Source organism: Triticum aestivum, chromosome 1B (genome assembly GCF_018294505.1).
Source record: "Triticum aestivum cultivar Chinese Spring chromosome 1B, IWGSC CS RefSeq v2.1, whole genome shotgun sequence".
NCBI classification, from domain to species: Eukaryota; Viridiplantae; Streptophyta; class Magnoliopsida; order Poales; family Poaceae; genus Triticum; species Triticum aestivum.
The window spans coordinates 676,177,280-676,249,368 of record NC_057795.1 but is presented as its reverse complement, the minus strand read 5'-3'; the positions used below and the strand labels follow the sequence as shown (position 1 = coordinate 676,249,368).

The 72,089-nt window shown below is 45.8% G+C and overlaps 1 protein-coding gene and 3 long non-coding RNA genes across 4 annotated transcripts; all 4 read right to left on the bottom strand.

The window, feature by feature from the left end:
• Positions 1–29,764: 29,764 nt before the first annotated feature.
• LOC123148139 (uncharacterized) lies at positions 29,765–30,655 on the bottom strand. The gene is made up of 2 exons (XR_006473659.1): positions 30,069–30,655; positions 29,765–29,980 (listed from the first exon to the last, which is right to left on the bottom strand). It is a non-coding gene; the product is annotated as an uncharacterized lncRNA (long non-coding RNA).
• Positions 30,656–31,525: 870 nt separating this feature from the next.
• On the bottom strand, positions 31,526–33,781 carry LOC123148133 (uncharacterized). Its single transcript, XR_006473658.1, has 2 exons — positions 32,639–33,781; positions 31,526–32,133 (listed from the first exon to the last, which is right to left on the bottom strand). It is a non-coding gene; the product is annotated as an uncharacterized lncRNA (long non-coding RNA).
• Positions 33,782–34,130: 349 nt separating this feature from the next.
• On the bottom strand, positions 34,131–36,602 carry LOC123148126 (uncharacterized). The gene is made up of 5 exons (XR_006473656.1): positions 35,844–36,602; positions 35,532–35,639; positions 35,336–35,450; positions 34,621–34,749; positions 34,131–34,493 (listed from the first exon to the last, which is right to left on the bottom strand). It is a non-coding gene; the product is annotated as an uncharacterized lncRNA (long non-coding RNA).
• A 7,456-nt stretch (positions 36,603–44,058) lies between these two features.
• Positions 44,059–45,829, bottom strand: LOC123148119 (GATA transcription factor 15). Its single transcript, XM_044567480.1, has 2 exons — positions 44,755–45,829; positions 44,059–44,667 (listed from the first exon to the last, which is right to left on the bottom strand). Exons 1-2 carry the CDS (start codon positions 45,142–45,144, stop codon positions 44,404–44,406), a joined length of 654 nt encoding a protein of 217 aa, XP_044423415.1. The 5' UTR covers positions 45,145–45,829; the 3' UTR covers positions 44,059–44,403.
• Between the last annotated feature and the right edge of the window lie 26,260 nt (positions 45,830–72,089).

Below are 72,089 nucleotides of genomic sequence, written 5' to 3'. Positions count from 1 at the left end.
ACATAGCTCCGCCACTGCTAGTACATGTCGTGTTGGTGGGCAGGGGCATCCCCGCTCCCCCGCGCACACATCACGCACTGTATTCATTCAACAATTGTTTACAGCTGGATACATACATGTCCGAGGGTGTATGCGTACCTTGGGTCCGTGAGGGCAGTTCCACCAGAGCAGAGTGGACGCGGTGCCGCAGTTGACTCAGCGCCAGTTCATACAAACTCCTTTTTTTCCTTTATGAGGGAAACATGTTTGTTTTTCCTGAGACCCCTCACCTTTTTTTTAGAATACCCGAGACCCCTCACCTGTGGTACACCATCATTTTTTTTTTGACAAAACACCACCATTTTCAGTGTAAATTCGATTTGACACTCGGGCCTTATTGGGCTTAAGGCTCATTTCTTCGCTTTTTTTGGGAGATCAAGCACATTTCTTGGCTAATCCAGCCCTGTTGCTGCTTTTCAGTAGCAAGTGTAAGTCAACCGCCTTACAGACCAATGCAGGCCCAGAAGCCCATGCTGCGACAGCCCATGAGTGAAGCCCGCGCCACTGCAGCTAAAAAAAATCCAGCCCCGGGTCCTTCTTCCCTCGTACTAGTACAGTCTACAGTCTTCGAGTTGGCGGTCAAACCAAACGACCGTTGCACTGGATGGGTAGATACGCCCCCACACGTCTGTACTCCACAGTACAGTACAGTACACTGCAGTCTACGCGAGTACGCCTGTGTGTGCTGTGGCCTACGTACTAGCCCCTACCTATACGACTACGAATCTGCCCTTGCACCCCAGACCCCAGTCCGCAACGAGAATCCGTTTTGCATGAGCTGCGCGACAGGGTGGCCCTGGCGTGTGGGGCCTCCTGTCGACCCGCCGGTGGAGCATGATGGTGACGTGGCGATGACAGCGTGTGTGTATGTATACGCAGTACGTTGGGTGGCGTAGGAATATCCGTATACTAGTCGTAGTAGCATGCAGGAGTGTAGCGTTCGAGGTTGGTGCCGACAGAGAGACGGACAGACACCACGGTCAAGGCAAATGCAGATCAGCAGCAGGAGGAGGAGCATGTCTCGCTTCTCTCAAGGCCACTGAGACCCTTCCCGATCCTCTGTGCTTGCCTACTCCCTGGCCAACACGCGAGCCCTGTTTGGTTCGTAAGTCCTAAGATTTTTTCTAGTCTCAACTAAAAAGTTTCTAATGCCTAAAAAGTCTCTTTCTGTTTGTTTTCATGGACTAAAAAGTCCCTAGTTCCTCACTAAAGGTTGTTAAATGACCATGTTACCCCTAGTATACGGAAAAATAACAACCAAACAACATTATGAGATGGCGGGGCAATGGGTGCAGGGAGGGGCATTGTTGGAAAAGTCTCAAAAAAGACTCTCCTTGAGAGTCTTCTTCATTTAGTCCCAAAAATCAACTTTTAGTCCCTAGCAGTCCCTCCTGTTTGGTTAAAATGTCTCTAACAGAGACTTTTTCTAGTCCCTACATCAAAAAGTCTCTGGAAACAAACCCCCTCAGTAGGCACGCTTCGGATCCCTAGCACTGCACTTAGTAGTATAGCTAGCAGCCTAGCACTAATCTACGTACTTCCTCACTTCACTTTTATTATAACCCTCTCAAGGCTCCTTTGGTTTGAAGGAATTTCACAGAAATTCTATAGGATATGATTTTTGTATGGACTTTTTCTTTAGAGTTCTTTGGTTCATAGAAATGCATTTCTATTTTCCCATAGGATTGATTTCTATCATCTACATTTCAAAGGAAAACAAACATGAACCTAGACTTAATGAAAAAGTATCTATGATGTGAACCAAATGACATCTCTTTCAATAATCATGTTCATACTATATAGGACACATGTCATCTCATTTCCTACAAGTTTTCTGTTCCTACGATAATCCTGTCCTATAAACCAAAGGACGCCTCAGCTTTTTAGTTGCGCTACCTTAGATTTGACTAACAAAATACAAGTTCTATGTTATAAAAATATATTAGTAGAGTCGTGTTTGAAAGAGGTTTTCAATAATATTACTTTTGTTAATTACATATACAAATTATATTTAGGCGCCATTGTTATCTTAGAAAGACAAAAGAATCACAATGGGGCCACCGTACTGCATGCACTTCTCATATTATCACAAACAGAAATCTGAGGGTCACCTGAAAGGTGGGATAGACAGAAGTCTGGCCTTCTTTATAACATCTACAATCAGACTGGGTAAATCAAACCCCCCATACGTACGTTCGCGGTTACTTTCAGATGCTATCCTGGTGTGTCTCCTCCAAGCCCTCATTTGTGCACGCATGCATCCATGCCCTCTTCGTTTCTCCCTATATATACAGCCACATTCATATGATTGGTGCCGATGAAGAGATTTGTTTAAAAGGACAGAAAGTGGTTCGGGGTGGTCCAAATCCTAACCTGGCGGAATACCCCGAACACACCGGAACACCCTCATATCCTCCCCATATAAGGGTTGGATATGAGAGTTCTCGGACAACCCGGACATATGAGGACAATATAAGGGTTCGGTTGTATGGCTTTTTCTTTCTATCTCTTGTCCGGACACTGACCGGGTTGTCCGCCCAGACTTATAAGGAGAAATTTGGGTGGGGGGGGGGGGGGGGGGGGGAGTCCGATAGCAGGAATTTGGTAAGATTTTTATATGTTTCCAATCCTTTGGAAATTTAACAAATATTTGCCTTTAGATCACAATAATGGTGGCATACATATTCCTATGAAATGGATTCCTATACCTCAACTCCTTCAATAGGAATTTGAATAACTACTCAAACCTCTTTAAAAACTTATTAATCTAGCAATTGACGCAAGTTTCTCACGGTTCATCCAAACAACTATCTTTATAGTTTTCTTTTGCGTAATCCTCTGTTTTATAATGCCAATCATGTAAGATTCTTGTGTTTTACAATTTGATGATTCAAAGAGGCGCTATAGGAATTAAGAAAACATAGTAATAAAAGGGAATACATACACAGAACATAGGGTGAAAAACATATGAAGAAAACATAGTAATAAAAGGGAATACATACACAGAACATAGGGTGAAAAACATATGACACCCCCCCCCCCCCCCCCCCCCCCCCCCCCGCGCAGTAAATAAAACATGAAAAATCTGCAATGGTTTTTCGGTGCCCTAGGAATTTCGATGGACATACTAGCTTAAAGAACTCATGGCATTCGCTGGAGAATCTATACTAGTGAAATCTCCCCACAGCACTTTCACAATACTATTAACCTTTTCTAGCAAACAAAATACTACTAAGTGGCTAAAATAATAGAACAGACTTTTCATGGCACACTTAACAGCCTAAAATGGATGAAAGTGCCACATATAGAACAAAATTTACAACTAGTGACAGATAGGGAACATTTTTTTTCTTGACGAGAAATAGGAATGCACATTTAAAAAACTGACTAAATAAAGTTTTTTCTCGTTTTTAAATGGATTAATGTTAATGCTGCTAATATCTCTGTTCGGAGTACTATACTCGAGCAGTACTTGTACTGAGCAACAGGGTGCAAAGAGCGATCAGCCATCGGACGATCTCAAAAGATGCTCTCTGTGGATTAACAAACATGCATGTCTCTCGTGCTTAGCGCCTAAAAGAAAACAACATTGTTAATTATAGCGATCTCGAGGCCTTTTTAGGTGACAGCTTTTTGAGCAGCGATCTCCTTCCCCTTTCCTCGGGGCAACCGATTTGGCGTTAGCTGCTGCTAATTGTTCCATCTGATGGTTGATTCTGCATGCCAGCTATATTTAATCTACTTGATCAGTCATCAGCCGTACGTAGGTTAGCTGAATGTTTTGGGGCATCACACGTGCATCGGTACGTGCATGTCCATGCATGTGATCGACCAATCTCAGGGTTTGAGAACACTAGTTAAACTCCACTAGCTGCTGTTAACCACGGATGGGGGTGGACTAATCTGTAGGGCGGCATTGACTACCATGAGCCTGTGCAATGGAGTACTAATTCTAGTTTAATTAATTCGGTTGCCAGAGTAGGTCCGGGCGTATACCGGACAAATGTATTTTTTTTTGCAAAAATATATACTATGACAAAATTAAGATAGAATTTCAGCCAAAAATTACGTTGTTCATGTATTATAATCTTTGTACTGTACGACTGTACGTCACCAATTTAAGAGAAATTAAGCCTCATATGAGCTAAGATAATATCTTAATATGTTCATTCCAAACGACATGCATGACTTTAGAATTTTTTTTTGCTGTTGAGTTGCTTGTTCTACGGTTGTTCTTAACATTAAGCTATTCAGATTTTTGAAAATAGTTCCATCCTATTAATGTTTCTAATCATATGACATATATTTAGACAAAAATAACGTTCAAAGCTGCCAAACGGATGCTGTGCAAAATCTTGGACAAACTAATAGTATGTGAAGTAAAAAACCGAGGAATACTATTTACTTCTTGTTTCCTTCTGCTTGTCTTAAATTCTGGTGTGTTACCTCACGCAAAAAATACGTGTCATATGACATTGTTAGTTACCATTTTTTTTCTATTCTTAAGCAGCTGTTTTATGCGGTTCTTGCTTAGTACTCCCTCCGCCCGGAATTACTTGTCGCGAAAATGCATATGCGCATTGGTATTTCTTGTCGACTACACCAGGTCGCCAGCTAAGGCCAACTCTAGCTGTTCCCTTAAGAATAGAGGAGGAAAACAGCGGAGTTAACTTAATAGAGTATATGTACTCCACTAAAATTTGGTCGATTCCTTAAATTTAAAGGGAAAAAAGATAAAGATTCAATTTTAAACATCCACCGACGCATGGTCTAATTTAAACAACCACCGAAGCATAACCTAATTCAACACATAATTTACATTAATAACAATCGAGCATAGTCAAACTAAAACCACACTAATCGCACTTTGCAAGGGCGAGCCACTCTCACCCTAGAAATTCCACCTCCCATAGGGTCAAGTGCAGTCATCGCCGGTTTCGGGGAAGATCCTCCGCCATTCTTCACCGTTGAAGTCGTCATCAGCGCCGCCTCCGTTGCCCCGTCCTCCTCATCGCTTGCTAGGACGATGACCTCCCCCCCCCCCATCGCCGATCGTGCACTCCACGAAGATCTTGCGCTTCGCCTCCACCAGCTCAGGGTATTTGCGGTGGAGGTCCGCCATGTACTCCTCATCGGCGGCCTCCACCATGACCCGCTCCCTCGCCTCCCGGTCTTCCCGAGCCGCCGTCGCAGTCGCCACCCGTGGCGGCGATGGGTCGTCGAGCGGCGACATCTTCGCCCATGGGGAGTTGAGATGGGCATCGGCGACATGAAGCAGGACCTTTCACTGGTCGTACTCGCGGGTGGCGAGCTCGATGGTATGGGAGGACCCGAGCCAGTGCTTCTTGTGGGTGATCTTGGCCATCTGTGTCGCCCACGCCCGCTGACGGACGCTGAGGTACTTCCTCTGTGGCTGCCATGGGGCGGGGAGATCGGGGAAGCCGGCGAGCTAGTGGGATGGGGCCACATCCTCGCAGTGGCGGCGGGGACCGACGACCACGAGATACGGCCATTGGGGAGGAGGGGGCGGCGGTGAACGACGGAGGATTCACCGGCGGTGAGGATTGAGGAGGAGCCAGGAGATGGAGTAACGTAAGCGTCGAATAAACTGTGGGACGTTGGGGAACGTTGCAGAAATTTAAAAATTTTCCTACGGTTTCACCAAGATCCATCTATGAGTTCATCTAGGCAACGAGTCAAGGGAGATGCATCTACATACCACTTTGTAGATCGCGAGCGGAAGCGTTCAAAAGAACGGGGTTGAAGTAGTCGTTCTCGTCGTGATCCTATCACCGGAGATCCTAGCGCCGAACGGACGGCACCTCCGAGTTCAACACACGTACGCAGCGGATGACGTCTCCTCCTTCTTGATCCAGCAAGGGGAAAGGAGAGGTTGATGATGATGGCTCCAGCAGCAGCACAACGGCGTGGTGGTGGTGGAACAGCAGCACTCCGGCAGGGCTTCGCCAAGCATGTGACGAAGGAGGAAGAGGTGTAGCAGGGGGAGGGGGCGCCAGAACTTCAGGGTGCGACTGCCCCTCTCCCCCCTCCCTTTATATAGGCCCCCAGGGGGGGCACCGGCCCTGGGAGATTCAATCTCCCAAGGGGCGGCGGCCAAGGGGGGAGGAGTGCCCCCCAAGGCATGTGGTGCGCCCCCCCACCCTAGGGTTTCAACCCTAGGCGCAGGGGGTGGGCCTAGGGGGCGCACCAGCCCACTATGGGCTGGCTCCCCTCCCGCTTCAGCCCATGGGGCCCTCCGGGATGGGTGGCCCCACCCGATGGACCCCCGGGACCCTTCCGGTGGTCCCGGTACAATACCGGGTGACCCCGAAACTTTCTCGATGGCCGAAATACCACTTCCTATATATAATTCTTTAGCTCCGGACCATTCCGAAACTCCTCGTGACGATCGGGATCTCATCCGGGACTCCGAACAACATTCGGTATACTGCATACTCATATTCATACAACCCTAGCGTCACCGAACCTTAAGTGTGTAGACCCTACGGGTTCGGGAGACACGTAGACATGACCGAGACGGCTCTCGGGCAATAACCAACAGCGGGATCTGGATACCCATGTTGGCTCCCACATGCTCCTCGATGATCTCATCAGATGAACCACGATGTCGAGGATTCGAACAACCCCGTATACAACTCCCTTTGTCATTCGGTACGTTACATGCCCGAGACTCGATCGTCGGTATCCCAATACCTCGTTCAGTCTCGTTACCGGCAAGTCACTTTACTCGTACCGTAATGCATGATCCCGTGACCAAACACTTGGTCACTTTGAGCTCATTATGATGATGCATTACCGAGTGGGCCTAGAGATACCTCTCCGTCATACGGAGTGACAAATCCCAGTCTCGATCCGTGTCAACCCAACAGACACTTTCGGAGATACCTGTAGTGCACCTTTATAGTCACCCAGTTACGTTGTGACGTTTGGTACACCCAAAGCACTCCTACGGTATCCGGAAGTTACACGATCTCATGGTCTAAGGAAGAGATACTTGACATTGAAAAAGCTCTAGCAAACGAACTACACGATCTTGTGCTATGCTTAGGATTGGGTCTTGTCCATCACATCATTCTCCTAATGATGTGATCCCGTTGTCAATGACATCTAATGTCCATAGTCAGGAAACCATGACTATCTGTTGACCAACGAGCTAGTCAACTAGAGGCTCACTAGGGACATGTTATGGTCTATGTATTCACACGTGTATTACGATTTCCGGATAATACAATTATAGCATGAATAAAAGACAATTATCATGAACAAGGAAATATAATAATAATGCTTTTATTATTGCCTTTAGGGCATATTTCCAACAGTCTCCCACTTGCACTAGAGTCAATAATCTAGTTACATTGTGATGAATCGAACACCCATAGAGTTCTGGTGTTGATCATGTTTTGCTCGCGAGAGAGGTTTAGTCAACGGATCTGCGACATTCAGATCCGTATGTACTTTGCAAATATCTATGTCTCCATCTTGAACATTTTCACGGATGGAGTTGAAACGACGCTTGATGTGCCTGGTCTTCTTGTGAAACCTGGGCTCCTTGGCAAGGGCAATAGCTCCAGTGTTGTCACAGAAGAGTTTGATCGGCCCCGACGCATGGGGTATGACTCCTAGGTCGGTGATGAACTCCTTCACCCAAATTGCTTCATGCGCTGCCTCCGAGGCTGCCATGTATTCCGCTTCACATGTAGATCCCGCCACGACGCTCTGCTTGCAGCTGCACCAGCTTACTGCTCCACCATTCAACATATACACGTATCCGGTTTGTGACTTAGATTCATCCAGATCTGTTTCGAAGCTAGCATCGACGTAACCCTTTACGACGAGCTCTTCGTCACCTCCATAAATGAGAAACATGTCCTTCGTCCTTTTTAGGTACTTTAGGATATTCTTGACCGCTGTCCAGTGTTTCTTGCCGGGATTACTTTGGTACCTTCCTACCAAACTTACGGCAAGGTTTACATCAGGTCTGGTACACATCATGGCATACATAATAGATCCTATGGCTGAGGCATAGGGGATGACGCTCATCTCTTCTTGATCTTTTGCCGTGGTCGGGCATTGAGCCGAGCTCAGTCTCACACCTTGTAATACAGGTAAGAACCCCTTCTTGGACTGATCCATTTTGAACTTCTTCAAAATCTTATCAAGGTATGTGCTTTGTGAAAGACCTATGAGGCGTCTCGATCTATCTCTATAGATCTTGATGCCTAATATATAAGCAGCTTCTCCAAGGTCCTTCATTGAAAAACACTTATTCAAGTAGGCCTTAATGTTGTCCAAGAATTCTATATCATTTCCCATCAAAAGTATGTCATCTACATATAATATGAGAAATGCTACAGAGCTCCCACTCACTTTCTTGTAAACGCAAGCTTCTCCATAAGTCTGCATAAACCCAAACGCTTTGATCATTTCATCAAAGCGAATGTTCCAACTCCGAGATGCTTGCACCAGCCCATAAATGGATCGCTGGAGCTTGCATACTTTGTTAGCATTCTTAGGATTGACAAAACCCTCCGGCTGCATCATATACAGTTCTTCCTTAAGGTGCCCGTTAAGGAATGCCGTTTTGACGTCCATCTGCCATATCTCATAATCATAGTATGCGGCAATTGCTAACATGATTCGGACGGACTTAAGCTTCGCTACGGGAGAGAAAGTCTCATCGTAGTCAATCCCTTGAACTTGCCGATAACCCTTAGCGACAAGTCGAGCTTTATAGATGGTGACATTACCATCCGCGTCCGTCTTCTTCTTAAAGATCCATTTGTTTTCTATCGCTCGCCGATCATCGGGCAAGTCAGTCAAAGTCCATACTTTGTTTTCATACATGGATTCTATCTCGGATTTCATGGCTTCTAGCCATTTGTTGGAATCTGGGCCCGCCATCGCTTCTTCATAGTTCGAAGGTTCACCGTTGTCTAACAACATGATTTCCAAGACAGGGTTGCCGTACCACTCTGGTGCGGAACGTGTCCTTGTGGACCTACGAAGTTCAGTAGCAACTTGATCCGAAGTACCTTCATCATTATTTTCCTCTTCAGTTGGTGTAGGCATCACAAGAACATTTTCCTGAGCTGCACTACTTTCCCGTTCAAGAGGTAGTACTTCATCGAGTTCTACTTTCCTCACACTTACTTCTTTCGAGAGAAACTCCCTTTCCAGAAAGGATCCGTTCTTGGCAACAAAGATCTTGCCCTCGGATCTTAAGTAGAAGGTATACCCAATGGTTTCTTTAGGGTATCCTATGAAGACGCATTTTTCCGACTTGGGTTCGAGCTTTTCAGGTTGAAGTTTCTTGACATAAGCATCGCATCCCCGAACTTTTAGAAACGACAGCTTAGGTTTCTTCCCAAACCATAATTCATACGGTGTCGTCACAACGGATTTAGACGGTGCCCTATTTAAAGTGAATGTAGCTGTCTCTAGAGCGTATCCCCAAAATGATAGTGGTAAATCGGTAAGAGACATCATAGATCGCACCATATCCAATAGAGTGCGATTATGGCGTTCGGACACACCGTTTCGCTGAGGTGTTCCAGGCGGCGTGAGTTGTGAAACGATTCCACATTTTCTTAAGTGTGTACCAAATTCGTGACTTAAATATTCTCCTACACGATCCGATCGTAAGAATTTTATCTTTCGGTCACATTGATTCTCTACTTCATTCTGAAATTCCTTGAACTTATCAAAGGTCTCAGACTTGTGTTTCATCAAGTAGACATACCCATATCTACTCAAGTCATCTGCGAGAGTGAGAACATAACGATATCCTCCGCGAGCATCAACACTCATTGGACCGCACACATCGGTATGTATGATTTCCAACAAGTTGGTTGCTCGCTCCATTGTTCCGGAGAACGGAGTCTTGGTCATTTTGCCCATGAGGCATGGTTCGCATGTGTCAAATGATTCATAATCGAGAGACTCTAAAATTCCATCAGCATGGAGCTTCTTCATGCGCTTGACACCAATGTGACCAAGGCGGCAGTGCCACAAGTATGTGGGACTATCGTTATCAATTTTACATCTTTTGGTATTCACGCTATGAATATGTGTAACACTACGTTCGAGATTCATTAAGAATAAACCATTGACCATCGGGGCATGACCATAAAACATATCTCTCATATAAATAGAACAACCATTATTCTCGGATTTAAATGAGTAGCCATCTCGTATCAAACGAGATCCAGATACAATGTTCATGCTCAAACTTGGCACCAAATAACAATTATTAAGGTTCAAAACTAATCCCGTAGGAAAATGTAGAGGTAGCGTGCCGACGGTGATCACATCGACTCCGGAACCATTCCCGACGCGCATCGTCACCTCGTCCTTCGCCAGTCTCCGCTTATTCCGCAGCTCCTGCTGTGAGTTACAAATATGAGCAACGGCACCGGTATCAAATACCCAGGAGTTACTACGAGTACTGGTAAGGTACACATCAATTACATGTATATCAAATATACCTTTGGTGTTGCCGGCCTTCTTTTCCGCTAAGTATTTGGGGCAGTTCCGCTTCCAGTGACCCTTCCCCTTGCAATAAAAGCACTCAGTCTCAGGCTTGGGTCCATTCTTTGACTTCTTCCCGGCAACTGGCTTACCGGGCGCGGCAACATCTCTGCCGTCCTTCTTGAAGTTCTTCTTACCCTTGCCCTTCTTGAACTTAGTGGTCTTATTGACCATCAACACTTGATGTTCTTTCTTGATTTCAACCTCTGCTGACTTTAGCATTGAAAATACTTCAGGAATGGTCTTCACCATCCCCTGCATATTGTAGTTCATCACAAAGCTCTTGTAGCTTGGTGGGAGCGACTGAAGGATTCTGTCAATGACCGCCTCATCCGGGAGGTTAATGTCTAGCTGGGACAGGCGGTTGTGCAACCCAGACATTTTGAGTATGTGCTCACTGACAGAACTATTTTCCTCCATCTTACAACTATAGAACTTGTCGAAGACTTCATATCTCTCGACCCGGGCATGAGCTTGGAACACTAGTTTCAGCTCCTCGAACATCTCATATGCTCCGTGTTGCTCAAAACGCTTTTGGAGCCCCGGTTCTAAGCTGTAAAGCATGCCGCACTGAACGAGGGAGTAATCATCAGCACGAGACTGCCAAGCATTCATAATGTCTTGGTTCTCTGGGACGGGAGCGTCACCTAGCGGTCCTTCTAGGACATATTGTTTCCTGGCAGCTATGAGGATGATCCTCAGGTTTCGGACCCAGTCCGTATAGTTGTTGTCATCATCTTTCAGCTTGGTTTTCTCTAGGAACGCGTTGAAGTTCATGTTGACATGAGCGTTGGCCATTTGATCTACAAGACATATTATGGAAAAAGTTTTAGACTAAGTTCATGATAATTAAGTTCATCTAATCAAATTATTTTAATGAACTCCCACTCAGATTAGACATCCCTCTAGTCATCTAAGTGTTACACGATCCGAGTCGACTAGGCCGTGTCCGATCATCACGTGAGACGGACTAGTCATCGTCGGTGAACATTCTCATGTTGATCGTATCTTCCATACGACTCGTGTTCGACCTTTCGGTCTCCGTGCTCCGAGGCCATGTCTGTACATGCTAGGCTCGTCAAGTTAACCCTAAGTGTTTTGCATGTGTAAAATTGTCTTACACCCGTTGTATGTGAACGTAAGGATCTATCACACCCGATCATCACGTGGTGCTTCGAAACGACGAACTTTAGCAACGGTGCAACACTTCTTGAAATTTTTGTAAGGGATCATCTTATTTACTACCGTCGTTCTAAGTAAACAAGATGCATAAACATAATAAACATCTCATGCAATTATATAATAGTGACATGATATGGCCAATATCATATAGCTCCTTCGATCTCCATCTTCGGGGCTCCATGATCATCTTCGTCACCGGCATGACACCATGATCTCCATCATCATGATCTCCATCATCGTGTCTTCATGAAGTTGTCACGCCAACGATTACTTCTACTTCTATGGCTAACGCGTTTAGCAACAAAGTAAAGTAATTTACATGGCGTTCTTCAATGACACGCAGGTCATACAAAATAAAGACAACTCCTATGGCTCCTACCGGTTGTCATACTCATCGACACGCAAGTCGTGATTCCTATTACAAGAACATGATCTCATACATCACAATATATCATTCATCATTCATCACAACTTCTCGCCATATCACATCACATGACAATTGCTGCAAAAACAAGTTAGACGTCCTCTAATTGTTGTTGCATCTCTTACGTGGCTGCAATTGGGTTCTAGCAAGAACGTTTTCTTACCTACGAATAACCACAACGTGATTTTGTCAACTTCTATTTACCCTTCATAAGGACCCTTTTCATCTAATCCGCTCCAACTAAAGTAGGAGAGACAGACACCCGCTAGCCACCTTATGCAACTAGCGCATGTCAGTCGGTGGAACCTGTCTCACGTAAGCGTACGTGTAAGGTCGGTCCGGGCCGCTTCATCCCACAATACCGCTGAAGCAAGAAAAGACTAGTACACTAGTAGAAAAAGAGGCTTCCGTCCAGCCTCATTAGTCGCGAAACTGTAGGAACCGCGACTAATGAAGTCTTCAGTCGCGGTTCGGCAGATGAACCGCGACCAAATGCCTGGGCCCAGGGCGCTCGCGGGCTTTAGTCGCGGTTGGCCAGGCCAACCGCGACTAAAGGTGCCCAAAGGCCTTTAGTCGCGGTTGGCCTGGCCGCTTCATCCCACAATACCGCTGAAGCAAGATAAGACTAGTAGCGGCAAGCAAGTTGACAAGATCTACGCCCACAACTAAATTGTGTTCTACTCGTGCAATAGAGAACTACGCGTAGACCTAGCTCATGATGCCACTGTTGGGGAACGTTGCAGAAAATTAAAAATGTTCCTACGGTTTCACCAAGATCCATCTATGAGTTCATCTAGGCAACGAGTCAAGGGAGATGCATCTACATACCACTTTGTAGATCGCGAGCGGAAGCGTTCAAAAGAACGGGGTTGAAGTAGTCGTTCTCGTCGTGATCCTATCACCGGAGATCCTAGCGCCGAACGGACGGCACCTCCGAGTTCAACACACGTACGCAGCGGATGACGTCTCCTCCTTCTTGATCCAGCAAGGGGAAAGGAGAGGTTGATGATGATGGCTCCAGCAGCAGCACAACGGCGTGGTGGTGGTGGAACAGCAGCACTCCGGCAGGGCTTCGCCAAGCATGTGACGAAGGAGGAAGAGGTGTAGCAGGGGGAGGGGGTGCCAGAACTTCAGGGTGCGACTGCCCCTCTCCCCCCTCCCTTTATATAGGCCCCCAGGGGGGGCACCGGCCCTGGGAGATTCAATCTCCCAAGGGGGCGGCGGCCAAGGGGGGAGGAGTGCCCCCCAAGGCATGTGGTGCGCCCCCCCCACCCTAGGGTTTCAACCCTAGGCGCAGGGGGTGGGCCTAGGGGGCGCACCAGCCCACTATGGGCTGGCTCCCCTCCCGCTTCAGCCCATGGGGCCCTCCGGGATGGGTGGCCCCACCCGATGGACCCCCGGGACCCTTCCGGTGGTCCCGGTACAATACCGGGTGACCCCGAAACTTTCTCGATGGCCGAAATACCACTTCCTATATATAATTCTTTAGCTCCGGACCATTCCGAAACTCCTCGTGACGATCGGGATCTCATCCGGGACTCCGAACAACATTCGGTATACTGCATACTCATATTCATACAACCCTAGCGTCACCGAACCTTAAGTGTGTAGACCCTACGGGTTCGGGAGACACGTAGACATGACCGAGACGGCTCTCGGGCAATAACCAACAGCGGGATCTGGATACCCATGTTGGCTCCCACATGCTCCTCGATGATCTCATCAGATGAACCACGATGTCGAGGATTCGAACAACCCCGTATACAACTCCCTTTGTCATTCGGTACGTTACATGCCCGAGACTCGATCGTCGGTATCCCAATACCTCGTTCAGTCTCGTTACCGGCAAGTCACTTTACTCGTACCGTAATGCATGATCCCGTGACCAAACACTTGGTCACTTTGAGCTCATTATGATGATGCATTACCGAGTGGGCCCAGAGATACCTCTCCGTCATACGGAGTGACAAATCCCAGTCTCGATCCGTGTCAACCCAACAGACATTTTCGGAGATACCTGTAGTGCACCTTTATAGTCACCCAGTTACGTTGTGACGTTTGGTACACCCAAAGCACTCCTACGGTATCCGGGAGTTACACGATCTCATGGTCTAAGGAAGAGATACTTGACATTGAAAAAGCTCTAGCAAAACGAACTACACGATCTTGTGCTATGCTTAGGATTGGGTCTTGTCCATCACATCATTCTCCTGATGATGTGATCCCGTTGTCAATGACATCTAATGTCCATAGTCAGGAAACCATGATATCTGTTGACCAACGAGCTAGTCAACTAGAGGCTCACTAGGGACATGTTATGGTCTATGTATTCACACGTGTATTACGATTTCTGGATAATACAATTATAGCATGAATAAAAGACAATTATCATGAACAAGGAAATATAATAATAATGCTTTTATTATTGCCTCTAGGGCATATTTCCAACATGGGATAGAAATTTTTACTCCTGTATGGATTTTATAGGATTAGGCAGGTCCCGGTTAGAGTAGTTAGAGTATCTACAACCGAGTGCCCCAAACCGGCCTCAAACGCCCGGGCGGCCCGCCCGGTCACTGATCGGTCCCCTTTTTTCGACCCAGACGGGCGTCTCAAATGGGCCTCAAACGTCTGGGATGTACGCCATCCCTCATATCCAGCCCAAATATGGGGCGGATATCTGGGCGCCCGGGCCCCATGTGGAAACGCCCGGAAGCCCGGCGGTCCGAAACTCGTCTCCTCTGTCGGACCGGTGGCGCCGCATGGCGCCGCTCCGATGGGCCGAGTAGTGCCTAGCCTGGCTATTTATGTCGACCGGTGGCACCGAAACCCTACCATCCTCATTTTCTCCCTCTGTCCGCCGCCGCCACTTTTCACTCCACCCGTCCGCCTAGTAGCCATGCCCCCGCGCCGCCGGGTGAGGAGCGAGCCATTTCTGACGGCTCGAGCTCCTTGAGCAGATCCGAGCAAGACGCGAAGCCTGAATTGTCGTGGTGCTACCTCTGGATGCAGTAGATCCAGAGGAGGAGAAGGATGAGCCGGAGGAGGAGGATGTGAGGGACGCTGGCGACGTGGATCTGCAGTCGTAGTAGCAGGCCATCCTCGATTCCCTTCGGTTGGAGTCGGCTGCGGAGGCCAGGCGCCGTCGCCGGTAGGATATGGAGGCGCAGCAGGCCGTGGAGGAGGCGAAGATACTCTCCTGCATGGATAAGGTAGAGCAGGAGGAGGATGAGCCGGAGCCATCCTACCTGCCGTCGAGCCGGCGCCCGGTACCGTCATGCAGGGTAGTACGTAGTATATAATACGTAGAATTTCTTTTGCATGCTTTGTATAAATGGGTTGAAATATAGGACAGTTGTATGCAGAGTGCCTATTTTAAGACATGGCGGGTGTGCAGTCGCGTCCACGGACGTTTGATGGATCGGATTTGCAGAGTCCGGTCGTTGATACTCTTAGACCGGTTTTTAGGTGATAGAGTTGGCCTAAAGATACAGCTCCATCCAAGCTGCGGCGATGCGATGGCAAAAGTTCGCGTGACCACCGATGCGCACTGCTAGTTTGGGTTAGTTGGGACTCAAATAATTTAAAAGTATCCAAACAGAAAAGGTTTGAGTGGGTTAGTTTCATCTAACCCAACTATTCCGATGAAGAGATGCTTATTTAGATTAAAGTGGGTTAGAAAATAACTCTACCTCTAGCTGTATTAGAGTATCCAAACAGGCCATCGATCTGTCCGTACATACCTAAGCTAAGCCCCTGCGTCCTTTTCCTCGTGAACCGCACCCAAGCCTGTCTTTTTTCTCGATGAGACGAGCTCCATCGAAAGAAAGCTTCGTGTAGGCATCTCTCCATACTTATCCGTTGTGTTTTTGTCGTCGACGCACGTACACGAGCGCCTCGATATACGCATGCATGTACTGCATGGCAGTAGGAGGAGTATATACATGGTTTGTGATGGATTCGATGCGTGGAGAGTCGCGCGGCTCCGAAAGGGAAAGCCGGCCGATGCCCACGAAAAACCGGGGAAAAAGAGCAAAGCGGCAGGTGTACATCCGGTCTTCAGACAGCGGCGTAGATGCAAGGCTGGCTGTAATTCTGTTTCCAGTCTATTTTTCGTCGACTTTCGCCGCTCCTGCAGCTGCAGTGCAGCCACACTCACTTTCATCTGATTTGCTCCTTTCCTTTGGTCTTTTCTTCCTTTTGATGCTCCTGGCTACTCCTACTACTTTCTTTGATTTCTAATCATACGACCGTAGCAGCAATCCTTCTCCAGTGAAAAATACTAGCAGTAATTTTGCTGGAAACCACACAGTTAAACTACTACGACGATCTATTTCTCGTGGACTACATTACATGGACGTTGGCAGCCCGCACAGTGGTTCAATTTAACAGAATGCACGGGCATCGGCCGGCGTGCACGTGGAGCAGTACAGCAGCGTCTAGTCCATCTAGCTAGGTGCATCCTCATCATGCACGTACCAGCACGACGTTGGTAATTGTAGATGTAGAGGTACACTGGTACGTTCGTGGTGCACCTCTGTATCGCGACGTTTCATGGGTGTACGTTCTTTTTTTCTCCCCGAGTGCGTGCCCAGGCCACTGTACCGCCATCGCATTGATCGGTCGCAATTAACCAGGGCAGGTACACGCAGAGGGCCGGCACGGACATTCATCGATCCGTCGCAACCGACTCCGAGTCAGGCCTCCGTGCGGCCGGCGCCTCCGCCCGCTCGACACGACGCGCCAAGTACGCGCGCAGGCCGGCGGCAGCCAGCCGTATGTGCATGCATGACGTCGCCGGCCGGAGCTGCATGCACGCAGTCGCTTTCCGAGTCGGTCGTTATGTGTCAACCTGTGATTTAGGGAAGTGAAGTGTTTGGGGACGGTGCGCCGGCCGAAGTGCTCGGCCGGTCTCTTCCTTTTTTTCACGCGCGGGACACGTTGGCACGCGCGCGCTTAGTTGACCCAAACGTTTTTCTTTCTTTTTTTCTTTTTCTTTGCTTCTTCTTCCTTTCGCCTCCGCCTGATCCCATCTCGCCTCCTCTATTGTAGCGCGTGGAGCAGCTCGCCGTCGCTCATGGATGTAGAGGTTGCAGCCCCGCTCTCATTCCCACCTCCTTTTTCTTCCTTCTCCCTCTCTTCCCTCTTCCTCCTCCTCTCTTCCTCTTTTGTTGCAACCGGCGACAGGCAAAACGCCGGGAGGACCGAGGTGCCCGTGCTACAACCATAGCCACGAGGGGAGGAGCTGCAACCGCGGTACTGGGAAACTTGCAAACGGTGTTTTCCCGTGCTACAACCATGGACACAAAAGCTACACCCAGTAGATAAAAAAGCTTCAACCAGACAACGAAATGCAGGAAAAGTTACAACCGTTTTGACAAAAAGCTTCAACCCGCAGATGAAAAAGGTTCAAACAGAGATTGAGAAAATCCTCCTCGACGACGACCACGACGTCTCTCTGTGTGTTTTGTTGCAACTGCAGAGTAAAAAGCTGCAACCCTTTGTGAAAAAAGCTTCAAGCTCAGGTGAAAAAAGCTTCAATTGGCATGGTGGAAAGCTTCAATCCGCGAGAAAAGCTTCAACAGGCATAGAGAAAAACTTCAACCGATGAGATAAAAAGCTTCAACCTGACTCGTCAATGGCAGCGAGCAGCGACGTTGAGAGCTGCATCGGCGACACGACAGTGCAGCGACGATGGCGGCTGCTAGGTGTTGCAACGACAGGGGGTGCCGGTGTGCTTCAAGACGGCGCCATTTTTTGCTAAAGGGGGGCTTTCTGCTGGACCGGGGGGTGAGTATGGATGATGCAACAGCGACGGGGACGGCGACTGGCGGCGACGGAGAGCGCATCCAGCAGCGTGGGACTAGGGGGGGAGGTCCAGGTGAGGGGGCTAGTCGCCGGCAGGAGCGGCTGGGGCGGGGGCGCGGTGAAGAAGAAGGAGAGGAAGAAGAAGTCAACGCGGGGAAGGGGGCGCGAGGAAACAGATCTGACGGCTCGAGCTCGCGGATCGGGCGGCTGGGGCTTGACCGGCCCAACGATTGGGCCGGTGCGCCGGCGCAGATCGTTGCCCTTAAGGGAAGTGCTCGCCTTGTCCGCTAGACACGTGTGTAATAACCGTTTTCTTTCTCTACGGAAATTAGTGCATTTTCATATATTTTTCGGGGACATACGTAAGCTGCCTTAAAAAATTGACGCCACTCGATCTTCCAACTTCCTGGATTCAGTTCAATGGTTGGGTGTGGTCTCCTTGTTCGAGCATCTATAGTCGGATCACCCAGCCGCCGCCTCCAAGAACCCTAGCTTTCTGCCTCCCACCGGTGCCGGTGCCGGTGCATCCCGTTTCCGGTGGCCGTATGGCCATGGAGGCGGAGTGGATCTCGGCCCTTGCCGGTGGAGGGCTCCGTTTTTAGATCTTTTTTCGAGCTTTGTTAGGGTTTGTGTCCTGTTTAGGAAGGCGAGACGGTGGCGGCTCCCTGAAGATGGAATAAAGGTCTCTCCGCCTAGCCCCCGTTCCGGTGATGCGTCTTGCATCATCGGTGGGCGTGTAGAGTTGTGTCTCCGGCGGATCTGTCTTTGGTGGATTTGCTCGGATCTGTTTGTCGTTCGTCTTCGTTCATGTGTTTTCAGGTTGGATCCTTTTGATCTACACTCTTCATCCGCGGCGGTTCCTGTTCTGGTGCGTTGGTTCTACGGGGCCTTAGCACGACGACTTCCCGACTGTCTACTGCAACAAGGTTTGCCCGGCTCCGGCGAGGGAGGGGCGGTGACAGCGGCGCGCCTTCGGCTCGCTTCAGTGCTTGTAGTTGTCGCTAGGTGGTCTATGGATTTGGATGTAATTTTTATTATTTCTAGTTTTTGTTGTACTACCATGATTGAAAATGAATAGATTGAAAGTTTTTCCTGCAAAAAAAAATTCCTCGGCAAAAAAAAATGAGCCCCTCAAATTGTCATTGTATGTCCGCACGGACGGCCAAGTCATTGATCGGTCACAAAAAACTCAAGTCAGTCAGACCCATCAAACAACCTCTCCATATTCGGGTTGTCCGGCGGGGGTACCTCTCAAACACAGACCATATTTGGGGTGGATATGGAGAGGTTCTGGCGCGCCCAGACACGTCTGCCACATTGGATCCGGCACAACCGGCCAACCCCGACCCCACAAATATCCCCTCCTTTCCGTATGTGGATTAAACCGTAGCCACTCTAGTATTTTGAGCATGCCAATTTTTGATAGTCCGTTGGCGTGTATGATGAACTGTCCCTATGCTATGCGTGTGATCTTGATGACCTACGTGTGCTTTATTTATACGTTGCATGAGAATGTATGGATTTGAGGATTTGAAGGGTGATATTTGACGGGTCGGCTATAGATGTTCTTAGAAAACTGATGGCCTATTAGAAGCTGGTGGGCCCAAATCGGCCACCTCTTCCCCCTTTGGTCGAATGTTTTCAAACTTAACTTAAAGTGAACACTTATCCCTCACCCTCATCTATTTTATTAAAGGGGAGTTGATAATTGTGCGTTCGTATGTCCCTCTTCCCTTGACCCCATTCTCATGTCTTGCATTAACTCAATTAATTCAAAACATATTTTATCAAAGCGTCAACTAAATTAAACTTTCTTTGCCTTCTCTTACCTATACCCAAATCAAATCTTACCAAAATCTCAACTAAATCAAAATTTTCCTTGCTTTCCCCTACCCATACTCAAATCAAACCAAATCTTCACAAAATCTAGAATACGACGCGTGTAAGATTTATGTCAGACACGATTGATGTTGAACCACTAGAATATATATGCCCCCGTTACAATGCACAGATAATTAGCTAGTACTTATCCTATATACCTAAGAGATCCATCCCCACTAACCTATTTATCTAAACATGCAGCCTATCCACATCATCAACCATGCCATCTCAGTAAAAACCGTTCCCACGTCATCCCTTGCCCGATTAGATTTCTCTTACCTAGGTCGGCCGAAGACTACAACTTCTGCACCCGAACGGGCTGACACCCAGCCAATATATATGTGACCTTTGGTTGTTCTTTGGGTTGGAGGCCCATGTGTGTTAGCTATGACCGACGGACTAAACCTCAAGAAAATAAAAGATAGCCCATGTAACTACTCCTATATCGCACTAGGTTTTTCACGATTCATCTTCCTCGCTGCCACTTTCGCTTCCGCCGCCGCGCCGCATGCTCTCCCGGCCAAGAATGCACATGAAACGTAAGTATTCAATCACCCCTCATTACTTCCACCTCGCCCGATCCCCGTTCTCGCTTAGCTGTTCTGACGGACCCATGGCTACCGCATATATAAGACAATCAGGCCGCATTGGTTGGACATTGTATTAGATCACAGGCTGAGCAAATACAAGATGTTGTTTCCCACGGAATTGACGGAAGATCTCATCACATCATCATGATCACCAAAGGACCTCTGCTCTGAACATACATCTTCCTTCGAAATCACTCTGTTGTCATGTTTTCAGGTCAAGTGTGCTTGGGTATCATCTAACATATCACAGGACTGGTAAGCTTTTTTCCTTGGTTATTATTTTACTGTGACAGTTCTGCTTTGCTATGCTATACACGAGAAGTTTCTTTACATGCTTGGTTGTTTTCTTCGTATGCATCAGAATTGATTGGTTTCATTCTTGGTTTGTCATGCGGATGTGTAGAAATCATGACTCCTGCTGTTCACGGAATAGGTTTCCGCCATCACTCACGCTGTATTTATTTATCTCATGTTATATTCCCCTTCCTTGCTTACAAATCTTCCTTCTCCATGCAGCAGTTGCAACCGCCCCATTGCTTCTCTAGAGTTGCAGCCAGGGGGTCTACGCTAGCAATGTAAAAGACTTTATTCAGATTAAGCAATAAGTGTGTTAAATGTTCATCTATTTCCATTAACCTTTCATCATTCTCTCTCTGTTACTTTTTGCAATTTTCTTCCAGTATTTTTTTTCTGAGCACATGCTTTTGAGTTGAGAAACCTATTAACTACCCTGCTCAGATCCTAGGAACAAGTCAGTAGGATTCTTAAATTTGTGGCATTATTAAAATCTTAAACTAATATTGGTCATATGCTTCGGTTGATTCCTTATGAATAGTACGACATTAATATTTCATATTTTTCAAGTTGGATAAAATTGTTGGTGCAATATGCGTATGTTCCTTTACTTTGTTGTGCACCAGAGAATTACCAATACGCTTTTTATACTTCCTGACACCACCTGGTACTGCTACGATTATTTGAACGCCCTCTTAGTAGTAACCTTTTTTTTGGATCAATAGTCTTTTAGGGGTTTGGCTCTATATTCATTGATGGTTACCAAATCCTCATTTGTTAAGTTTGTATTCTTATATAATTTCGTTCTCAGGATTTAATTGTGGCTACGTTTATAGCAAGAACATTTCATACCTTACCTGTACTCTTTTTGTTTGGTGTATATTAGCATATGTTTCGAAAATTCGATATGGGTCATACCATCATATAGTAGTATTATCCCAGGGGTTGGTCCTCCTCGAGATCCACGCCCATGCATGTATAGGCCACCGTATTCACTTCGGGAATTCATTTCTGCACAGAGGCGAAGTCGTTTGTCTGATATCATTTATGAGGTTCAGCTAAATTGGTCCACTACGGTCTTATGTCCATGCGTTTTTCTTGGACCCGCGTATCAAGCACCTGGGCTGCCTTCGCCCGGTGGCTGGCCGCATCTATCTTGACCAGCAACAGAAGAACCTCCCCTCAAAAAAAAAGCAACAGAAGAACCAGGTACCCCAGCATGCCGCCAGCCGGCTCTCTTGCTAATCTCATCCTGGACGGAGCCGCCCCACGCCTCGCCGCCGCCAGGAAAGATGGGCAATCTGAGATGCACAACAGAACAGGACAGCTACAGCGGATTAGATATAGAGGAAAATTGGTGGACAGGGGGTCGGCTGGGGTGGCCGTGGTCACCTGCACACCGAATCCACAGGAAAACCTCGCCGGCAGCCGCGGCGGTGGCCGCTCCCGCGGCCGCCCAGGACGCATCCGCCTCCATTCAGCGCCCCTCTTCTCTCGCCTCCATTTCCTTTTAGTTTTTGTCGGTAGCTTCCGCTGTTTTCACCATTTTTTCCCTCCTGCAAAGGGATAACAACAGCTTACAGCTAGCGCACACCCCCGCGAGCTGGATGGGTACGAAAAAATATCTGGACCATGGTACATGATCTACACTCGCAGTTGTTCCCGCGGTCCAACTCCGTCGTCTCCCGTTTTCTCTGTGCGGAGCCGACCCACGTGTCCCCCGTATTCATACCGTATCCCCGCTCTGTGGGGTGGCCCGCTGGCGAATTCCACCAATTTCTGGAGATCGCTCGCATGGCATTCAATGCGCCCAGCTGCCCCCGATCTGCACGGTTCAACGGCCCTGATAGTACTACTCCCTCCTTACCAGTTTATAAGGCTCATTTCAAAATCGCCAGATTTCCATAACATAAGGCTCAATTCGTGGTCCGCTCGATTGAAGCGCTGCGGTCGTTTCGATCCCTACGCACACAATTAATTCGCTGGCTGCTGTTCTCGTACGAAGAGAAATGGCCAACTCCTTTCCTCTCCCTCGCTGCATGCATGCATGCATGCACCACCCACTTCTTTAAAACGACTCGAAACACTCGTGTTCTTTCACCCACCCTCCTCTACTCTTTTCATCCACATACAAAACGAGAGCAGCAAAGCGATGTCAGATTGGATTCCGGACGTCGAGAAGGAGCTCCAGCCATTGGTGATGGGCACGGAGAACTCCGGCGGCGCCGTAGCCATGGGCGCTGCTGACGCAGCTGTCAACGGAGATGCAGTCCGCACAGTCCGCCGCTGATGATGTGTTTGATGCACACGCAGAGAGCCAGCTTCCCGCCGGAGGCGAGGGTCAGCACGAAGCTGATGATGAAGTGGGGGCGCTTCTGGACCAAGTCGAGGCGTTCGTCGATAACTTCTCAGCGCTCCTCGACAAGGTCGAGCAGCTCGTGCACCAGCTCACGATCACCCAGGTCGAGAAAAATGGTGTGGCTAAACTTGCTTGCTGCCCACCACTTTAGTACAGTGCATGTACGATTTGCTATGGCGGGAGAGGCAGTGTTCGAGTTCGCGGCCCCAACGCTGAAAACCCAAAAATTGAGCTAATGGCACCAGAGGATTTTGGTGGCAGTGCTTCTTTCATTTGTTGTTTGGCGCCGTGCATGCAAACCATGAAAATGAAACTGGCCTATGCATGCGCCATGCAGATGAGAGAGAGAGGTGAGAGAGACCGCGCGCACGGGCCGGATTAGTTTTGAGGTCAGGCGGGAGAGAGCGCGCGCATGCAGTAAGTTCTGAGCGGAGGCGGGAGAGAGCGCGCGCATGCAGCCGTTAGCGCGCAGCATATAGAGCACGCGGGCGCTGGAGTTATTGCGTTGGGGGTCGAACGGCCGAGAATTAATATTGCGGCGCGCACAGTTTTCGCCAAGAAAAAGCCCAAAGCTTATTGGGCACTTTCTAAACCAGCTCAATTCATCCCAGCCAATAGACATTTCCCTTGGTTGGTGAGATTTCAGATATGAGCCTTATAAACCGGTAAGGAGGGAGTACCATATAGTAGTACGACCCATACCGGCGCTCTCCATATGTTTTCTATGATGCTACCCAATAAACTATTGTCGCATTGGCCCAATGTTCAAGCCCCTATAATGAGAGCCATGTAACAAGGATTTTCAACTTCCAATGAGAGCTAACAATGTGAAGCAATGGAGGATTATGTCCAATAAACAAGCAAAGGTGGAAGAAATCAAATCCAGATTCGATTGACTTTTAAATCGACCAACTCGCTTTCACTCAATTTTTTGTAAATACATGGTGTGTCCTCTTCTTGAAGTATAAATTGATGAGCTGAAATCATGTTATGACGAGGATGAATGAGTGTCATATATCTATTCCATTATCCAAACACAAGAGATTGTGAACGAGTGAAGTTACTTTACATGGAAGTAATGCAACTTTGTTCACATTTTTGTGCTATTTGCAAATTTTCTGTTTGGCAACAAGCATTGTACTTCCTGATAAATACAAAATTTATCACTACCGTGTTAAATTGAGTCCATTTTTAGTACTTCCATGAAATAAGTTAATAGCTAATGAGTATCCAAGGTAAACAAAAAAAATCATGGTACAATAAATACAATTTTTACATCAATTTGGAAGTTGGTTCCCGCCGCAACGCGCGGGGAATCATCTAGTATAAATAGGAGGGCATCCTTTTTGTATGTACAATTGATGAATCCTAAATAAAGAGCTCTCCAACCATAATTCTCTGTGTCAATTTTACTTTAAGAAACGATGCTAATCAATAATCTGATTAGAGGCTGACATTGGACCACACGACTACTGTCGATTCTAGCATAATCTCATGGCTGACATATCACCATTTTGGCCCGCTGCTAACCGCTCGCATATCACGCATCCCTAATTACTCGTTTGTTTATTGTCTGGCACGTCGTTCATCTCTCCTGCCATGAACACACCCCCCCCCCCTACGGCCCTACCTTGTTGTCAACCCCACCACCAATGTACTCTTCAATTACGCCGCCTAGTTCCCATCTACTCCCTCCGTCCCAAAATAATTGTCTCAACAGACACTTATTTTGGAAGGACGAAGTACTACGCACCATGCTTCCTTCACAACTCGCAGCCGACCACACCATCCACCCTCGCTACCTAGATATGATTCCCTGCCATTCCCACTCCATGTACCACACCATCGATGCCCCCTTAGGGAGACCTCAATGTTACACTATGTCGGCATTAGGAGGGCGTGCCCACAATCTCCTCCCAGTTTGGTGCTTCACCAGGTTACCCAGAGGTTCAACCTACTGTCGGTGTACCACTCTTTTGCCAGAGAACATGTAGATGCCTCCAGTCGTATTTCCCTCTTTGAAACCCCTCCTCAGAATATAAAGTATCGCACTCCATCAATCCCCCCCCCACCCCCACCCCTCGCTTCCATCACCTCATGTCCTTTGTTCATATTATTGTCAATTTAATGATATTTAATTTCAGCAAGTAATTAGGTATCTAATACATTGTGTGCTTAATATTCATGGGTACATATATTCATTGTGCGCTAAGCATTAACGATTGTTGGTGTAAAAATTGTTCTATCCATGCATTATGTCATAAGGTCATCAAGAATTTTAGTTGTTTTAGGTTTTTAGACTAACCGAACTCGCATAGCTACTCCCTTTGTTCCAAAATAAGTGTTGTGGTTTTTGTTCAAATTTGAACTAAAACCACACCACTTATTTTGGATTAGAGGGAGTAGTTGTTAGTTTCTAGTTTCAAATTTGAATGCTTCCAGTAAAGTTAAGAATTATCGATATAGCAACATGCTTCTTATATATGGAGCTTCCAAAGTGTACTTCAATTGTATAGATAGAATTTGCTGCAAATACTTCAACTCACTTGTTGAATTTCCAGTATAGTTCGCAGAAACATACATCTACATGTTCGTGTGTACTTTGTTTAATTTCCATTTCAATTTTGTATGCTTCCAGTTAAATTGGATCCTTGTGACATAGTACACTTCAAAGTGCATCATACTAACTAATTCTACACCCGGGGCACTCCTTTCATGCTTCATATTCAAGTTTGTTCTAATTCCAAATTTGTATGCTTCCAACTAATACAATACCTAGTTATCCTCGTTACTGATTTGTACTCTTTTCTCATTACCGTATTTTGAGTCCACGTGACTAACACCTTAGCCACTATGTTTGGCTAAGAGATAATGGACACCCTAATACTCAATGGTCCCAGTATCTCTCCATCGCTGGAGGAGCAAGTCCTGGTCTTGGCATATCGAACACCACAACATACTTTCTTGGTATAACCGAAAGCTACCATTATAGTCACCCAGTTAAGGAGTGACGTTTGGCAACATCAAAGTAACCATCTGGCATCCGGTTATATGGTTTCCGCATGGTCTATGGACACAAGTAAATGTTAATACCTTAAATGAGAATACCGACAACATATTGACGAGCGATCACACACTATTTCATAAGTTGGGTCTATCCAACACCATTGTTATAATAACAATGTGTACACATTATTCTAGGCGTAATTGTTACAATAACAATGCCTACGGTTAAGAAAGCGGAACTGTAAATAATACATGAGCCAGTCCAAAGGCATGACTAGGGATGTGTTTGGTGTTTATTCTTCCATGCATATTAATAGTTGGAAGACCATGTTTGTTTATGGGAACCCTGAGTTGAGAATCATCACTTGATGGGGGAACACCTCACAAATCTACAGGCAGTACAGCAGGACCCATTGATTGTTTGTGGCGACTACAATGAAGCACTTCGGCAACATGAACAATTTTCGAGCTCGTTGCATGCTGAACGCCAAATGACTGCCATTTGAGACTGTTTGATGATGTGTGAACTTTCGGACCTGGAATTCTTAGGTGTTCCATTTAGATACGATAATGGCAGCGGGGCGACCACAATGTCCGCATGCAGATGTACAGGGCATGTGTGGATGAAGCTTGGAGGGAGATGTTTTCATTCGCTAGAGTGCTTCATCTAGACACCTTCTACTCTTACATTGCCCATCATGGTACGCTTTACAACCGACGAGGGACAACAACATTGCCAACCACCCACCCTCCCCCCCCGGTACGAGATTATGTGGGAGCGTGACCCGTCCTTCCCAGAGAAAATTGCAGCGTCATGGGCAATGAAACGACCCGTTGGTAACCTTGCTTCGGTATGTGATTCTCTTATGGAGTTGATGAATAACTTGCTCTCATGGAGCAAGTATAATTTTGATCATGTAATGAAGTATATAGAGAAGCTATGGTCCCAGATGGCTAATCTACAGCTTGTTGATGCCATTCATGTGGCGATCCAGCAAAAAATGAATCAACTCGACGAACTACTGTATAGAGATGGGATTCTTTGGCTGTAGTATTTACGAACCACATGGGTGAAGGAGGGCGAGCGCAAGACCTACTACATTTTTCAATGGGCAGTCTGGAGAGCATGGGAAAATCGTATAAAAAGATTCCGCAAAAAGGATGGTACTTGGTGTGAGGCCCCTTCTGATATTGAACGTATGGCGGCTTCGTATTTTAAGGAGCTATTTACAAAATATCGGGCCCTAGCCCCTGATGTGGTTTTGGATTGCATAATACGAAAGGTAACAGAGTTGATGAATGAAAAATTAGGTGCCCCGTACTCAGAAGTGGAGGTCTCAAATGTGTTATCTCATATTAGCCCCTTGAAGGCCCCTGGTATGGATGGGTTTTCGACTTTGTTTTATCAGCGTAACTAGGTTGTTCTAAAGAACAAAATAATTGCAGTGGTTCTGCAATTATTTCACACAGAATCACAGCGAATGGAGTTAATGAAACGCCATAATTATGATCCCAAAGGTTCTCCATCCCATGGATCTGAAGGATTTCAGACAAATAATTCTTTGCAATGTGGTGTAAACATTATTTCTAAGTGTTTGGTTAACTGACTGAGACCCTTCCTCGCGGAACTCATCTAGTAAAACCGAACTGCTTTCGTTCCTGGTCGGTTTATTTTGGATAATCGTATAATTGCTTTCGACTACATCCATTATATACATCCTCTAAAAAATAACTCTCAACTTGTTGTGCTTATAAGTTGGATTTGTGGAAGGCTTACGATTGTGTTGATTGGGATTTTCTGGAGAAGGTACTTATCAAATTGCGCTTCTCTCTAATATGGATCTCTCGGATTATGGCGTGCATGACCCCGATGAGGAACTCAATGCAATTCAGTAGAAGATTGGTATAACCTTTCTCCCCCTTTAGGGGCCTCCGCCAAGTTAACACATTGTCGCCTTTTTATTTCTCTTTGTGGCTGACGTGCTTTCTGCTCTCATCAACAACTCAGTTGCGAACGAGGGGCTGGAAGGAGTTCAAATTGTAGAGGTGCTCCAGTTATTACCCATCTCTTATTTGCGGACAATTCAATATTACTCTTTTGAGCTTGTTAAAGGCTTGCTGTACACATATCCATCAGCGAAGGGTCAAGTTATAAACCCTGCAAAGTGTTAAATCTTTTTCTCGGATAATTGCCTTGAGGCGGTGACTGAGGAAGTTAAGAGTATTCTGGAAATTACATAGGAAGTGTTTGAACCCAAATATTTGGGGCTTCCGGTGCAGAAGGGAGAATGCATAAGGGGAGGTTTGAGATAATGCAAGTGATTCTGAGAAAAAGATTAGTTGACTGAAGCAAACATTACATGTCTTCTGGCAGTAAGGAGTTGTTAATCAAATCCGTTCCTCAGCCTATCTCCACCTATGTATGAGTGATTTCCATCTCCCGGCATTGGTTTTTGATGATTTGACTTGTATGATGCGTCATTACTAGTGGGGGTGGAGAAATGAAAAAGAATATGGCGTGGTTGAGTTGGATGTTACCAAAATCTAAAGTTGGTATCGGGTTCAGAGATATGAGAGCCTTTAACCAAGCATTACTAGCAAAGCAAGCTTGGAGGCCAATAGATGCCCCTGAGAGCTTATGTGCACGGCTACTACATGTTAGTACTACCCGCATGGGGATATGTTGGATACAGTTTGTTACAGCAATGCATCGGCTGTTTGGAGGGGAATTGAGCATGGACTGGAACTTGTCAAGCAGGGACTTATTTGGAGAGTGGGTGACGGGTCTCTCATTAGAACCTGGCACAACCCATGGATCCCAAGGCCACTAGATTTCTGGCTATAACGCCGAAGTGAAATTGCCGTTATAACTGGGTTGTGGATTCCTCGATGAACACGGGGCTTGGAACATGTAACGTCTGGATGATCTCTTCTGGCCGATGGATGTGCAAGAGTGCCCACCGGTTAGTCACAAGCAAGCATGATGAATCATTTGCTGGGGGGGTGGGGGGGGCGACGAGCTGCCACCTTGAGGGAGAACGTCCAGCCTGGCACTGCATATAGAATTCGACGATACGTAATTTTTTTTTGAAAATTACGGCATGGAAGGCGGTTGTAGGTACTCCCTCCGTTTCTTTTTACCCCGCATATAAGATTTGGTCAAAGTCAAACTACACAAAGTTTGACCAAATTTATATAAAAAAAATATGAACATCTACAATACTAAAACTATATAGTATGAAAATACGTTTCATGATGCATTTGATAATATTGATTTCATATTGTGAATGTTTATATTTTTTAATATAAAGTTAGTCAAACTCTTGCCACGAACCAAACCAAGTCATATAGACACCTATCAACACGTGGTACTTGCTCCCTGTGTGGTGACAACGTACAACAGAGCTTTCATGCTAGTGTGGCTTGTGGACATGTTCTCCTCCTACTAGATGACTCGTTGCGCCAATGGCGCAAAGGCCGAGAGGGAGCCAAGTATTGTGAGAATATTTAGACACCCAAGTCAAAAATCAAATGTGGCCAACACTCCCGCATTCTCTACTTGAAAGCCATCTTTTCTCACCGGATCAAACATAGATACATGATTCTTCAAGAGCAAATTTCAAAGAAAATATAAAGCATGGAAGGCTTTAAGTTGTACTATTGAGACCATACCACCATATCTCCATTTAGTTTCTTTGGAAATCTAAAGGTCTAAGAGGATGGTACATGTGAGAAGCTGTGAATCCACAACAAAAAACTAAACTAACTTCCAAACAAACATTTCAAGTTTGGAAGCCACAAAGAAGCAGCCCAGATCTCTCGTTGTAGTGCAGGTACATGTCCTTAATCCTGCATCCACAGCCCATAATTTTTCAATACCTAAATCCACGAAATCCAACCAAAGGAAATCATGGCAGAAACATGCGCCGTGTCTTACATCTCCGAGAAGGATTTCTTGGCATTCTTGTGCAGGTTGGACACAGCAATCCTCGCTGTGAACTGCAGAAGAACCACACAGACACCTTCCTTCAACTTGCCCTTGGGGAGGAGGGGGGCAACACTTGCAGCGCCGCGACAAATATGTCTTTTCTGTCCCTCTATCCCTACTATTTGAAAACAAGGATCTCCACTGATAGAAAGATGCCAAGGACAACCAGAATAAGGACAATAAGCAAAGTGTACCCGGCAGTTCAGGCTTTACCCCAACAAGAACAGACCATGGTCAATTCACACAAGCATGAAAAAGCAGGCAAAGCACACCATGATACACGGCTAACAATTGAAATAAGTGCGCAAATCATGTCCACACGCAACCACAAAATATGAATGGCATGAGGCAAAAGAAAACACAATGTCGGGCCAAACCCAGAATATCAACACGACCAATGAAGCAAGAATAATGACAATACATAGGTCACACAATAAATGCAATTTTCAGAAAAAAGGAAAGGAAGAAACCCTGATAAGCAGAAGAAAGAAGAAGAAAACTTGATCAACAGAAGAGAGAAATGGCGACCTCCAAGAACGTACAACATAAAAAAAAGAAGTAATCATGCCACATGCATTGCACTAAACAGCTCATTATTATTAGGACCTGTGTGCATATCCAAACTTCTTAAGATTCTGTGTAGAGCAGAAATTTTGAAACGACCCAGAAAATTTTAGTAAGAAATAAAATACAGGAACTACAAAAACTAATTAATCCAGGTGGTCTATGCACCACAAATCAGGAATCCTACAATTACACTACTATAAACATATGTCTACTGCATTCCAAGTGCTCATTCCAAGTGCTCTTATATTACATCCGTCTTTTTAATATGAAATCCATCATCCTAACACATGTCTCGTGCTTGATTTTTCTCTAGCAAAACATGAGGCGATAAGCTGTTCAGTTCTATGTACATACTCCGATATCCAGGAAGTGACTACTTTCATGTTAGAAAATCATGTAAAGACATGGGTTTGACAGAATTTATAACGACTTGATAAAAAAAGGGCATCCAACAATTATGGTGCTGTAAACGTCCATCATGATGAACCTAATTGACTATCCCATCAGTATGTAGAAAGGGACACTAATAGCAATAAGTAGTCCCTCCGTAAACTAATATAAGAGCGTTTAGAATACTAAAGTAGTGATCTAAACGCTTTTATATTAGTTTACAGAGGGAGTACCTTATAATAAATCAATGATGCTACTCGACAACCATATTTCTGTAGAAACTTAATTAGAAATACATTTAACTGTAAAATGTCAGTGACAATGGAATACTACCTTCAGTATGCTTACCACCAAAGCAGCCAAGAATATTTTCAGGAAAATGTCGGTCTAGAAAATGTTAAACTGAAATTTGATTGGAATCCCATTTGCAGAACAAAAGCGAATCTCAGCTGATTCCTTTGTCGATAAACAAGCGATTGTATTTAAGCAAAAGCAAGGAAGTGAAAAGAAAACTCATATATTACTTCCTCCTTGAAAGGAAACAAATTAGCCTCTAAATTTGGCCGCCAGCACCAAAGAAAGGAAAAAAAATACAGAAGGAAGAAAACAGCAGACAAACGAAATAAACGAAAGCTTACAAGAGGAAGCAGAAAGAGGTCATTCCAGAACGCAACTGAATAAGTGAATATTAGAGCATCACTTGTTAGAATTACCCTCCTAGGCCCTCTGTGATCAATTTGCACCAAAAACACAAGAGCAATCTAAGGAAAATATATTCAGCATACATGGCAACCCAACGCACCAAATCCACCAGAACAAAGAACGCGAAACTTTATTAATACCTCATGTACAACAACATATCCCTTCTCTGGTGTTCCGCAGATGATGAAACATATGGATCGAGTGGTATAAAAATATGCAACAACTGATCTGCTCTGGTTCAACCATCTTCACCACAGACAAGAGGGGATTGGCATCCAGGGTTTTCCCACGTCCTGTACATCAAACACGCGGCGATTGGCGAATGCTTCTCGCACATTGGCACGGCTGACCCAGCCTGTGTGGATCGACTATAAATTTATCAGTACTCTAGAGAATTAATGTGGTACACTTAGCAACACACACTAACATCTTCCCAGTAATATATAACATAAGAATAAAGAAAGAGCAAACGGTACCAACAAAGCTGAAATCTACAAAATTCCAGTACACCTCCAGCATGCCAAACACAACAAAATGATCATTGACCAAAAGGCAACAGAATGAAATACAAAAATTATATTGTTTCTGGCACAAGTTGACAAGGAGAAGAAAAGACATGTGTATGCACTATTTTAATATTTACAAAAGCATAATTACATCTGGCATCGAGAAGCTGTAATATGAAGACAATAATTAATTAATTATACAGTTGGAACAATGTGAACACAGTGATGTACTTATATACTGTAATTTATGATTCGTAACAACAAAAAAGATAAATAATATGCAAGTCAAAGTACTCTGGATTCAAGAAAAGCATGTCCAGCATACATATACATGTCTTGTACGACTAAACATACCTGCATCAGAAGGAACTGTTTTGGCATCCGAGGTGGACGATGAAATAGGATCTCCCATATGCTTTCGTAGGAAAGTTCAAGTTTGTATTTCTTCCAAGTCGTAGATCAGGCAAAAGTAAATCTTCTTCATAGCAAATCCAAACTCAACAGAAACATCTATTCCGCTCCACAGAATAGATAGAACTCTTTCCCTCAGAATCATCTTATATAAACAAACATTCTAGGAGCCAATGGTTTAACAAAAGCAAAAGAAAATTTTGGGCTGGTAGATTTTGCACAAACAAAATTGGTGGAACAATAAAACAAATTAAGAGCAGTTGAGATCAAGAAAGGTCGGAATGGAAATTCATACAAAACCTGCAGCATATGTGATACATCTTATCATTAAAAAACATGTATTATGGGCACAAATTATATCGAGGCATCTTTACTTTCACAGAGCTAAAAACGTCACATTTATAATCCAAGCACAAGCTCGACCAAAACATCCACAAGCCTACATAACAATTAGGAAAAATCTGGTAGATGGAAAACACTCAATGCACTGCATCAGCTATTCAACCTGGCAGGAAAATCTGACCATAAAATTCACACATCCCACTGAGCATTCCATCGAACAGCACCTGGAAATCCTTCAAGGGCCGTATAGAAGCACGATTATTAGCAATGAATCACAGAACTATAACTAAGCAGGAAATTTTGCTTATTAGCCTTTTCTATGGGATTTCTAAGGTACTCAGCAAAAACATTTCAAAAAATGCTTTCAAGATTTGTAGGTTGAATCTTTTTCCTGAGCGTAAAAGATTATAATTAAAGTACTTAGTGTGTAGCTCTTGCAAGAGTATTACTTCATGTGTGAACAATTAGAATGCTTGCCCTATACTTCAAATTTTTGTGTCCCGGACGGCTATTACTCTCTGCTGAAATTCTTGATTTCGCAGAAAGATTTACTCAAGAAGCAACAATGAGACCATATTTCATGGAAAAATATATTATAATAACAGATTTAGTCGAAGCGGAATGGCAGTCAGGTAGACTATTTCTTTTAACAAGAAGAAATTGAAGAACTATAGCATAGTCTATCCTCGCATTTGCACCTCTCACGCCAACTAAGATAAACCAAAGGATGGACTTGGACAGGAAAATCGAAGAGACGGTAATGAATTGGTACACCTGTGGATGGGTTAGACAACAAGTAGTCGCCGGCAAGGACGCCCAGGCCTGGATGAGAACACCCTCCCCCACGCGCAGTTTGGATTTGGGCAGACACAAAAAGCACACACTGCCACATAACCAAATGGTATGAAAGTACCAGCAGCGACCAACCAAACCGAATAAAGCACATGAATGGTTGTGAAGGAAGCTAATATTATATGCATCTCACAACTCGTGACCAAATGTAATTGAAAATTCAAAATACTGAAGATCTGCTCTGCATTTTTAGAAAGTCAAAATACTAAAGATCTCTAATGCAATATAACAATAAGGAAGCAAACAAGGCACACATGATTTAAATTATGGTCGCTTAGCTTCTAAAATTTTCCCCTTATATGACAGCCTTGCTCCCAGAAAGAGCCATTACTGTATTTGGATTTCTTATATGAAAAAAGATCAAGAACTAAAAACTATGTTCAGCAAGACATCCTCTGCACCACTGGTACAAGCAAAACTCACCAGAGAAATTTCCATTAGCAATCTCCAAGGCTCAAGTAGGAAAAAAATCAAAAAGGAGTAAACTGAATGGGACGGAGATGAAATACCCGCGGACGGGTTGGAGACTGCGATGCCACTGGCAAGGACGCCCATCAAACTATGTTTCTTCTGTTATAAGCTTTTCTTTTACTTCATCTTGGAGCTGTGAAGAAAACCATCTAGATATGAGCCTTCGATCTTTAAACCAACCATTTGCATGCATAAATTAGTTGCCTCGGTTTCCTTGGGTTGTATCATATAACAAAGAACAGAACAACATAGATCTCTACCAGAGCCATAATTGTCTTGAGTAAATGGAAGTTAGAGAGATAAATGAGAATCCATGAGGTAAAAACGAATTAGAAAAATTGCCGCAAAAATCCTCAGTGTCTGCCATTCTTCTCTGTGTGGTCAGGCCGCTGCAACCAAAACAGAAGGTATCACAACTCATAGGTATCGGAAGTTCTAAACTGTAACCAAAGCATAGCTAACCATCAGCATCTCACCTGACCTACCAAAATTATTGAAAGACCAGCACCAAAATTACACCCCATCAATAATGCAGGCCAAGCAAAGACAAAAAGTAAAGCAGCTAGCATCAAGATATAATCCAGGAACAACATAACTTTTGAGACCTTGCATCCAAAGCTGGTGAAACCACTCTGTAATACAAAAACATTCTCACACGATGGACAAACCCGGTGAAGCACGGCAGAGAGCAATGGCTATGTCAGAGCACCAGACCTAATCATGCACATCCTTTCCTTGAAGGATCACATCCTTGCAATTAATCTTCATATAGAGTTATTTTTGTTAGCAAGCCAGTTCCCAAATCTGCACCTCTCCTTTTGCATCTGTATCTACCAGCTCTCCTTTTGCATATGTATCGAAGATAAACCAAAATAGGTAAAAAGGTAGATCGAGTACATTGCACACCCAACAAGCATAAACCAAAGTGTGGATTGAGCAGAAAATAAGGGAACAAGCGGGAAGAAGTTGCATTACCTGGAGGTGGGTTGCAGACGGCGAGGTCGCCAGCAAGGACAGCCAACGCTGGCCGAGGTCACCCAACATTTCCGGCATGCCATGTGCATCTCCCTGGTGCTTCACCTTCTTGCTGCTGCATATGAGCATACACCCAGATCAATTAATATAATTGTTTCTTTCTTTGCGGAAATGAAAACTAACAGGAATAAGTCACCTGCTCAATCTATCTTTTGGCATGTTCTTCTTCTCCTTATGGTTCATTGTCAACCACTGGCCGTAGTATGTCAGATTACCAACCAGTGCAGCAGCAGCAGATTCCACCCTGCAACCCAATCACAATACTAAGAAAATGAAAGCACCAACATAACATATATTATTCTGAAACAGCAGCACAAAATGAAATGGCCTTAAAAACTTATTAATACAGATGCAAAGCAAACCAAAAGGCATCCCGAGTACTTCCAGAATAGCAGGTAGAACAAAAGGGAAGAAGCCAACAGAGAAAGCATCAGATTTCAGGACGTACCTGGCAAGTATTGATCTGGTCTATTTGATTCCGAGGAAAAAGGGGACGACGCCCAACAGAAGTGGCGGATGGGGCGTCGCGACCTGACCGAGCCGTCTTCGTGGCTGAGCCCGGCATCCTCCTCCTCCCCTCCTCTGTAGCTCCACCCATCGCAACGGGAGCGCCTCCTGGTGCTCTGCCCCCGCTGCTCCTTGGACCTGGCACCAACCTCTCCTCCACCCGGCGACTCCTTCCCTCCACCACCGGCCTCCAAACTATCCCTGCTCCTCCACCCCAGCATGAAGAAAGATCACCTCTTCTCCTGCTCCCTCTCACTTGCTGCCATCCATCCTCGGCGGATCCACAGCGCTGGAAGCTGGTGGGGTGAGGTGGCGGAAGGAGGAGGCGTGTGGATCTGGGCCGGCCGGATCAGCAACCCCGGCTCCTCATTTTCTCTTTCTTCCGCAAGGACCGATCCATGGCGCTGGATCGATTCGAGCGTCGCCCTTCCCTTGCAGGTCGCTGCCGCGCCCGCACGCCTCAGGTCCGGTGGGATCCGGGATGACGAGGGGGGATGGGATGCGTGAGGGGAAGGTCGCCGACGTGCCACCATCTCCCCCCTCCTCCTCCGCCACCAGAGGGCGCCACCGCCACCATCTCCCCCCTCCTCCTCCGCCACCAGAGGGCACCGCCGCCACCGTTGTCGAGGGAGTGGAGGGGATGAGGAGATTGGGAAGGCGGCTGTAGGGGAGGGGGAAAAGAATTAGGGTTGGAGACGAGGGAACGGAGACGAGGGAACGGGGATGGAGGAGAAAGCGGACGGGCGCGGGGCTCACCACGGCCTGCACGTTGAGCGCGTCTCTCGCGCGGTGCGGTGGTTTTCCCCTCGCATGGTGCGCTGCACCTGGCTGTATTTTCCCACGCGCGGCGCGGCGCGGTGCGGCGGTGTTTTTTCCCTCGCGTGGTACCATGCGCTCGAGGCATTGGTTGTGCCTAGCACTTCTTGAGGCTTTATATGTTAGATGGGAGTGAATGAGGTCTATTTGGCCGCTCCCTAAGAAGTCTCTCTTGATTGACATTGGTAAGGATTAGTTACTGAATGTCAAGGCGGCGTGCCGGGAAAATGTGCGAGACATGATTATCATGCTTATTTAGCGTATGCGGCAGCCCCGTGTGGATATGTTACATGAAAAGGAGATAGTCAAGTTCCTTCATAGGGACACAAAATCACTGATACACTCATGCTTCTATAGCACGGATGAGATGATCAAAGGAAAGATGCTACTGTTCGACTATGTACGTAGACATGAGGCCAAAATACCTAGCCCAGCAAACCGTGGTCGCCACCGGCAGACCATGTTGCCCTTTTGATCGATGGCTTATTCCTCGAGCAGGACGATATTGTTGTGGCTCTTATGGTGCTTCAGAGGCATGATGAAAGTGTGATCTTTGTTGCATATCGGTTTGTCTATAACTACAATAATGCTCTCGACGCGGAGATTGGCGCATTGATGCAAAGGATGGCTCTTGCCATCTACTCCATCCGTCCGAAAATACTTGTCATCAAAATGGATAAAAGGGATGTATCTGTTAGTGTTGATCTCCTCTTAGTTGGCCCAACGGCCAACTGAATCCTTGACTCAGTCCTGACCAGGGACACTCAACTCGACTGGGTTGCGGGCCCCTGTCGCGCAGCTCCATATAAGGGAGGTGGGGGCCACGAGTGCAGTACGCCAAGAATGGTTCGCACCCCACCTGCCCTGCCTACTAATCGAGGCGGAGCTGATAGCGGCGGGAAGCTTTGCCACCTCCATCTCTCAGCCATCACTGGCCACTACAGCTCTGGCGTGGTCTCTGGCTCAAGCTCGTCTGGACCAACAGAGGGTATATTTCCCGGAAATCCTACCCTACATGATCCCATAGATCTATCAATGGTATCAGCCAGATGGGTGCAGGATTCTTTGGATCAAACCAAACAAAGCCTTCCCCACGAACCCTAGAACAGAAAAGAAAAGAGTTCACCGAAGAGGGCCTAGTGCTCGCCGGCAAAGTGCGCCGCCATAAGGTTGCGCTGGTTCCTCTCGATCCGAACGGGCATCGGCAAGCCGAGCCGTTCGGACGAAGAACAACCCTGCAAAGGGCAAAGGGGGCACCGCAGCCACGCCGTTTGACGGCGGCGCCCTTCCGCTACGGGAAACGCGTCACCGGCGAAGAGGAGGCGACGGTGCCACAGATCTTCGTCGTTCGTCGAACACAAGGGGAGCAGAGGAGGGCTTGACCTTGTATCTGTCTCTCTCTATCTAAAGAACAAAAAAAAAAGAAAGGGAAGGGAAAAGGGCCAGCTCGGCTCACGCGCCACGGTGGCCTGACGCCCTCGCTCGCGACCGGCGCGGCGCGGTAGCCGAGCGGCCAGAGAGAGCCGCACCTCTCTGTTATCTCTCGCGCGGACAGGAGACAGAACATAGAGGAAAGGAGGAAAGGCCGATGGAAAGGGAGAAGAGCTCCGCGCGCCGCGGTAGCATGCGACGCCCTCACCGGCGACCGGCAGCACCGCCGCTGCGGACCAGAGAGGTGTGCAACGAGATCGGAGGCGAGGGGGAGAAAGAATGGGTTAGTGTTTCCTCCTCGCTCGGCAGGTTGTTTTTGTTCACCCGATACACGCGCTGGACCGTCGGATTCCATCCAACGGCCACGCGGCAATACCTAGCCAAGCAATGGGACAGGTTGGGCCACAGAGCAGTAGCAGGCCGCTGGACCGAGGCCGCCAGCCCGGCGCCAACGCGCGCTGGGCCAAGGCCAGCAGCCGCGGGCGCAGCCGCCCAAGCTGGGCTGAGGCCGGCTGTGCTGCAGTTTTTCCTTTTTGTTTTTTTAATAGTTTTTTGTCCAGTTTTTTCGAGCAGATTTACAATAGCTTTTCTATGCAAAATTTTCCAATGAAAATTCTGTTTAGAAAATAAAAAGAAAAAAAGTAAATAGAAAAAGTTTCTGAAAATAAGAATAGAAATTTTTTAGAAAAAGAAATCTTCATGAATTTTAGAGAGAAAATAATAAAGTTCATGATTTTTTTTACTTGGTAAAAGAAAAGTTTCTGTAAATAATAAAAGGTTCATGAATTTTATATTCATGTTTTTCCGCTGCGTAAATTATTACTAGTGCTCTTTTATAAAGAAAATAAAAGTTTAGATAGAATTAAATTTAAGGAGCACATTAAAGTGATTATTAAAATGAATATGATTATGTTATTTTTATGATCAACGTTGTTATAACATGATCATGTTTTATTATTGAAACGAAAGGTGCATTTATTTCTATTTTTGTCCAACAGTGATATAGTTTTAATTGCATAAACAGTAAAGGCCTATGGGTCAATTTTGCAGCTGGGCCGCATGCACAAACTACACCTTGTCAGTCAAAGTCTATTCTTTCAGAAGCATATTTTTGATGAATTATTGATCTCTACTCAAATTGAACCAACGAGATATTTGTTTAGAGATTACAAAAGTAACATAAATGCTTCTGAATAGTATGGTTTTTTTTCATGATCTAAAGTTGATTTAATTATGATGAGTACATATGAGTTTTTCCCTATGTGGGGAAACAACTTCTAAGCTTAAAGTTCATAAAGGCTTCCACTATTTTAAGTGAAAGAAAAGTTGAGCATTAGTTTGTTCTTACAGTTAAATCCACAAAGATGAGAAATTCTCAAAGAAGAGAATTTTAAAATTAATTATTATGTTGTCGTTTAATGATCATAGCTGATGATGACAACATTATTATATGATATTCGGAAATCCTGTTTCTGCCCAATGGTGATCTAGGGATTCAAAGTACAAGAATATTGTATGTTTTAATTTTGACCAATGTTAAATTAAAACACAATATTTTCCCTGGAAGAGAGAAATTTTGCAAACAACGGTTGATTTCCATCAATGCTACAGTTAAAGTTTTAGTACTTACTCGGCTGCAATGCTGATGTTCAGAAAGAAAAATCGAGCGTCATTCTGATTTTTTTTCTCGATACGATAAAAGAGAAAAGGGAACGAATATGTTCCGGAAATGAGTTATCATTTCTCTCTCTCTAAAGTTTTCATGATGTTTCAGTTTTTTTCTGATTAAATTGGAACCAACGAGAAAATTTAATCGAAAAATAAAGTATAAGTGCATGTTTTAAGTCATTATGACTAAAGGTAATCAACATATTGTCCTTCAATAGTGATTGAAATAAATAAACGCATGTACAATTTGACCAACGTTGAATTAAAATGTGTGTTATCAGTGCATTGATTGTTAAGGATGCATTTAAAGTTTAATACCGCATGTCAGAAAAGTTTTGGCACTTGTGTCATTCATAACTTTGCATGGGAAAGAAAGTTTTTGCGATGACTCATGTACTACTTCAGTATCACATAAAAGTGAAGAAGTCTGGGGGAGCTTTTAAAGCTATCCAAACAAATCCCATGCATTTCCATAGTGTCATGCTGGACAGTGACTTCGAAAGAGCCGAAGGACAAAATAAAGTTGTATACGAACAAAAGTCAAGATTGCAAGCATAACTTGCAAAAGTGTACCAATATCAAGAACTCTGATGAGTTCTTGAAAGTGCAACAGAATAAAGAACTCTGATGAGTTCTTGAGGGGAATGAGGAAATAGTACTCCCATTGTTCTTGCATGACTTGATCATCTGACCACACCAAGTAATAAATGACTCCTCGTTCACAAGTGTTACAGATAGTTTCGAAATTATGGCAGCAAAGTAGTTTGTGCCATATTTCGAGGGGGGGGGGGAGATTAGGAAGATAAGAAATTCTCCTCAAAATTGAATACGATGCATACAATGTATGTTTAAAGTAAGAATGATCTATTAAAGAAGAATATGATCGAAAAAGGAGTACATCACTCATATCATTGATACCCCAAATCAAATAAATCCAAACAAAAGCTAGTAAATATACCATCTTTACAATAGATGGGATAATCTGGGGAGTAAAGTATGTTGAGAACTAAAGCTTGAAGAGAAGTGGGACCATATGTTCACATCGAATGATTCAAGCACAACAATTGTGTCAGCGTTGTATGAACGACAGAAGTTGAGATGACAACAGATGTTCAACACCTGTCGTTAACTCTTCAAAAGAAAATAAAGTCAAGGGAACTCTTGTTACTCAGGACTCTGTAGTATCAACCGTCTCTTGGCAATGAAAAATAGAAACAACCCCAGATAGAAAATAAAGTGATTCCGCCTCTTTTGGTGAAGCCATCAGAGGCGCTCATTCATCGAAATGGCAAGAACCATGGAAGACGTCATGAGACCTAGAAATTCCTACTCGTTTTGGAACAAAGAATAAGTTCCCAACGGAGCCAAAACAGTAGGCTCTAATGGGTCTACAAGATTAAAATGTGGCTCTAGAGGGAATATGAAAAGCCACTAAGCGCGACTTGTGGAAAAAGGCTTATCTTAGAATCACAATGGCATTAGTGGAATACTAATATTTTGAAATTGCATCAGTTGGATGTAGAAACAACATCTCCCAAACGGAGATTTGTATGAGAAAACCCTTACAAAACACAACCCAGGGGTTTTGTTGTGAAAAGAAAGGAAAAATATGGGATGCCACATGAAGAAATCCATTTATGGATCAAAGCACGCCACTGAACAGTGGCATCTAAAGATTAAAGAGGACGAAGAGAAGTTTTGGGTTTTAAAGAAGGTTAGGATGAAAAATTGAATATTTGCAAAGTTCAAAGATGGGAAATACTTTTCCCGCCTTCGACGTGTAGATAATGTACTACTTACTAGTAGTGATGTTCAATCTACTGTTGAAGAAAAAGAAGATTATTCATGACATCAAGTCATGATCATAGTAATCTCAGTGAAGGTCTATTCGCTCAAAGAATCGAAATTCACCGGGATAAAAGAAGACGGGTATTAGGATTATCGCAAAAAGCATACTTAGAAAAGGATTCTAATGAGATATAGTATGCATGCGAGTAAGCTTACGCCTGTCTTATAGTCAAGGGTAATAGTTTGGGAATATTAAGTATTCCAGGAACCAATATGAGATCGATCAAAAGAAAGAGGTTCCATGTGCTTCAGCTATTGGAAGCAAAATCAGTGCTATTTACCCTGACATAGCTCAATTATCCAGGAAATTTTTGGCAGAAGTCCGGTCCATCAATAGATCACTGGAATGGAATTAAAGAACGTTTTGCAATCTTACAAAGTATTGTAAGCCTCATGCTAAATAAGAAAGGGACACATACTCTCAAAAGGTTGTGAGTAAAAGAACTAAGTTTTGGCGGGATGTTTAGTGAAGTCCACACTAGTAGCTAAACACTCGTACCTTTGGAGTTTTATTGTGGAAAAGCTCCAAAAGCAAAATAGTTGCGGTGTCATGAGTTATGTATACCGCAAAGTATAGCATGATATGAGGCTACATGACAGGCTAAATGGTTAAAGAAAACTTTACCCGAAATTGATGATGATATGCAGCAGCAATATATCATCCAAGTATTTTATCTTCTACGTCAACATGTCAGGTGTACTGCCAAACACATTGACAAAGAGTTATATGTTGCGAAGGAGAAAATCTAGAATCATATGATAGCACTAACGGTGTAAGTACCAAACAGATGCTTACAGATCCACTTATCAAAGGCCTACCACCCAGCGTGTTAAGAGAACATGCAGTCGACATGAGAATTATGGGAGGTCTATGATTTTTGGATTACTAAAGGGCCCAAAAAAAGGTTAAGGTCTTGTTTCAATACAGAAAGATGCATTGTGGCTGTTAATCTGACGGTAGCTAATAACTGTTATGACGAGGCACGCCCTCGTATTGATCTGCACTGAGACAAGGACCAAGAGCAAATCAAGAGAAAGTCAAAAGAGTTGCGTCAAAGTGTGAAGTTAAAAGTATAAGGTGAGATCAAGGGGGAGAATGTTAGTGTTGAGCTCCTCTTAGTTGGCCCAACGGCCAACTGGACCCTTGACTCAGTCCTGATCGGGGACACTCAACTCAACTGGGTTGCAGGCCTCTGTCGCGCAGCTCCATATAAGGGAGGTGGGGGCCACGAGTGCAGTACGCCAAGAATGGTTCGCACCCCACCTGCCCTGCCTACTGATCGAGGCGGAGCTGACAGCGGCGGGAAGCTCCGCCACCGCCATCTCTCAGCCATCACCGGCCACTACAGCTCTGGCATGGTCTTTGGCTCAAGCTCGTCTGGACCAACAGAGGGTAAGTTTCCCGGAAATCCTACCCTACACGATCCCATGGATCTATCAGTATCTAGACGTATTTTAGTTCATATATATTTTTTTATCCATTTTGATAACAAGTAGGGAGTAGCAATCGGTAGGGATGGTCATGGTCGAGTCGGACTCCTTGAGGCATTGACGATATTATCTAAAATGGCTTGTCTTGCCCCGTGTATGGTCGCCTAGTAGCGGAGATTCTACCGTTGTTTGAAAAAATGGAGTTTATTCCAGATAAGACGGGGACAAAATAGCATAGCAAATTGACTAGCGATGTACAATCGTAGTGCGGTATGGCTACCGAGAGAACTACCATATATCGAGGCACTTCCTACTTGATTGTACTCCTACGGTTATGAATAAAACCCATTTGCCCTCTCAAAAAAAAAGTTAAAACTTGTGAATTCCTAGAAAGGGCATAAGCATGTGTATCATTGCATTAGAGAAGAGACGCCTTTCGGCCGTTACAACGCTAACACTAGAATTAGCAACCACACACCACATCATACCACAAGACAAGCAACATCTAGACCAACCTCATGCCAATGACAATGAAGCAAACCATAGATCAACCAACCAGCGTCACAACCAATGTCGAAGACCTTTACAATATGAAGGCAAACCATACAGCAACCAAACCAGCGCCACACCCAACGTCAAAGACCTCTACGATATTAGAAGACCCGAGGAAAATACAGACCAACATACCCCTATCCATCGTGTCAAGAGAAATTTGGCAAGTGCATGGCAGGGCCTGGGCAAACCTAGATAAGGCGTCGTCAAGAAAGAGCGCCGACGATGATGTACATTGCGCCCCAAAGGCTCACGCCCAAAGTAGTAGCCGATACCGACTCACGCCGCACCATCGGAGTTCCTCAAGCATGAACACAATACCTCCAAGGAGGAAGCGACGACATGGCACCGCGCCTAGTCTGCAGGTCAGACCACAAGTTTCCCCAAGCACAAGATCAGGGCCAAAACAACGCCTCCAGAGCTCGCGTCGCCGTTGTCAGCTTCGGACTTAAAAGTTGTCAGTTATATTGTGGGACGAAATTCATAGCCCAGGCGCATCGATCGATGGTACACAAGGGTGCAACTGAAACATGAGAAACAAGACATGCACTAGTTCATAATTCATATGTTTTGCAGGCTTGCTCAACGATAATGTCAGACAAAATACAGTACTAGAGCACTACTGCACATGCATATCCCACCGGCCGCGTGCAACCGTACGTCCCCAACAAAATCCCCAAAAAAACGTTGCAGCGCCCACCAACCGCGTTCCATGCCCTAACACGTACCTACACGTACTACCCACTAGTACTAGGCTAGTTGTACTGGTACACGCCGTGCTGCCTGTCGGGCCACGCCGAGAACGCCGGGGCCGGCGGGACGCCGTTCAGCCGCCACGCCAGGAACGGCGCGTCGACGGCGCCGGCGTAAGGAAGCGGCGCCTCCTCCGCGTACGGCACGGCGCGAGGGGCCGACATGGGTGCCCGCTGCGCGACGTAGCCGCACCCGCCGCCGGCATTGGTCTCCGCCGCGCGGCGCTCCTCCTTCTTGAACCTTATGCCGCAGGCGTTGCACAGCGACTGGGACAATGTCACAAGACAACGAGAGATCAATGGAATGCAAGAACGCGGAGACAAAGTAGACAATGCGCGAGGGTGCATTCGTACCTTGGGTCCGCGAGGGCCGTTCCTCCAGAGCGGCGTGGACGCGGTGCCGCAGTTGGCGCAGCGGCGGTCCAGGAGCTGCTCGTGGCCGGCGGCGCCGCTCCTGCCCTGCTGCTGGTGGTAGTAGCAGGGGTCGGCCGCGGCGGACACGGACTGGTACGCCTGCGGCGGCGGCCTGCGGTCCGGCTCTGGGCAGCGCGAGGAGGGCGTGCCGAGGGAGAGCGTGCAGTCCACGAGTGAGCCCGAGGAAGCAGAGGAGGCCGGGGAGGAGGGAGAGAGGGTGGTGACGGTGCTGTGGTCGTCGTACGAGTAGGCAGCCTCCTCCACCGACGGCCACTGGCCTTTGCTGCTGGGCAGCGGCGGGAAGAAGAGCGAGAAGGTGGAGGTGGCCATAGCGCCGGAGCTTGCGACGTTCTAGTGCCACCTAGCTTGGGCGGGCGCTCTGTTATTTAGAGAGAAGAGAAGAGAAGCTGCTAGCAGTGTGTCGAGGAGGAGGCGAGGAGCTAGCTGGCTTGCTGCTAGCAGAGCAGAGTGAAGCTGGTGGTGAGCTACTGGAGGTAGGCCGCGGCAGCTAGGATTTATAGGGTGCCCGAGATGCGCAAAACTTGATTTTAGATTTGCATCCATCTCATCTGGTGCTTTGCTTTGCTTTGCTTGCTGGAGTGGTAGTAATCGAGGCGCTGGTTTGCTTTGCTTTGAACAGCAGCCGCCTCGGTCGCATACATGCGTCGCCACTAGCTAGGCTACGCTAGGATGCATGCTCCATGCAATGGAACAAAAGATTGTGCACGGCTACAGAGGCAAGCCAAGACCGGCGGAGCAGGGCGGCCAATGAGTGCGCGGTTGGACTGGCTGGCTGCGCCCTGCCGCTCTGCTCCTGTGGATGGCAGTCTTGGCTCGGCTTGGGCGGCCGGACGACGGGAGGCTGGATGGATGGGTGACTGCTCGGAGCAGAGGGGCAGAGGCCGACGATCTGCCGCGCTTATCCCGGAGCTACAGCGAGCGAGCCCATGCAAGCACGCACGTTGCCTCAGGAATCAAATGGGCGATCACGGAGGAGGCAAAGCAAAGATGCTGCCCGGTTGGGAAACTGCCTGCCGGCTCGGCCAGGGGTGTCATATAGAGCGACGGCGAGTGACCGTTCCGGCGCTGGCCTTTGACATCATAACAGTATACCGGAGATCCCGCCAGCCAAAGGTACGCATGCATGCCAGAGGTGGCGACGCAGGCCTCCCTGACACTGACAGCCCGGAGTACTGGTAGTATCTTGACAGTAGCAACATCTCACTCACTGCCAGCCATGGCTGCCATGGCTGATGGCCCCGTTGCTTGCTTGGCCCGGGCGCGGTCAAAAGCTAGGCAGCGAGCCATGTGACGGGGTGCGGTGGGATGGAACAGTCTCCCATGCGAATCGCGTCGCCGCCCAGCCCAGCCCAGCGCGGGTCACGAGGAGATCGTTGCCGTGGCACAGGAGCGCGTACCACCGCCCGCTGGACCGGTCGCGTCGAGGGGCGTGCGCGACGGAACACGGAATAATTGCGTATTCCCATCTCGCTCTCGTGTGTCCCGGCGCCGCCTCGGCTTCACCGATCGACACGTTGGTACAGAGTACTGCTTCTAGTGCCACAGTTGCGTTTCACCGGCAAAAATCCGTTACTCCCTCCGGATGACGATTTAAATTGGGCATTAGTTTTCGGTCTTCCATTTGATTAGCAGAAAATATAATACTACACAGTATGCCATAACGATATATTTTAGGTTCATGGCGTCGAGACAGGCTTTCGTTCCGTTTTATATATAAAACAATTACCAAACCAAGTATGCAGTTGAATGATACAAGATGATAACGTAGCCCTCATACCATGTCGATCTTAAGAAAATCGGATCACACAAAACTCACACGACTATGCTACTGAAAAAAAAACATTGGGAAAACTGAGTACAACGCCACACACTGCCCTAAACTCTTAAGCTCCACGACAACGCCTCAAGGAGAGAAAACGGCACAAAGTATCGAAATTTGCCGACTCCATAATGAACAAGGATTTTCACCTGAAACCCTGGCGCGAAAAGGAGCACCACGACGTCTTCAGGAAGATAACGGCTTCACGCAAGCGTCCTCGGCGACAAAAGTGCAGAGCTTTCGCTCAGCAGCTCCCCGTGCCACCACGAGGTATTCAGAACAAGCGCAATGCGTTCAGCTCCCCAGGCCCGGATCGGGGCGGCGCCACTGCCAAAGACAGGGAGAGCTCCTGAGCCACCCACAGCTACCCTCCTGTCGCCCACAACAACTAAGAGGGAGAGCCACCACCACCGACATGGTGCCCGCCGGTGAGCCAATCATGCAGACCGCCATCCGAAGACGCCGCTCCAGCATCCACGTCCAAGCCACCACCATTCGTCCACATCACGGAGCACCAACTTCGAAAGGAGGAAAGAAAGGTGTCTCCTTTCATTCCTAGCCATGCATCGGTCACGGGATCTGGGTCGATGACCCCAAAGTAGGGGACGTCCACACCTGCATCCCCAGCCAGTCCCCATGGACCTAGGGGACACAACCCCGTGACTGCCGATGGTGGCCTCCGAGCCCGCTCGCGTGACGCCTCAACCGTGCTTAGCGGCGCTGATCTGCCCGACAGATTCATTATCGAGTGAAGTTTCTAAAAATAATATTTCTTTTGTCATATTATACATGTTTGGTTAGTTAACTTGATGACCTAAAGTCTTATACTAGACATATATTCCCCCAGAGGGACTAGAAAACTTTAGCATGGAGCGACCCAAAGTTCGGGACAACACGTCTGGTCAAAACGTCATTGGACAGTATGTCGAAGGTTGGTAAGGCACGGGTCATGTGGGGGAGGGGGGGAGGGGGCGGTCGTCGATGTTGGAGAAGAAGTTAGGATGGGATGTTGGAGGCGAGGGGAGGCTGGTGAATGTGGCAAGTTGGGGAGGATGGGGTCGGCGAGGCCGGCCGTGGGTGGCAATGAAGATCCATATTTTTCTGGAAAGAAAATTCATATTAAGGGCCTTTTTGATTCGCAAGATTCTAAAAAACATGGGACTAGAAAAAGAAAGAATGGAATGTCATGCTCATCTCAATCCTATTGGTTTTTTGATTGCATCGTAGGAAAAATAAAAGATCCTTTCGAAGATGTTTGAGTGGATACCATAAATCCTATGAGAAGTGATACAACGAAACTCTAAGAAAATTTCTCATAGTATTCAATCCTATAAATCAAACAACGAACATAGAAAAAAAAAGTAAGGTTTCAAATCCTTCAAAATTCCTATAATAATCCTTTGAATCAAAGGAGCCCAAGTAATCCGATTAGAGATGTGGGAAGTCAGTTAGAGATCCAAGAAAACGTTTGTAATCTTTTACTAACTATTTACAGTTTCACACCACTACTCTAGTAAAATGGAGTAGTTAGAAGTGTCACGATCATGAACATGACAAGCAACGGACTGCGGTTGATAGAGATTGCAGGTACGAATCCGCGCATGCATAGCGGCCAATGGAAGCGCACTGCCTCCTTCTCTTCTCGCAGGCTGTGGCCTAAACAGACTGACTCGGAAAGCGGCCGCATGCAGCTAGCTCCGGCCGGCAGACGACGTCATGCATGCACTACGGCGGCCTGCGCGCGTACCTGCGCCGTCGTGTCGACCGGGCGGAGGCGCCGTTCTCCGGTAGCCCTGCATGCGCGCCGGTGGCTAGCTCCACGTACCTGAGGACTGAGTCGGTTGCGACGGATCGATGAATGTCCGTGCCCTCGCGGTACCCGGGCCGCTCTCGACCGATCAATGCAACGGCCCGGCCGCGTGTGTGGTACGTACAGTGGCGTTCGTGCATGCTGCTGCTGCTGGGCGCGCACTCGGGGAGGAGAAAAAGAACGTACACCCATGAAACGTCGCGATACAATGGTGAACGCACGTACCACTCCAATTACAAAGTCGGTACGTGCATGATGATGATGCACCTAGCTAGATGGACTAGACGCTGCTGTGCTGCTGCTCATCAACGTGCATGCACGCCGGCCGATGCTTCAACTACTGTGCGTGCTGCCACCGTACCCGTGCTACTCATCGATCGCACGACGAAGAGATCACGGATTAGTCGTGTGACTTTGGTCTAAGACATGGCCGAGCCAGTGAATACATCGCCTGATATACAGGGTATGACAAGTTGAAATAAAGATGTGATGACTTTTTTGTTCTGGGAGATCGAGGGCTGCTGCATTATTTATTTAAAAATCAAAGAATGGAGGAGTAGCTATATCCAGCATCAAAAGGAAGGAAAGACCAAAGGAGCAAACAAGATGAAAATGAGTGTAGCAGGAACGGCGAAAGTAGACAGAAGAAAAAAAAAAGACAGGAATTACAGCCTTGCATTGCATCTGCATCTACGCTGGCTTTTTCTCCGGTTTTTCATGGCCGGGCAACGACCGGCTTTTCCTTTCGGAGCAGCACGAATCTCCACGCAAGGGGTCTGTCATAAATCGTGGATGCATTCATGGGGTGTGCCATGCGCGTATGTCGAGGCGACGGGAAGAACACAACGGATATGTATGGAGACGCATCGTGCTTTCGTTCTTTCTTTCCATGGATTCCGTCGAGTCAAAGAAGGGAAAGAGGCCCTTTGGCTTAGCTCGGTGCTCACGCAAAGTTTTCCATGCCCGAGCTGTTGCCGTAGCTCACAATGGAGCTGTGGCCGTAGCTCACAGTGTAGTAGGCCTGAGTACTCAAGGAGCAGCTGTATACAGTATGTACGTACGCGTGAATACTACACGGTTGCATTTGGAAATACCGGCAGCAGTAGTTTTCAATTTAGGGCCTCCCTCCCTTGATCTTGATCAGTGCAAGAATTCCTTCAATAGGGATGTCTGACCGTGAATGAAAAAGCAAAATGTCACGTGCTGCTCCCTCCCTCCATGTTTACAATGCACGATTTGTCCGTCCTAATGGCGTCCCCAACGCCAGATTCTCAAAACCTCCACAAAACCCCGAAACCGAGGTGTTCGAACGTTGCAATCTATCCAATACGGTACCTCATCCATTCAAGGACGGATCCGCTGGTCCGAAATCCCATAAATCGGGCGCAAATCAGGGGAGCCTTCCAGGCGTCTAGACCGTTGTCACACACGCGCCAGATCACCACGCCTCACCTGAAAAACGTTCTCAGCGCGAAGTGATCGCCGCACGTTCATGTCGCTCAGGCCGCTCCAGAACATTGATGTCGGTCAGAATGACGCAACCGGACGAGTAGGCAGCACCGCTTCAATGTGACACAGCGGCCGAGAAGCCTACTCTCTCTGGTCTGCCGCATTGAAGTCGGCTGCCCGCCCATTCGCTTGGCCACGCCTAACTACGAACGGCTTGCGCGGCGTCCACGCCATACCACACCACATATCTTATCCTCTCCGTCTCCGCTCACCGCGGTTGACGATGTGCAGTCGTGGTTTTCCTTGTTGACAGGTGACAACTCCGGATCTCCTTTTGAATCCGGATCTTGGCACCAATGCCGTCGCTCTTCGGGGCCATCAACCTCCACAGCGGCCGGCTCCTTCGAGAAAGAAGAGATCATCATCTCCTTCGGTGGCATGGAGGAGCAGGAGCTGCCGCAGCAGCCGCATCTCCTCACGAAGGTGACAACAACGAAGGAGGACTACAAGGCGCTGATGGAAGTCACGATTGAGTGCTCGCTCAAGTACTGTGTTTTAATGATGTCCTCGTTATTGCCAGCCTGCATCAGAAAGGAGACGGCATCGCCACCTAGCTACCAAGTGAAGGTGGCCGCGGTGTTGCCGCCTCTTCGACAAATCAAGACGGATCTCGTGCTCCCCCCCCCCCTCCGCACCCCTCGGCGCAAACCGCGGCGTCCAAATAGGACGCCACGAGAAGGAGCCGGCGTTGCCGCAGTGCCACGTTTCATGCGACAAGGATGTGAAGGAGGAGGTGCCTTGGTGATCACGCAGGCGCCTCATCCACTACTTCGATGGACACGACGTCCCTCATCATGCGGCATTTTTGGAGGAGCAGGTGACACTCTGGGTGGTGTTTGCGAAGTCCGATGAGGCGCCATAGTCGCATTGGCCAAGGTGGCTCTCCGGACAACGCGCGAGTAAGCGGAGCGGCTCCTTCGCGAGGGCCAGGCGGCGGCCCTGGCCCGCACGTTTTCGCCGCTTGAAGGACCAGTCTGACGATGATGATGATGATGACGACACGGACGCCGACAAAGGTGCTGCCGTCCGGGCCAATGAGGCTTACGAGGTCACCGTCCGCTTCAAGCTAGTTTAGTTTTTTGTTTTTGTTTTTGTTGAGTGGATGAAATATCATCCTGTTTATATGAAATATATCGAAATTATGTTCGTTTGCATGAATCTCATCGTCTTTGCATGAGTTTTATCCAAATCTAATTGTAATGCATGCGGAGGTTTATGACAAGTATTGGATGGTCGGCTTCCCAGTCACTATGCGCGGACAAATACTATGTCTGTTTTTGGGGCCGGCGTCGGAGATGCCCTAAGTCATATTATTAAAGTTTGACAGGGTTTACCTCAAATAATGTAAATATCTATGGTACTAAATCAACATCTCCAATACATGCACTTTGATGTTTTTATATAATTTTCTAATAACTAGATTCATGTAAAATAGTACTTCTAACAACTCTACCATTTTCAAATGCCTACCTGAATAAAAACATTTTATTATGGAATTTCGGATGTACCCATGCGTGTTACCAACTCACCTGCCCGCAAAAGATGGGGTTCAAGAACTCATCATCCAAGAGGATGCTACTGCGGTGCACCATTGCGCTCTTCTGGTCAATGCCACGAATTAGCTAGTCCACTCCATCATCCCCAGTTAACAAACACTAGTGGATCCGCATTGGTAGTTTAATCAGTGGTCTCGACCCTGAGGCTGATCGATCACATGCACGTACCGATGCACGTGCGATGCCCCAAAGCATTCAGCTAATCAAGTAGATTAAATTATAAGCGGCATGCAGAATCCAGCGTCAGATGGAACAATTAGCAGTAGCGCCAAACTGGCAGGTTTCCCCGAGGAAGGGGATGGAGATCGCTGTTCAAAAGGCTGTCGCCTGAAAAGCCCTCGAGATTGCTTTAGTTAACAATGCTTTCGTTCACGCGCTAAGCACGAGAGACATGCATGCATAATCTATAGAGAGCATCTCTCGAGATCGATGGTTAATTAGCGGCTTGCACTTGCAGCCACCTCTTTGTACTACCCTATAGCTCTGTACTCTGTACAGTACTGCTTTTGAGCTCCCTTATGTACTGTTCATATGCCCCCAAAACTGTAGTAGTACCTCGACACCTTTTAGGGTATTCTGGTACTACTCCCTTCATTTTTGTATACAAGGCCACAAATTCATATTACAGATACCAAGATAAATTTAATATCTTACTTTGTAAACTCACTTTTCTTCTCGTTTAGTGGGATCATTAACACACCACATGCATGCAAGGAAGGGATAGAAAGCTGATTGTAGTGTCATTATGAATGCATGCATGCAAGTATTAAATAGACTACTGGTTCAAGAAAATAGCATTAACTTTTGTCTCGATTATTGTTGGTGGTCTTGTATAGATGCAAAGTATATTTTTCATAGTGGCCTTGTATAAGTAAATGGAGGGAGTAGTATACTTGTAGGAGCACTATTTTAGCCCCAAAATATATTCTTTTTAGTAGGGTATTAGTAAGATATGATAACACAAATTTCATGCTCTAATAGGAAACCAGGGCATTTCATTATAGTATCAGTAAGCGCATATATGACAAATATGACACCTCAAAAGCCCATGGGTCCTTCTGGCGCATCCGCAGGCAGTGACCGGTCATTCGTTAAATTAACACAACTGTATCCAGACACTTCATAATATATTCTTAAATCCATAAGAAAGCATGCAAACGAAAAAAATCTACTACTACGTATATCATCTGGCTACTCCTTGTTGAAGATGTCGACTATCTCCGTGCCCGACTCCGGGTACATGGGCGGCAGTTGCAGCTCCGGCTCCTCCGCTCCGGCCTCCTCCTCTATCTCTGAGTCGAGTTCGGCAAAGAGCGTCGGTCACCACCCGCTCCTACCGGAGAAACTGCCGGTTGGCCTCCGCATAGGCCTCATCCTGGATGGACTTCAGGACGGCCTGCTGCTCCGCCATCTTCGCGGCTTGGGCGACGGCAAACTACAGGAAACAGGTAGTTTGCCGTCAGTAGGCATTTTTGCCGTCAGCTTTTCGTCGGGGTAGACGGCAAAGAGCACATTTGCCGTCAGCTGCTGACGGCAAAGAATGACTAACGACAAAGATATATTTTGTTGTCTGCGTTTTTTATTACAGACGGCAAATAGTCTTTGCCGTCTATCTTTCTTTTTACAGAGTCTGTCTTTCTTTTTACAGACGGCAAAAAGTATACTTTGCCGTCTGTAATGAAAAATACAGACGGCAAAGATTTGAAGAAACACACCACACGGATCGATCACATGGATCGACGATGTGGCAGTACCGCACCACTCATGCGCGACCCCATCAACGCACGCAGCCCACACTCCCGAGACCCCACCCACGTCCTACCCACAAAAATCCCCACCCACCCACCCACGATCCCGTCTCCTGCGGTCCTGCCTCCCTTCTCTCGATCCCCACCGCACCACCACTCGCCTCTGCCTCGTCGGACACCGACGCCGCGTCCTCTCGCCGGACCCCGGCGCCGCGTCCCCTCACCGGACCCCGCCGCATCCCCTCGCGGGACCCCGCCGCCTCCCATCGCCGGAAGGGGGCGCTCCTCGACGCCGCGTTGGCCGAGGCCAACCGGGAGCGGCGCTCTCCAACGACGGCGCCGCCGACGACGTCGACGACTAGGAGGACAAGGATGTACAGGCCCCCGTGTTCGCCCGCGCCACCGGGCACCACCGCCTCCGCCTGCATCCGGCGCCGCCTTGGACAAGGAGGTACAGCGCCCCCGCCTCCGCCGTCGCCACCAGCCTTGGTCCTCCGGCCAGCGAATCCTCTGCCACCGCCGGCAAGCCTCCGGCCTTCCCTTCCTCTGCTTCGCCCATCTCTGAATCCTTCATCTTTCTTTCTCCAGGAACCACCGAGGCGACGGGCACGAGCAGGGCACGGCCGCTGCGGGCGGGCGGCGCTAGCAGGGCAGCCGGTGCGGGAGGCCGTTGCGAGCGATGCTCGGGCGGGCGGTGCTAGCAGGGCGCAGGCGAGCAGGGCCGTGCGACCACGCGTCCAGCATGGACGGGCGGCGTTTCGGAGACCAGGGTCGGGCACGGTTGCTGCGGGCCGGTGCGGGCAGGGCAGCCGGCACGGGAGGCCGCTGCAAGCGACACACGGGCAGTCGGCGCTAGCAGGGCGCGGGCCAGCTAGGCCGTGCGTCTGCGCGGCCAGCATGGCCGGGCGGCTGCGCAGTGGCACGGCTAGGCAAGCAGGGCAAGGCGGCGGTAGTGCATCGCCGCCCAGAAGGACGGCCGGCGGTCAAGTCCCTGTTCCTGCAGTGGAGAAGGACTTGATTGTTTTTTTTTACTTTCTAGGGTCCTTTGTGTAAATTTTCAGGACAGCTGTGTAACTTCTCTGTAACTCCACCTACAATGAATGAAAGGTAGCACGGCCGTGTCGAATGAATGAAAGGTAGCACGGCGAACCTGCTCTCTTTGATTCGATGTTCATGTGTCCGGCGAGATGCTCTGCTCTGACATCATTTAAAAAATGCAAAACAGTCTTTGCCGTCTGTACTTCAGTCTAGATGACACCAAAGAACATGTTTTGACTGACGGCAAAGAACGCGGTTTTGCCGTCTGTTATTTTTGAGGCAGAAGGCAAATCTATAGTTGGCTGACGGCAAAGTCTTTGCCTCTGAGTTTGCCGTCTGCTTCCTGACGGCAAAATCTTTGCCGTCTGGATTTAGGTCTTTGCCGTCTGTGATCCACAGACGGCAAATTATCTGTTTCCTGTATACTCCGCCTCCGCCTCCTCCATGTTGAACCCCGCAACAAGCTGCTCCGCCTCGTTCTCCTCCGCATCCGGCACCTCCATCGGCTTCAACAGCTGCTCTTCCTCCTCCTCCTCCTCCTCCTCCGACTGTTGCTCCTCCTCCTACTACGGCTCCTACGAGTCCAGCCCGACAGCAATGCGGCGGTGCGCCTAGCCTGGATCTCCTCCGCGATATGCCTCCAGTGCTTTGGCGTGAGCATAGCGTACATGGTGATCTACAACCGGACCATGGCGATGCCAGAGAGCGTGGGAGAGTGGGGGAGAGGACGCGGACGGGCTCGGGTGGCGGCGCAGAGATGGAGGAGGTGGATGGGCTAGGGTAGGGGGACACCTGTCGACATAAATAGCCGGATTTGGCCTCGGACAGCGAACCGAAGCGGCGTCCCACGACGTTCACACCGTGGCGACAAAGGAGGCATCCGTCGGACGGCCGGGTTTCCGGACAATTTCACATGGGACCCATCGTCAGTACACATGGTGGACGCGCTCGGGCGCCATATCTGCCCCATATTTGAAGGTATTACATCCGTCTTGATTTATTAGTCCTCTTTATAAGAAAAGTGACGTTTAGGCTGAGCGTTTGAGACCTGGTTTGAGTTGTTCGTCTGAACCATATTTTTGCGATCGGCGAATGACCAGGCGGGCCGCCGGTCGTTTGAGGCCGGTTTCAGTCGCCGGCTGTAGATGCTCTTTGATCTCCACGATTAATACGACGGCATTGGCGGCCCATATGTCAGGGCCACGTCACCCGGCTGCCCTCACCCGTGACGCATGCAGCCTAGTAGCAGTCCTATCGAATCGGCTGGCGTGACTAGCTGGCTGAAAATGGATTCGATACGGTCCAACTGGGAATGGCAGCAGGTACAGTAACAGTAGTCTAGGTATACTAGACTCACGCTAAAAAAAAGTCTAGGTATACTAGACTCACACAGGCGTACAGCATAGTAGAACATGGTTTATGGTTTTTCCAGATCGAGAGAGAGAGCAGGGTTCATGGTTTAAATGTGAGCAGGTCTTTACTGCAAAAATGGCGTAGAGACGTCGGAGAGTATCGGCCGCGCTGGACGCCACGGCCAGCCCATCTTGGATTCTTGCTTGTTTCCAGTTTTGAGAACCTTCCCGAAGTGGGTTTTTTTTTCCTTGCGCATTCTTTCGGTTTATTCCCTCCTTTTTTTTCGTTTTTACTTTTCCCTTTTAATTTCGTTTTTCCTAATTTCATTTCAGTTTTTATTTTATTTCATTTTTTTCTTTATCTTTTTTTTTCCAAACTCACGAGCATTTTCTGAAATTCAATTTTTTGCCAAATTGCTTTTTTAATTCCAAATTTGTTCATCGAAGTAAAAACATCTTGATCATAGTAAAAAATGTTCATCACAATCAAATATGTTCATCCAATTCGAAAAATGTCCATGCGTACAAAATTTGTTCATCATGATAAAAAATGCTCATCGTATTTAAATTGTTAGTGAATTTTGAAAAAAGGTTCATCATATTCAAAAATGTTTATCAAATTGGAAAAATCTTCTCGAAATCAATACTCGTTTGTGACAACAGAAGATAAAAAAATGTTCATAGACATTCAGAAAATGATCAGCAAAATTTACATTTTCTTCATCAAATGCAAAAAAAGATCATTAAGTTTATAAAATATTTAATAAAAAATTAGAAAATGTTCATTTTTTTGAATTTGTTAACTTTTTCTTGACTCATTAAAAAAAACTTAACAGAAAAAAGGGAGCCGCAGCCCACACCTGGGCAGGCCCAAAGTCGCGCCTGCAAGTGCGATGGGTTGTGCGTCTGTTTGTTCCCCAGCACGCAGATCACTATATAGGATGTCCCGTCTCGTTTGACCGACGTTCTGAGGAGATCAACTAATTGAGGAGTACTCCTTCAGGAGACCCCGCAACGTTCACTTGGGGTGGGTTGTGTCGCGCTGGGCGCTCCGTCTGGATTTTGTTTTTCTATTTTTTCTGTACGCCTTTCCGGCTTTTGGCTGATTTTTTTGGCTTTTCAATTTCCCTCCGTTTTTTCTTAGGTTTTGGAAAAAAAATAAAAAATTATTTTTGTGCAAAAAAATGTTTTTTTCCTTCCGCGAGAGATACAAATTTATTTCTCGTGGACGACGGATTTGCTTCCGCGAGAGGCACACTCAAAAAAGAAAAAACACGTTTTTTCCTTCCGCGAGAGGCACATATTTACTTCTCGTGGAGGCACGAATTTGCTTCCGGGAGAGGCACTGCCGTACCTTTCGGAAAGGAAAAAACATGATTTTTTTTCCTTCCACAAGACACATAGATTTACTTTCCGTGGAGGTATGGATTTGCTTCCGCGGTCATGCATCTCGGGAAGAAAAAAAGGGAGAGGCCTAGATATAATTCTCGTGGAGGAACATATTTGCTTCCGCAAGAGGCACGGTCGTGCCTCTCGGAAAAGGAATAAAAATGCAATTTTTTTTCTTCCACGAGAGGCATAGATTTATTTCGCGTAGAGGCACGGATTTGCTTTCACAAGAAAAAGCGCAACCGTGTCCCTAGGGAAGGAGAAGAAATGTGTTTTATTTTTTCTTTCGCGAGAGGCACATAATTACTTCTCGTGAAGGCATGGATTTGCTTCCAAGAGGTTGTGCCTCGGAAAGTGAAAAGGTGTTTTTTTTTCTTACGCGGGAGGCACGGATTTAGTTCTCATGGAGGCACGAATTTGCTTCCGCGAGAGGCATGATCGTGCCTCTTGGAAAGAGAAAAACGCATTTTTTTTCTTCCGCAAGAGGCACAATCGTGCCTCACTGAAAGGGAAAACTACACTTTTTTCCTTACACAAGAGGCACACATTTACTTTGCATTGAGGAATGGATTTGTTTCCGTTAAAGGCACGGTCGTGCCTCTCGAACAGGGAAAAAACGTGCTCCCGGTTCGGGTTTTTCGTCCAGTTTTTTGGTGATCTTTTTTCCTTGAAACCTATCAACATAGGATCTAGTTTTGAAGATCTCGACGCGAGAGAATCCAATGGTGAAATATGGTTCAAGATTTCGACACAGGGTTTAAGAGATAAAACGATTTGAATAAACAAATCTAAAAAAAGAGTATGCAGCATGCCACTTGTCGCAATCCGACAAGATGAGAGTGATCTTTGTAAGGAGTAATTATTGATTAGTGATTTCGTATCATGAAACATGGTTGCGGTTTGATGGGCCTTTCGTTCAAAATCGGGCTAGCCATACCAGGAAAAAAAAGAATGCACATAAAGAAGAAACACTAAACGAGATGACGGTTCAAGCAATTGGCGACGAAATGTGGGCGCGACTATGTCTTGCATCATGTGAGACAGTGCCAGGTCTCGCCTAAAGGACCACGTGAATGGACGGGCCCTAGCGCGGGAGGCCACTGCCTTGTTTTTATCTCTTTTTCATATTTTCTTTATTTTATTTTTCTTTACAGTTACAAATATTTTAATCATATATATTATAAAAATAATTATCTAAAAAATAATATCATGTACACACTTTTTTTAAATGTTAATCATGCATTTTAGAATGTTAAATATGTATAGCAAAAAGGTTGACCATGTATACAAAATATACAATCGGTGTGAAAAAGTTGATTATATATTTAAAAATTATAAATCAAGCATTTGAAAAAATGTTAAACAAGGATTGAAAAATGTTAATCAAGCATTTTAAAAATGTTAATTTGTATAGGAAACATGTTGACCATATATTAAAAAATTGCTAATCTTACATTTGAAAAATGTTGAATGTGTATAAAGATTATGTTTCATATTTGAGAATATTATTCTAGCATTTCCAAAAATGTTAAATGCATATCGCAAAAATGTTGACCGTGTATTAAAAAAAATTCCTGTATTCAGAATGTTAAAAATGTTTTAAATTTTTTGACCATGTATTGAAAAAAATTAATAATGAATTAGTAATATGTTAAATGCATATTAAAAACATATTAGATATATTGCAATAATGCATAATGTTTATGGAAAAATTAGACATAAAATATAAATATTCAAAAATGGTTAATCATGTATTTTAAAAATGTTAAACATGTACATAACAAATGTTTATGATGTACAAGAAAAATATTGAATGTGTACTGAAAAAGGTTAACATGTGTTGAACTAAAAATGAAAATAGATGAAAACGGATGAGAAAAATAAGAAAATAAAAGGAAGACAATAAAAATCAATACAAAAACAAAAAAACTAAAGTGAAAACCCGAATAATACACTGCGAAAGAATGAAACTGAGAAAAAAAAGAGAACCAATGAAATCCAAGAAAAGTGAAGAAAATAGAAAGAAAAGAAAAAACAATGAAAACCGAGAAAAGAAACAAAGAAAAAAGAGAAAAACGTTGAAAACCGAGGAAGAAACGAAGAAAACAAATAAAAAAGCAAATGTAACAGAAAAGCCAAAGAAAACTGTGAATAAGCAAAGAAAACCGATGAAAACATGAAGGAAACCGGTGAAAAACAAAAAACTGAAAGCGAAAAACAAAAAACCCGGGGGAAACCAAGCAAGCAAACACAACTGAAATTCAGCAAACGAAAAAAAGACCTAGTGAATATGGGATGGCCCAGTAGTTACAGGCAGGAGGGAATCCCTTCAGCAAGAAGGAAGGAACACTCGTACTAATTAAGATATAGTCCTCGCAAGGAAAAGCGGCCAGAGAACAACCATTGGGGAACAATGGTTGTGGAGTGTCTAGCGAACACCGATCAATGATGAGATGTGATAAAGTGAGAAGGTTTTTTCTATGGAAAATGGAGTGAACAATCTAATTCAATAATAACGGTTGTTGCATGCATCTTATGTTGCGTGGTCAAGATAAGTCCAAGGACCCTCTGATGCTATGCTACGTGTGAAGCTTGAATCCCGTTGTTTTGGTCGCATTTACAGTAGATCTCGCATGTGAGGAGATGGCGTGGGTCTCATTTTTTAGAGTTTGAGGAGATGATTGAATTTATCAATAACTCAAATATTTAAAAAATAAAATCAGGACATATTTTATTATGACTGCAGGTTTCACATGTGAGGAGGTGAGGTGGGTCTCATATATAAGAGTTTGAGGAGATGAGTGAACTCATTACCAACTCAAATCTTTAAAATTAGGAAAGATATGTGAGTTACAACTTCTCCAAGCAAGCATCTCTTCTAAGTAATATACTTAGAGGATTCATTATATGTCAACTAGATAATTATCAGTGTGTTGCAACGGAATATAAATATTCTAACACGTTAGCCCATGATTTCTATGCATATATTAATGTATTTATGTAAGTAAATATTTATAAAATCCTGCTCATGATTTACCTATCTAAATAAAAATCACTTATTCGATAGCAATTTGTTGACTAACAAAAAAAAGTCTTTTGGTAAGTCAGTAGAAGTCGATACAATCAGTAAAAGTCAGAGATAGAGGGAGAAATTCAAAACAGAGAGAGGGAGCGAGGAATTTATGTAAGGTTGGACAAAGCACTCTGCCAAAGAAACACTATTCTTTTTTAAGTAGTGGAGATTAGTGGGACATGGAGGAGATCCGCGTTTCTGCTCCCGGGCTCAGATGATCCCAGGCAAAAACAAAAGATCATTAAAACTAGAAAAAAAATGCAAGCAAGATGCTCGTGTGCGTGATGTTCGTGTAAAATTTAGTGGAGTTTGGATATTCGAGGAGCACACAACAAAAAAGAAAAATTGGACACTATGAGTAAGGTTACTGTTCATGCACTCTTCACACCAATTTTATTTTTTTTGTCACGAGCTCCTCAAATATCCAAACATGATGAAATTTTACCTGGACATCATGCACTTGAACATCTTCGATGTAAAAAAAATGAAATTCAGATTTTTTTTTAAAAATCTAGTATTTTTAATTTTTTTTACTGTAGCTCAGGAGCAGAGATGGATGTTTGGACATGGAATATCTAATCTCGATCGCCTGCACAACACATGCTCTTGGAGTCTTACCACACTTAGGGCTAGTTCATTTGGTGTTATAGGTGGCTGCCAAAAGAAGCTGCTCCTGCCCAGCTTATTCGAGCAACCCAATTTAAAATTTTTATTCTAGAAACCTACTAGTTAACCCTAAATAACTAGACTTATACAATAATTTTCTAGCTTGGGTTGACAGAATAAGCTGGGTAGGGCAGCTTATTTTGGTAGCCAGACATAACCCCAAAGGAACTGACCCTTAGACTAACTTTATCACAGTCATTATATTGGCGTGATCACCATAATAACAACTATTATGCGATTTTGGAGTTGTCATAATTTATGGAGCATCCTCCATATCTGGCATCCCAGGCTCTATATATGACGATTTGGGCAGTCTTTTGGAGCGGGCTTCATATATATGACAGTTGTGTGTGACGGAAAGGAAACTTCACGTGATCCCCCATCTTACATGGCTTCTTATTTTGATTGGGGGAAATATGTCCCATTGACACATGGGTCCCATAATTATGGATGCCACATTATGTTGATTGTGTGTTTGCGTATAGTCTCTGCACACTAGTAGAAAAAGGGCCTATTGTCCCGGTTGGTGAGGGCCTTTAGTCCCGATTCATGAACCGGGACTAAAGGGTCGGTACTAATGCCCTGACCCCTTTAGTCCCGGTTCATTCCAGAACCGGGACAGAAGGGCCTCCACGTGGCCTGTCCCCTGAGCCCAGGCAGGAGGGCCTTTGGTCCCGGTTGGTGGCACCAACCGGGACCAATAGGCATCCACGCGTCAGCGTTTATGTGGCTGTGGTTTTTGTTTTTCTTTTTGAAAGGGGGGGGGGGGTTGGGGGGTTTTGGGGGGTTAATTTAGGTGTTTCATATATTGTGCTATAGCTAGCTAATTAATAGAGAGAAGTGTCCTCTCTTTTGTCCGTGCTTGGTCGACGCTACGTACCATACATACATACGTATAGAGAGGACTAGCTAGACACGCTAGCTAGCTAGTAAGCAAACAGAAGATCGTCATGAACATATATGCATACAGAGAGAAGTGATATCGACCACCTCTCCTTCTCCGAGAGATTGGTCGAACAAACAAGTTCTCGTATATCTGTCCGACACTACCGGCTACATATATACAATAATTATCTTTTACAAATATATAATCTCCTAAAATACGGACGCGTGGTCCACATAGTATTCTCCGTCTTCAGCGATCACGTGGTCAAGAAAGAATGTCGCCAATTCCTCTTGAATTGCTCGCATGCGATCTGGTGCTAGGAGTTCATCCCGCATCCGAAACATCTAATTTTAAGAAGGGGGTCAATACATATATATATATATATGAATGAATGAAACTCAACACAAATGATGGTAATAAAATAAAATTGTGAATATTGTTATTTACGCACTTCATCCGGAGGGCTAGAAAAAAGAACAAAGACGAGAAACATCGAGAGGGCATCACTTCCTTTTGCGATTATGTCCCTCAACAACGCTTCTTGTGCTTCGTCTCGGGGGGTGTCCATAGTTTCTACAAATATTTACAACATGGCAATTATTATTCAAACATGATAGATATGGATATATTAGTGGCAAACGTAGAACTAGCTAGCTAATCACAATAAGGAATCATATTAGTGGCCTCGACGCTGCTTCTCTAGGGTTTGGGGTGGCCTCGACAACGCTTCAAGGGTTAGGGGGTGGCCTCGAGAACGCTTCAAGCTAGGAGGGGGTAATATCGACCCCCCCCACGTGTTGAAGCTATCGGGAGGGGGTCGGCGTTGAACAGTACATCTATGTCCCACAAGTGACGTGGGCATCGACGCCCACAAGCTATTGGATTTCTTCAATACTTTGACACTATAGGAACCCTCGACCCTGAAACCTTCGACCCTTGACCCCTTAACGACCCTCGACCCTCTACCCTAGTTCCCGACCCTCGACCCCTCGGCGATCCTCGACACCCTCGTTATATCGACAACGACGCAACATACATATACATGGGAAAATAATGTTATCGGGGAGGGGGTATCGGTACCCCCCCTCGTGTCAAAGTTTCTTCTTTCTCCTTTATTCCTTTCTTTCTTCTTCTCCTCTTCTTTTCTTCTTATCCCTCGAGAAAGGAAAATAAGGAAAAGGAAGAAAAGAGGAAGAAGGAAGAAGGAAGCAGAAGAAGAAAAAAAGAAGAAAAAAAGAGGAGAAGAAGAAAAGAATAGAGGAGAAGAAGAAAAAATAGAAAAAAATTCTATTTTTTCTTCTTCTCCTCTATTCTTTTCTTCTTCTCCTCTTCTTTTTCTTCTTTTTTCTTCTTCTTATTTATTTCTCCTCTTCTTCCTATCCCCTCTTCTTCTCCTTTCTTCCTCTTCTTTTTTCCTTTTTCCTCTCATTCTTTTTCTTCTTCTTGTATTGCTTTTTTTTTTAAAATAATGTTCAAATAAAAATCTATGAACAGAAAACATATATATACACAGAGAACATATATACATTTTTATAAAAATGCAAAAAACAAAAAAAATCTAAAAAAAAGACATATAAACAGATATACACATATACATATATACTCATACATATACACACATAATCAGGAAAAAAACTATATTTGCAAAAAAAAGGGGGAAGAGGGGGGCGGTGCCGGCCCTGACCAAAGCGGCGCGGGGCGAGGCAGAGGCGACGGCGAGGCAGAGGCGACGGCGAGGCAGAGGCGAGGCGGCGACGGCGTCGGGACGGCGCGGCCGGGGTGGCCCGCGGCGACGGCGTCGAGGCGGCGCGGGGTGGCGACGGCGTCGGGGCGGCGCGGGGTGGCGACGGCGTCTGGGCTCGAGGGCGCGGCCGGCGACGGCGTGGGCTCGGGGGCACAGGCGACGGCGACGGCGGCGGGGCAGCCTGGCGGCGTCGTCGGGGGGCAAATGCGCGATGAAACTGAAAATTTTCACAAGTGTTGTTTATATACACTGAGCATTAGTCCCGGTTGGTGGCACCAACCGGGACTAATGCCCCCCTTTAGTCCCGGTTGGTGCCACCAACCGGGACCAAAGGCCAATTTTCAGCAGCCCAAAGGGCGGGAAGTGGCGGCCTTTGGTCCCGGTTGGTGGCACCAACCGGGACTAAAGGGGGGCATTGGTCCCGGTTGGTGCCACCAACCGGGACCAATGCCCCCCTTTAGTCCCGGTTGGTGCCACCAACCGGGACCAAAGGCCTTGTGCTGCCCCACGCCAAATGTTTAGTCCCACCTCGCTAGTTCAGAGGGAGCCGCACCAGTTTATAAGGTGCGATGCGGCTCCCCTCTCGAGCTCCTCTCTAAAGCAGGCTTTCGGGCCTAACTCTGCCATCTGTGCCTGTGGGCCTACTAGGCCTTCCACGGGCCTGAATCCTGGCCCATAGGGTTTCTAGTCGTATTCAGGCCGTGGGGGCCCAGTAGGTGGCATTTTTTTTGTTTTTTTCTTTTATTTGTTGCTTTATTTAGTTTATTTTGGTTTTGGTTTATTTTTCTTTTGGTCTTTTGCTTTATTTTTTAATTCTTTTTGCTTTTAGTTTTAGAAAAATTATAAACTTTCTGTTAGTGCCATTAGTTTTCAAATCTGAAAACTCTTTTTTTGTTTTCTTTGTTGCTTTATTTATTTTATTTTGTTTCTACTTACAACAAAATACTTATTGTTGCTATTTTTATTTTTTTTTCCAGTTTTTTGTTCTGTTTTCTGCATTATTTAGTTTTTGTTGTTTTTTGCTTTATTTTTTAATTCTTTTTGCTTTTAGTTTTAGAAAAATTATAAACTTTCTGTTAGTGCCATTAGTTTTCAAATCTGAAAACTCTTTTTTTGTTTCCTTTGTTGCCTTTAGGTTTAATTCCTCCTGTTTGTGCTCATCCCACGTACGTACACCGTTTCCATTCCACAGCTGTAAAAGTTCTTCAACTAATGGCCTTAGGTACACATCAATGTCGTTGCCGGGTTGCTTAGGGCCTTGGATGAGAACTGGCATCATAATGAACTTCCGCTTCATGCACATCCAAGGAGGAAGGTTATACATACATAGAGTCACGGGCCAGGTGCTGTGATTGCTGCTCTGCTCCCCGAAAGGATTAATGCCATCCGCGCTTAAAGCAAACCATACGTTCCTTGGGTCCTTTGCAAACTCATCCCAGTACTTTCTCTCAATTTTTCTCCACTGCGACCCGTCAGCGGGTGCTCTCAACTTTCCGTCTTTCTTACGGTCCTCACTGTGCCATCGCATCAACTTGGCATGCTCTCCATTTCTGAACAGACGTTTCAACCGTGGTATTATAGGAGCATACCACATCACCTTCGCAGGAACCCTCTTCCTGGGAGGCTCGCCGTCAACATCACCAGGGTCATCTCGTCTGATCTTATACCGTAATGCACCGCATACCGGGCATGCGTTCAGATCCTTGTAGGCACCGCGGTAGAGGATGCAGTCATTAGGGCATGCATGTATCTTCTCAACCTCCAATCCTAGAGGGCATACGACCTTCTTTGCTGCGTATGTACTGTCGGGCAATTCGTTATCCTTTGGAAGCTTCTTCTTCATTATTTTTAGTAGCTTCTCAAATCCTTTATCAGGCACAACATTCTCTGCCTTCCACTGCAGCAATTCGAGTACGGTACCGAGCTTTGTGTTGCCATCTTCGCAATTGGGGTACAACCCCTTTTTGTGATCCTCTAACATGCGATCGAACTTCAGCTTCTCCTTTTGACTTTCGCATTGTGTCCTTGCATCGACAATGACCCGGCGGAGATCATCATCATCGGGCACATCGTCTGGTTCCTCTTGATCTTCAGCAGCTTCGCCCGTTGCAGCACCATCGTGCACATCGTCTGGTGCATCTTGATGTTCAGTAGCATCACCGTATTCAGGGGGCACATAGTTGTCATCGTACTCTTCTTCCTCGCCGTCTTCCATCATAACCCCTATTTCTCCGTGCCTCGTCCAAACATTATAGTGTGGCATGAAACCCTTGTAAAGCAGGTGGGTGTGAAGGATTTTCCGGTCAGAGTAAGACTTTGTATTCCCACATATAGGGCATGGACAACACATAAAACCATTCTGCTTGTTTGCCTCAGCCACTTCGAGAAAATCATGCACGCCCTTAATGTACTCGGAGGTGTGTCTGTCACCGTACATCCATTGCCGGTTCATCTGCGTGCATTATATATAATTAAGTGTGTCAAAAATCATTACAGAACATCATGAATAGATAATTAAGTGACCAAATTAATAGAAGTTCATCATCACATAAAAACCAAAGTAGATACATAGTTCTCATCTAACAACATAAAGCTCTGCAGAGCATCTAAATTAATTAAACCATACATTGAAACTATGTAAAACATTTCAATGCGAAAACAAATGCGATCATAATCGCAACCAAGGTAACAACTGATCCAATGGCATAATGATACCAAGCCTCGGTATGAATGGCATATTTTCTAATCTTTCTCATCTTCAAGCGCATTGCATCCATCTTGATCTTGTGATCATCGACGACATCCGCAACATGCAACTCCAATATCATCTTCTCCTCCTTAAGTTTTTTTATTTTTTCCTTCAAGAAATTGTTTTCTTCTTCAACTAAATTTAACCTCTCGACAATAGGGTCGGTTGGAGTTTCCGGTTCAACAACCTCCTAGATAAATAAAATCTATGTCACGTTGGTCGGCATAATTTTCATAAACAATAAATGAACCAATAGTTATGAAAAGATAATATATACCACATCCGAATCATAGACAGGACGAGGGCCGACGGGGGCGGATACCAAAACCATCGGCGCACTATATAGGATGCAATAATAAAAGTAAGAAACTAATACAAGTATCTATCTAAACAAACAAGTAATAATATTTTTTCTTTCAGAAAGAAGACAAGAACAAGAGGCTCACCACGGTGGTGCCGGCGATGAGATCGGCGCGGGTGATCGACGGCGGTGAAGACGGGGACGGGGCGTGACGGACCGCTAAACCTAGATAAATATTGAGGAAAATGGAGCTTGGCGGTCGAGCTTGGAGAGGAGAAACCTTAAGTAGTGTGGCTCGGGCATTCCATCGAACACCTTGTGTGCATAAGAGGTGAGCTAGAGCACCACCAAGCCCTCTCCCCCTCGGCCAGAAAAAACAGAGCAGTGTGCTCTGCTCTTGCGCGAGGGGCTATATATAGGCACCACTATTGGTCCCGGTTGGTGGCATGAACCGGGACTAAAGGTAACCCTTTTGGTCCCGGTTCATGCCACCAACCGGGACCAATAGTGGTGGGCCAGGAGCCAGGACCATTGGTCCCGGTTCGTCCCACCAACCGGGACCAAAAGGTCCGGACGAACCGGGACCAATGGCCCACGTGGCCCGGCCGGCCCCCTGGGCTCACGAACCGGGGCAAATAGCTCCATTGGTCCCAGTTCTGGATTGAACCGGGACTAATGGGCTAAACTGGCCTGGACGAAAGCCCTGTTTTCTACTAGTGGCAGCTTCATACAATATATATGGTGCTCCTTATGAACATGGAGTACGCTAACATGGCAACTCTGCTAGAGTTTCTCTCATGTTGATATATTGTTATTTGCCTATAGACCTTACCACAATTACCTCAGGGGATCTAAGCAACAAGCCAAGTACATGCTCCCTTTGTGAGAATAACATGTAGGGCAAAACATAACAACTAAAGTCAGATTCATCATGACAGAGAGGAAAGAAGGTAGATGTCTAGTTTTCTGCACTTTGTTCACCACATACCAGTTGTGAATCCAGATTTTTTGGGCATGGTGGCCGATAATTGACTTTTCATATGAATTGTGGGTCATGGTGGGATATTTTTCTATGAAATATAGTGTTGGGAAATCTCAAGATGGACTGTGGCCTATTCGTCCACCCCTCCATCCTTTTAGGGCCATATGCGGCTAGTCAAATCCTTTGAGATCAGACTGGCTAGTGCATGTCTAGTTTTCGTAGTTCCCTTGCTAGACACATGAAAAAAGAACATCTAGATGGAAAAGGTTGAATCATAGGTGAAAATTTTGAAGAACATTGATGTAACTTGGAGTTTATATCGTCACAAAAGCAAATCTTTCTCTTATAGAACATTGATGTAACTTGGAGTTTATTTGATCTGCTCCTGTTAAAATAACAAATTCCTCTTATCGCCGAAGTCGCTCATTGATAAGAAAAATCATTTATATTGATGAACGATGCCCCTGCGATGACATTGACCACAGATGGGTGAACTGGCCCGTCATTGATGACCAAGTCATCACTGAGGACTGGAGGTGTATCAATGACGACTACTTTTAATTGAATAATGACGACTTGTAGTAGTGCTTGTTGCCAAAATTAGTAAGTGGCAGTGAACAAGCATGAGGTGGAAGATCACTCTGTGCATTTTGAAACTGAACCAAAAAACCATACCAAAAATAAACTGAATCGAAACAATTTTAGGGTTTTTATGGTTTTTGGTTTTGGTATGGTATGAACTTTTCATACAATTTTGAACCTAAGTTTTTACGGTATGTACGAAAAAACTGAACGGTTAACCAAATAAACTAAATTAAAAAATATATTATATTTCTTGAGGCAAACAACCATACAAGTTGTCATTTTTCTTGTACACGAGCCAAATTTCGTAATAAGCACGTACATTTTTTTTGTAACACAGTTATTTTCTTGTAAAAAATGCTAAGCACATCCATAACCATCAATATATGAATCCGTGCTTTCATATATATACTTATATACTATTGTGTAAAATAGTATGAGTTTTGAGTCATAAATCTGCAAATTATTATGACGTCATTTTCAAATTTGTGCCAACTTTAGTTATTATGGTATATACCGAAACCATACCGAAATAATTTAGTATATACCGAAACCGAATCGTATTTTATTTTGTACCGATGGCATGATTTACTGAAGTATTAATATCATACAAACCAAAAAACCGTATTGATCAAACCATGTATTTGCTAGCATTTCGAACTAACCACATGGCTCGGCAAAAGAAGACCACGTATGCTATGCTCACATCGGAGCGCCGGTTCCAGATTGAGGAGGAGATCCGGGCGAGGCGTGATGACCCACAAGTATAGGGGATCTATCGTAGTCCTTTCGATAAGTAAGAGTGTCGAACCCAACGAGGAGCAGAAGGAAATGATAAGCGGTTTTCAGCAAGGTATTCTCTGCAAGTACTGAAATAAGTGGTAACAGATAGTTTTGTGATAAGATCAATTGTAACGAGCAACAAGTAACAAGAGTAAATAAAGTGTAGCAAGGTGGCCCAATCCTTTTTGTAGCAAAGGACAAGACGGAACAAACTCTTATAATAGGAAAAGCGCTCCCGAGGACACATGGGAATATCGTCAAGCTAGTTTTCATCACGCTCATATGATTCGCGTCCGGTACTTTGATAATTTGATATGTGGGTGGACCAGTGCTTGGGTGCTGTTCTTACTTGAACAAGCGTCCCACTTATGATTAACCTCTATTGCAAGCATCCGCAACTACAACAAAAGTATTAAGGTAAACCTAACCATAGCATGAAACATATGGATCCAAATCAGCCCCTTACGAAGCATCGCATAAACTAGGGTTTAAGCTTCTGTCACTCTAGCAACCCATCATCTACTTATTACTTCCCAATGCCTTCCTCTAGGCCCAAATAATGGTGAAGTGTTATGTAGTCGATGTTCACATAACACCACTAGAGGCTAGACAACATACATCTCATCAAAATATCGAACGAATACCAAATTCACATGACTACTAATAGCAAGACTTCTCCCTTGTCCTCAGGAACAAACGTAAATACTCACAAAGCATATTCATGTTCATAATCAGAGGGGTAATAATATGCATAAAGGATCTGAACATATAATCTTCCACCAAATAAACCAACTATTATCAACTACAATGAGTAATCAACACTACTAGCAACCTACTAGCACCAATCCCGGACTTGGAGACAAGAATTGGATACAAGAGATGAACTAGGGTTTGGAGATGAGAGGGTGATGGTAAAGATGTTGATGGAGATTGCCCTCTCCCGATGAGAGGAGCGTTGGTGATGATGATGACGATGATTTCCCCCTCCCGGAGGGAAGTGTCCCCGGCAGAACAGCTCCGCTGGAGCCCTAGATTGGTTCCGTCAAGGTTCCGCTTCGTGGCGGCGGAGTCTCGTCCCGAAAGGTTGCTTCTTCTTTTTTTCTCATCAAAAGACTTCATATAGGAGAAGATGGGCGTCGGAGAGCCACCAGGGGCCCACGAGGTAGGAGGGCGCGCCCTAGGAGGGGGGGCGCACCCCCCACCCTCGTGATCAGGGTGTGGGCCCCTGGCCTTCATCTTTGGCGATGATTTTTCTTTATTTATTTTAAGATATTCCGTGGAGTTTCAGGACTTTTGGAGTTACGCAGAATAGGTCTCCAATATTTGCTCCTTTTCCAGCCCAGAATTCCAGCTGCCGGCATTCTCCCTCTTCATGTAAACCTTGTAAAATAAAAGAAAATAGCCATAAGTATTGTGACATAACGTGAAATAACAGCCCATAATGCGATAAATATCGATATAAAAGCCTGATGCAAAATGGACGTATCAACTCCCCCAAGCTTAGACCTCGCTTGTCCTCAAGCGAAAAGCCGACAACAATAAATATGTCCTCATGTTTAGAGGTAGAGGCGTCGATAAAAAAATAAAATACGGACATGAATGCTTCATGATTATTCTCATAACAACAACGTATATAGATTTTGTCATATGATTACATATGTTCAAGTGATGATCCTTTCACAATGCAAAAGTATGAATCAGAAACCTTATTGAGCACCAACAAATTATAACCTCAGTCATTGAAACAATTGCAATTTATCATAACATCGGAAAGAGTCTATGTCAGAGCTTAAAAGCAAGTCCACATACTCAACTATCATTTAGTCCTTCATAATTGCTAACACTCACGCAATACTTGTGGTTACGGAGTTTTAATCAAACACAGAGAAAGATAGGGGCTTATAGTTTTGCCCCACAACCTTTTGCCTCAAGGGTAATGTCAACAATAATAATTCATGCTCCCCTACATCCAATTATATATATATATATATATATATATATATATATATATATATATATATATATATATATATATATATATATATAGGAATGAGATTTTCTATCAGAACGTACCCAGGTCACAACTATCAGAACTGTAGCTGTGTGCGTCAAGATTAGAACCTTTTGCTTCCGTTTGTTCTTTTCTCTCTCCTTTGCTGTATTATTTCACGCCTTAGTACTGACACACACCTGACAAAGTCTGCATAAGGTTCTGACCATACTGGGCCTGACACTGCCACCTGAAGCTGGCTGTGTCACGGGAGCCCGTCGTATAGTTCCCACTTGTTTGATTGTATCCACGATTCGGTAGCATGTGTCGCTGACACCCAGTTATAAACTCCGTTGATTGATTTTTTTTGTATAACTCCGTTTATTGATAAGCTCCGTTTTTCGTTGCTTTGAAGTGCACGCTGACGGTTCTCCCCCAAATCAGTGCGGTTCCTTCAGATTTGGTGCGTAAACCATAAACTGCTAGAATGTGTTCGGTTTACAAGACACGTAAATTCAATCAGGGATGGATCAAATTGATGAGAGAGATTGGGGAGACGACAACAAGGACGTCATTGATGCCATCCTCAAAGACTGGCGCTGGGATGAGGGGTGGGAAGGTGGATCTACAACGGGGAGGCGGAGAAAACCGTTGGCGACCACAAGGGCAGGTCATCTTCTTGCGGGTGACGACGACGATGCACTTGATCCGCGTGGTGGCACTCGTGGCAGGCCACCTCGACTCCGCGAGGCAGCAGCTTCGATCTCGAGCGACGACGTGCACTTCTCGTCGACCTCGAGCAGATCTGGCTGGGGAGCAGGAGGAGGAGATTGTGGTGAAGGATGGCAGGAGATGAGTTGAGCTCTTGGTCGAGCCTGGGTCGGGGCGGTTCTAGGCGATGGGGAAGCCAGCAGGAGATTCAGATCCTGGGAGAGAGAGATACTGGCTGGGCAGCGCATGCCTGGGGGTGAGGTGAGGGAGAGACAGAGGAAAGGATAAGGTGTGTTCTTACTTTGTAGTCTGCTGAGAATATGTCTCACCTGGTCTCCACGTGACGGTAGTTGCCACGAACCATGTCTCGTACAAGGTGGAAACTCTTTGATTTTTTGCTTCCAATCCTTCAACAGGAACCACCCCTCCCTGTCCCTATGTGCAGCGTGCTATGAAAAATGCGCCAACTTGACACTCGCGAACATAAGTGTTACGGCATATCTCTTTTAAGGTAGTTTTGGTGATTGATAACAACATGTTTGCGGACTAATCTTGTGCTTTGAATT

Coding starts and splice junctions, on each gene's coding strand:
- LOC123148119 (XM_044567480.1), bottom strand. CDS start 45,144: ATGGCCACCTCCACCTTCTCGCTCTTCTTCCCGCCGCTGCCCAGCAGC. Junction 44,668..44,754: donor ACGGCCCTCGCGGACCCAAG/GTACGAATGCAC, acceptor ACATTGTCCCAG/TCGCTGTGCAACGCCTGCGG.